Source organism: Piliocolobus tephrosceles, chromosome 21 (genome assembly GCF_002776525.5).
Source record: "Piliocolobus tephrosceles isolate RC106 chromosome 21, ASM277652v3, whole genome shotgun sequence".
Taxonomy (NCBI): Eukaryota; Metazoa; Chordata; class Mammalia; order Primates; family Cercopithecidae; genus Piliocolobus; species Piliocolobus tephrosceles.
Genome location: NC_045454.1, coordinates 10427699 through 10496283, shown reverse-complemented (window position 1 = coordinate 10496283; position 68585 = coordinate 10427699). Strand labels below are relative to the sequence as shown.

At 49.4% G+C, this 68585-nt stretch overlaps 2 protein-coding genes across 3 annotated transcripts in view; both read right to left on the bottom strand.

Annotated features, from left to right (window-relative positions):
• NAPA (NSF attachment protein alpha) overlaps positions 1-12767 on the bottom strand; it is a 27168-nt gene extending 14401 nt beyond the window's left edge. Inside the window, exons 1-2 of one of the 2 annotated variants that reach the window (XM_023182230.2) lie at positions 12353-12767; positions 1169-1248 (exon numbers count right to left, since the gene is read on the bottom strand). In XM_023182230.2, the coding sequence (XP_023037998.1) occupies positions 1169-1248; positions 12353-12450 (178 nt within the window). In that variant the 5' untranslated portion in view covers positions 12451-12767. The remainder of the gene's footprint in view (positions 1-1168; positions 1249-12352) is intronic. The other variant, XM_023182232.2, reaches the window with a different exon arrangement.
• Positions 12768-18194: 5427 nt separating this feature from the next.
• On the bottom strand, positions 18195-52855 carry ZNF541 (zinc finger protein 541). Its single transcript, XM_023182631.2, has 15 exons — positions 52549-52855; positions 46744-46984; positions 41322-43170; positions 37784-37842; positions 37058-37217; positions 36588-36761; positions 34996-35320; positions 30033-30096; positions 29310-29452; positions 28822-28925; positions 26784-26859; positions 26157-26245; positions 19366-19506; positions 18985-19166; positions 18195-18882 (listed from the first exon to the last, which is right to left on the bottom strand). The coding sequence occupies exons 1-15, from the start codon at positions 52853-52855 to the stop codon at positions 18729-18731; spliced, it is 4068 nt and encodes a 1355-aa protein (XP_023038399.1). The 3' UTR covers positions 18195-18728.
• Positions 52856-68585: the final 15730 nt, after the last annotated feature.

Below are 68585 nucleotides of genomic sequence, written 5' to 3'. Positions count from 1 at the left end.
CAAGAAAAGGGGATAACACCAGGGGGAAAATGGCCTAGGGCTTTTCTTTGAAGAGTTGGGGGGGCAGAGGTAACAAATTTTAGGGGAAAAGCAACACCTATGTAATTAAAAAAATAAGCTTTCTTTCTCTAGAGGAATTTTCTTAGTTTGGGAGCATAAAAATATACAGAACATTTGGCTTTATTCACAAGGTATTTTATGAAAACTCAGGAATAACTTTGAATTTTTGGGAAACCAACAACATTCTCAAAATGTTGATAATCAATTTTATTGTGCACTTCTGCGCCCTGCCTCCATGGTCCCACCACTAGGTCCCCTCTCCTCCACAGTCACGATGTTCCTCCCTGCGTTCAAACACTGGTCTCTTGCTGTATTTCCTTAATTTGATCTTGGTGACATGAAAGATGTATTATGAAATGAGCTTCAAAAGGGCTCAGTGCACTGGCTTGTTGGATTTCTTGGGCCTGCAGGGAGCTCGAAACAGATTTTCAGCCTTCCTGAGCCCAAGGGGCTCCTCCCCACCCCTCTCCTCCGTGAAGCTCTCCTGCCTCACTGGGGCAGGTTACACACTCAGGCTCTGCAGTCACAGCCTTGGTTTCTGAATCTTGGTTCTGTCATTTACTAGTTCTGGCACTCTGGGCAAGAGACTAAGCCAAGCCTCAGTTTCCAAATCTGTAAAATAGGGATATTTACAGACTGACCCTTAGGGCTGCTGTGCTAACGCAATTGAATGATGAGCACTTAGTACTCAACAAACAGTAGCCATGATTCATGCTGTTATTGGAATCATCTGAACATTCCCCACCTCCCCCACCACACCAGCCTAGAATTCAGACACTGATGGAAGCACTAAGGAAGTTACCAGGAAACCCGAAGTTCTGAATTTAAGGAGGACTCTAAGAGCTCATCAATCCACACGGGTTTATCCAGGTCTAATAATCTATTTATTCCCATCCTCTCTGTCCTTTCTCCAAGGCCCCATGACCCAGAGTATAAAGTAACCCAGCAGGCACAAAACAATTAGAGAGCGGGCCAGTGGCTTTCCGATGCCGGAGATGGCATAAAAAGAGAAGGGGCCCTCAAGGCCAACCTCTCGGGCAGGCCTGTGTGAGTGGAAGCTGAAGGAGGAGGAGAGCACCTTGGAGGAGCTCTAGCGGAGATGACATACCACTCCAGTTTTTGGCCATTTTGAACATGTTTGCTGCTCTGGCGTAGATTTCGCATGCTTCCTCTATTTTGGATGAGCCTCTGGGGAAAAAGGAAAGAAAAAAAGGAGACAATCTAGTCTGCTATCCAGGAGAAAGCAAGCATTCTGCTCCAGTGCCGGTATAGACATGCCCCTACCCCTCACCCTTCACCTGTGAAGCCAGCTTCCCGCAGGCCTCCTGAGTCTGTGGCTCCCACCCCTGCATACAATGGCACACTCAATTCGGGCAGACCGGCTCCCTCTGCGAGGACTGGGGTAGATACTGGGTGCTCGCTGGGGTTGTGGGGCGAAGAGTTCCTGACCCCACCACAACCCCAGGGTCTGACAGCCTCTTCTACTTCCTGCCTGGGATACTGGGGGCCCACTGGGTCCCAGGCACACTACAAATCCCCTTTCCCCGGGAGACTGCAAAGCATTCTGGGGGATTAGCCCAGTTTAAGACATCGTGTTGCTTTCGCAGAGGGAGCCTTAATTCTGTGCCTTGCAACCCTGGAGTGTGTCATTACCAGTTCAGGACTGGGCATACGTATCACACAGCCATACAAAGAGACGGAAAGCACTATTTTAAACTGTAGATATAAAATGTTCCCGTTTGTGTTTTAAAAAAAGAGGGTGGGCTGAGTGCGGTGGCTCATGGCTCCTGTAATCCCAACACTTTGGGAGGCCAAGGTGGGCGGACTGCTTGAGCTCACGAGTTCGAGACCAGCCTGGGCAACACGGCAAAACCCCACCTCTACAAAAAATACAAAAATTAGGAGGGTGTGATGGCGCACGCCTGTTAGTCCCAGCTACTAGAAAGGCTGATGTGGGAGGACTGCTTGAGCCCGGGAGGCGGAGGTTGCAGTGAGCCAAGATCAAGATCACACCACTGCACTCCAGCCTGGACAACGACAGAGCCAGACCTTATCTTAAAAAAAAAAAAAAAAGAGTGAGAAGAATAGAAACATACATGTTTATATAAACATAGGCTATTTCTGGACAAATACACAAAAACCTAGTAACAGCATTTTTCTCTAAGGTAGAGCCTGGAGAAGGAGGGCCAGGTGTGGGAGGCCAACTTATTCACTAGGCATCCCGCGTTTGTACTATCTGAATTTTTTTTTTAATTGTTTGCACATCTTTTCAAGAAAATATATATATACACACACACATAAACACACACACATATACACACACGCGTGTATATATGTGTGTGTATATGTATGTATGTGTATATATCTATACATAGATATATACACACACATATTTTTAAGTATTAGGATTTATATTCGGCCCTGTGGTCCAGAAATGAATTATATTTCCAGCAATTTATCCTAAAAAAACTAATAAGTTACAGGGATGTTCAGCAGATCATTATTTAAAACAGCAAAACCCCCCAAAAACTTAATGTCCAACAGTAGGAATACACTGGGAGATAGACAGAAATTTAAAAACATAAAGGGCACCCTGTTTGGGCAGCTTCACTCTGGCTTCTCGACCTCCACATGTACAAAATGAGCCTCCTCCTGACATGGGGGACCTCATTAGTACCTCAAACCTGTAAGTCCCACTGAATCCTTCTGCCGTTAATAATACAACCAAGCTGAGCCCGCGAGGTCTGTAGTCTCTGTAACTGCTCAAACTCCCATCATCCACATAATCAGTAGAATAAAATCCACACACTCAGGAGTCCCACCAAATGGATTTCAGGGTCTCTCTTCACTGACAGAACTAGTGTTGAGTCTATTTTTAAGGAAGAGAAAAGGGAGGGGTGGGTATTCTCCCATTCAAATCGTCCTCACCATCTCATCCCACACCCTGCGTCAACTGGCCCAATGCTGTACCTGGAAACTTGTCCATACCAACCCCAGCTGTGGAGGGGCTCAAAGGTAATTCTGGGAGCTGGGATGTGAGCATTCCTTCCCTCTGCACTGTGGATTCAGTGTGTCCAACCTGCCCATCCCTTTGAACCACATGAAGTGCTCATTTTATCAAATCAGAGTCCCACAGCCACACTCTCTGGGATTCACTCAGCAGGTCTGGATGGGGCCTGCAATTGAGATTTTTAACCACTGGGGTTTGGGGGGCCCAGGTAATTCAGCTGATCATGTGAGTTTGAGAAGGAAAAACTGACTGAGACTGACTATCTGGAAAGCAGCCACCAGCAATCAGGGGCCAGGCCTGGCAATGTCAGCAGGCAAATAAATGCCCCCAGGGCGGGTGGGCTGGTTGGGCCAGGGATCCTGGTCTCCTGAACCCACATCACACCAGGTAAATAATCCTCTGTCATCTTGTCAGATGAAAGCCTACTTCCTGTCTTCTGGGGCTGTGCTGATGCTATCCCCCACCCTCTGCTGTCCCCGGGAAGTGGCCTTGAGCAATGTGTTCTTCCCACACTTGCCCTGCTGCACCCCATCTTCCCTCACCCACGTCACCTCAGCCGGCCCAACACACCTTGGGCCTTGTTTGGAGTGACTTCTTTTTTCTTTTTCTTTTGGAGACAGAGTTTCGCTCTTGCCGCCCAGGCTGGAGTGCAGTGGCACGATCTCAGCTCACTGCAATCTCCGCCTCCCGGTTTCACGCCATTCTCCTGCCTCAGCCTCCCGAGTAGCTGGGACTACAGGTGCCCGCCACCTCGCCCGGCTAGTTTTTTGTATTTTTAGTAGAGATGGGGTTACACCGTGTTAGCCAGGATGGTCTCGATCTCCTGACCTTGTGATCCACCCGTCTCAGCCTCCCAAAGTGCTGGGATTACAGGCTTGAGCCACCGCGCCCGGCCGGAATGTTCTCTTAAAGGGACATTTTCACAGACCTTAATCACAGGTCTGCCCACCCCACAGATTCCCCAGCTCAGCCTTCCCTTCTTTTTGAGTGTGACTAAGTCCTATCCAGCTCCATGCACTCTCTGAAAAAGCTCAGTCCCCGGATGAGCAGAAATGACCCACGTCACTGAGTGGCCCACAGCAGGCAATCAACAACGAGCGGAGTCAGCCCCAGCCGGGTTTAGGTTTATTTCAGCTCAGCAGGACAGAGCAGACACAGGACAGACACAAAGTCTACCAGCTGCCAGGGGTGAAACTCTATGATCCCAGGCTAAGCACAGCCAACTCTGCATGGGGTCAATGATTCTAACCATGGGGTGGAAAGGCCAGAGGGATTAACACCTGCTCAGGCCCCAGGCCTGCCTCCTTCTTTCCCTGCACCCCATGGTTTTGCCCATTACCATGGCCAGGGGATGACAGGAGATCTCTGGAGTCCCATCCTATTCTTTTAGAAATGGGAGTGAAGTCCCCAAAGGGGGAAAGTGACGTGCCTAGGTTCCAGTGGAAGATCCTGAAGAAGCCATTCACATACTCATTTATTCACCTGGGGAACAGGTATCCCAGCATTTATTATGTGCCAGGAGATAACAACAGTACATGAAAGGAAAAGTTAGCTGGGCCTCCTCTCCTGAGGGCCTGGGTGGCAGTGCATGTGACAGCTGACTGTCCCTCCCCCACTGACCTCCCCCAAGCTGCCTCTGCTTCACTCCTCCCATCCCACGGCTCTGAGCCGCTCTGGGAATAGAGGGAACTGGTTTGGGCTGCCTGATGCAGGGCTGTCTATAATTACCCGCTCAGCTTTGCTCTCTCCCCCTCCAAGGCGGAGGAAGGAGTCTCAGGTCTCCCAAACACAGCCACCAACCTCAGCGACTGCCATATGGAAGGCTAGGCGCTGCCAGGAATGCACAGACACCCGGTGGGACCTGGGCCAGGGGGTACTGCAGGGCAGAGTCTCAGCCCCCTCCTTCCTTCCTCCATCCACCAGGCACTTCCTGGCTGCCAGAAATACACCATGCCCTGACCCACCACCTGCAGCTCCCGAAGGACCTCACGAGGTAGGGTGGACAAAGTCAGGCCCCCATTTTGGGTCCTGGACTCACTCTATTTCTCTTGCCTCTCTGGAAGCCACAGGCACAGGCCTATGGCTTCCTCCTCAGACTTAAGGCCCACTGCACCAAGTCTCCAGTCAGCACCCTCAGTGGGGAAGGTGCCCTAGGGCCTGTCACATGCCTGTGAGCCCACCTCCTGCATGGCTCTCAAGACCACGCGCCTTAATCACAGCTGGCGCATGGCGCTCCCTGCCTCCCGGGCACTCCCCCGAAAGGAGCCCATAGCTCTTCACAAGAGCCCTTTGGGTGCTGCCCTTGCTTTAAAGGGGAGGAAGCTGGGGCTCAGAGAGGGTGGAGGGCTTGCCCAAGCTTACCCTGCCAGCAAGCAACAGGGCTGGGAAAGAGGACTGGGGCCCTGGGGATCCACTGCTGCCCTTGCCTCTCACTCAGTGATCAGGAAGGCTTCTCTCCCCATGCCCAAGAGTTCTCGGAAAAATGAGGAGGGAGGACAAGGTCCCTGCCTGCCCCCCGCCGCTCCTCTAGATTAAACAAGCCAAGGAACCTGTACCGCCGAGGCTTCCCTCATCTCACAAGCAGAGGCTGCTCTCTGCTGGAGCTGCGTGGAGCATCCTCTAGGCAAAAGAGGATGAATTAAGTCAGCCCCCTACTGAGCCTGCCAGTAACAAGACAGCAGGCAGAAGGAACGTCAGAAAAAGTTAAGGCTGCCTGTGGTGCAGGGTCCACCCTGGCACAGGGAGCCGGGGGCCACCAGCCCTGCTAGTCCATTGACTGCACTGGAGCTGGGCGCTGCTAGAGGCTCAGCATCCTGAAGGCACCACCACCAGTATCACCTGGAAGTGCGAAACCACCAGCTGCCTCCCGCCACTCTGCAGTGGGCCCTGCCTGACCAAGCAGGGTATGAGTTCCTGCGGGGCAGGGCCTGGGCCCAGCTTCGCTTTCCCATCTCTCCACAGTGCTGGCACAGGCCCCGGTTAACAACGGTGAAAGGATAAAGTGTCACAGGCTAACTGCCCGGCTCTGAAATCACCACAGGACCCTCTTGTGACATGACTGACTGGGCGAGGACAAGGGGTAGAAAGAGAATGACTTTGGGGTGGCGAGACCTGGGCTGAAGTTCATTTCAGGTACTTTGCTAAGGGTCCAACCAGGGGCTAGTTATCCCTAAGGCTTTTTTTTTTTTTTTTAAATAAGAGATGGGGTCTCCCTGTGTTGCCCAGGCTGGTCTCGAACCCGTGGGCTCAAGCAATCCTCCTGCCTCTGCTTCCCAAAGTGCTGAGATTCCATTCTTTATCTATAAAATGGCAGTGTGGCTGGCCACAGTGGCTCACACCTATAATCCCAGAGTTTTGGGAGGCCGAAGGAGGAGGGTTGCTTGATCTCAAGAGTGTGACACCAGCCTGGGCAACACAGTGAGACCCCAACTCTACTAAAAATTAGCCAGGCATGGTGGCATATGCCTACAGTCCCAGCTACTTGGGAGGCTGAGGTGAGAGGATCACTTGAGCCCAGGAGTTGAGCCCAGGAGATGGAGACTGCAATGAGCTACAATCATGCCACTGCCCTCCAGCCTGGGCGACAGACAGAGACCCTGTCTCTCAAAAATGAAAAATGAAATAAAATGGAGACAATGAATCTGGCCTGGGAGGAGTCTTTGTGAGGATTAGATATGACACACATTCAATACTTGGCACAGAGAGCAGAATGGAAGAGGTGCTCAAATGGTTGCCACTATACAAAGGAAGAGAAATACGCTCAAAGGGGTGCCTGCCACCCGGCAATAGGAATTCTAGAGAGTTGCTTGTGGTGGTAAAAATAAAATAAAATAAATGCTGACAGTAGTCAGACAGGCCTGGCCTCAGTGCCAGATCATCGCGTGCCAGCCTGCATTTCCTCATGTGTAACTAGGGATAAGACTCCACACCTTGCAGTGCTGCTGAAGCATGAGCAATCTTGCAGGCAGCACCCCACGGCGTGCCCAGCAGAGAGCTGGTCACACCACAAGCACTCAGTAAACAAGAGCATCCCTCTCATCAGGCCTCGCTGAGGACCGATTCCAGGCACACTTCCCTACTTCAGAATCGCAGCATGGGCTTCATCTCCACCCCAGATTTGCTAAGTGCTGCTTCTCCTTTGGTTTCCAGAGTCCTGGCCTCCCACCACCCTCCCCCTTACTGCACAATGCTCAAAATACATACAGGCCCACGGCCCTTCAAGATGATAAGCTCAGAGCCAGGACCTCACCTGCCACACGGCACACAGCCTGGCATGTGCTCTGTCTCTTATTTTCTTATACGGATGCCCCCCTGCACCCCACTGGGATTACATTTCACCACAGACCAAGGGCGAATGTGCTTCCTTTTCCTTAAAAGGTGTTCTCAAAGACCCTTGTCTTTCAGGAGCCCCATCCCAAAAAGGAGACAGAAATGTTTGTACAGCCAGGCAGCAAAGTTCCACCCATCAGGAAAGCCAGGAATTCTCAGATTCCCCAGAAACCTTGTGTGCTCTCAGGAAAGACTCCACTCTGAGACTGGACAAGAGATGCCAAGTTTTCAGTTGTGGATCCTGGCAGCTGGCAGGGCACTGTGATTCACCAGGGTGCCCACTGGAAATGGTGCCGGGGTCTCTGCACACTTTGCAGAGAAAGGTGGTCTCGAGGGAAATCTGGAAGCTCATGCCCACACCAGTCTCAGCCAAGATCCCATGCAGGCCCTATACAGACAAGCTGGCCCTCCCATGGTCCCGCAGTTACTGCCTACAGGTAGTTCAAACAGGAACTGATTTGTCAAGATCTGATCTTAGGAATGCACTGTTTGTATACAGAACACCCTGCCACCTATTTCTCCAGCACTTCTAGCTCAACTTCCAATGACAATACCTACTAATAAAGATGACAGTGAGCCCTTAATAAACATTACCAGAGCCAGGCACCGTGCTCCCACCACCTCCCACGCATCGTCTCATTTATCTTTAGAACCACCCGAGGAAACAGTTGACTAGGATTTTCATTTCACAGATGAAGAAACTCCCTCTACACGTTTTTATCCAAGAGGAAGGAAGTTTTTATTTTGACTGTTTTGGCGGCAGGGGAGGTGGCCAGGAGACATCAGGGATGAGGAAAAGCCCCAGGGAACAGAGCTGCCATTCGATCCCCAGAAGCCACACGATCCCCAAAGGGCACAGCAGGCACTCTGGATTTACCAGGAGACATGCAGCAGGGAGGAGGAACTAGTACGCCTGGACTCAGCCATCCCCTTCTGCTGCTTGCTCACTGTGCTGTAGTTAGGAAGTCTCCGTCTTTTTGCTTCCAGAGCAGAAGTTTGAGCTGCACCCCCATCACCAAGGGGAGGAACAGGGATGGCTTTGAGCTTCTCCTAACTGGCTGGTGCTGTCGCCCTCAGTGGCTGCTGGTACATCAAAGCCCCCTAGCGTCTGGCAGCCCAGAAATAATGAAGAGCAAGGGCGGCGTCTAAGCACCGAAGCGGGGGACAGCCTTGCGTCCCAGGTGAAGGCTGACTTGCCCTTTGACAGGAGCAGAGGACCCTCAATGTGGGACGCTATCATTGCTGGGATTCCCAAAGGGGAAGGGAGAGGCACCAAGGACAAGCTGAGGCCCAACACTCCCTTCTCCAGTCCCAGCAGCTACCAAGGACCTGAATAAAGGTGGGTTATGAAATGCTGAACTCAAGCAAACCCAGATCAGAGAGGAGGAGGTGCCTGAGTGATTCCCACCCGTCAAACAGGTCCTCCCAAGCTGGCCTCTGACTGTGCTCCCAGCTCCCAGGCACGCAAGCTCCAGTCAGGCCAGCCTCCCATCCTCCCCGCCCTCTGCCCTCACCTCACTCACACCCCCACAGCACCAGGTCAGCTCCTCTGGGAGCTGGAAGGAACTGAGATGAACACACCGGCTCTTTTTTTCAAATACTTGGAGAAAACGGCCATGGGACGACAGTTAAGAGGGTAGCGGCTTTCCAACACACCTAGTTTGCCAACATCCTTCCTAAATGTAGTGCCCAGAGATGGTCATGAACCTTGAGGAGAAACTACCGAGGTAGCACAGCAAAGGGGCTAAGTGAGAAGGCTCTGGATCACACAGAACCGTGTTTGAATGCCACCTCTCCCACTTACCATGTGGCTGGGCAAGTAAGTCAACTTCTCTAAGCCCCCAAGTTTCTCTACCTCCACGTGGATTTTGTGAGGACTAAATCCATACCATCCATCAGCAGGTTGAGCCTGGCCCAGGCCTGGGTCCGAGTCAGAGCGAGCACTTAATAACCTGCATCTGCTAGTATTACCGGCACTGCAACAGCCTCCTGCTGTCACTCTCCCCCACACCAGCTGCTGCAGTCCTTTCTAGAAGGCAAACAGGAGCTCTCCAGGATGGGCCTCCCTTAGCCTCCTCGGAGCTCTCCAGTGCCTCCTCCAGGCCCAGCTCTTGCTCACCAGGCCTTCCTTGTCTGGCCTCATCTGCCGCTTCCACCTTTATGGTCTAACGTGGAACTCCCTGTGTTTCATCTTCCTAAGGCATACTCCCTCTTAATCCCTGCCTGGAGTGCTGCTCCCTGCCAGAGGGCACCCAGAACTCCTGTTCATGCCCCCGGGGTTGGGGCCTCTTCCCCAGGAAGCCATTTCTGATCCATCAGGATCTCAGTTCCCTGTCTTTCCAGGCAGAACCTCCCCTCACGCTAGATCTCTGTTGCACCATCCCTGCTGCCTAGAGCACCCTCCCCGGCCCCACTCCCCAGCAAGTCCTTGGGGTCCTTGGGGCCTAGCTCACTCCTCACCATGAGCCTCCCCCTGGTTCACGCTGCTTCCTCTGAGCTCAGACAGTCACAGGAATGACATAATCGAGCCCTTCCTTACAGTAGGTAATTCCGCTTTACTAGTGTTTGCTGTGCATGCTGCCTTCCCAACCAGGTAGCAAGTGCCTTGGGGCTGACTTAGCTGCTCCCTCCAAGCACACAGTCCAACAGCCCACTAATCCCAGGGCCAAAGGGACCAGACACCCAGAGCCACCCAGGAAAACTATCACCAAAAATCCAGCTCGTGGCCCCACCCCCAAACACAGCATTTGAACTTCTCCCCTTGTGAAGAAAAAGAAAACACACACACACCCTCTGTCTCCTCGCAGCCTCTAAAATAAAACATTTTTTCACCTAATCAATACAGTCCATCAGCCCCAGATGTTTCTCCACACCAGGCAATTCACCATCATGTTCTTCAAGTTCTTTTGCTAAACATTATCCAACCTCAAACAAGGGGTGTGGCCCAGAGCCCTTTTCCTGTTCCTTCCTCTCTTGGAAAGATCCCTCCCCTTTGTGTCTTACCAGCCTCTGCCAGGCTCCTACCCCAGTCTCTTCCCATCCCCAGGCCCTCCTCCCAAACCCCCTTCTCCAGCCTTCTGCAGACACTCCCAGTCCCACCAACTTCCCCAGGCTCTGCTTCTGAGGGGCCACCACAGACCGTTCTCTCTACAAGTCCACTAGTCCTTTCCCAGTCCTCCCCTCAGTTTCCACAGCCTCCCCTTGACCCTTTCGGGTCCCCTCATCAGCACAGATCCCACCCCCCCACACACCACCACCACCTGCCAAACTCCCTTTACTTCCTCTGCCCAGAGCCTCATGCTCCTCTCAACCCTACTAAGTCTTCGTGGATCCCTTTACTGTTCTCTTTCAGCTCCTCTTAGCACACTCATGTTTCTGTCTCTCCCTCTCCTGACCCCTCCCAGACCTCTCCTCTCGGGCGCCCACCTTGAACCCCATCAGCTCTCTGCACACTCCAAACCTGTTTCCTTCTGGGAAGTCACATTAACAACAGCTAACACTCTCAGAGATGTAACTCCACGCCAGGCTCAATTCTAACACTCACAGCAAATGGGAGGCAGGTTAGATTTGTGATCTCCTTTAACAGGGAGACTAAACCATTTACCCAAAGTCATGAAGTAAGTGGCAGAGCCACATTTCAAACTTGGGCTCTTAACACTTCTAAGCCACTAAAAGTATCACAGGATGGTGGTGTCAGCTTTTAGGAGCTACCGTGAGTTTTATGCCATGTCATATGCATTAGTTCTGTCTCCCAAGCCTTTTCCCATCCCTCTTCTCAGCATGTTCCTGTCATCCCCATTACTTGAGGATCACACATCAGGAATTTGATCCCCAGTTTTGATTCTCTCAGTCCCCGTCTCTCCCTGTCATCCCTCCATCTCCTTGGCCAAGCCACCACCACGCGTTCCCCCACCCAGGAGTCTCCAGCCTCAACCCAGGCCTCCTCAGGTTTTTTTCTTTCCTTTTTTTTTTTTTTTGAAACGGAGTCCCACTCACTTGCCAGGCTGTAGTGCAGTGCAGAGGTGCGATCTCGGCTCACTGCAACCTCCGCCTCCTGGGTTCAAGTGATTCTCCCGCCCCAGCCTCCCGAGTAGCTGGGATTACAGGCACCCGCCACCAGGCCCAGCTAATTTTTGTATCTTTAGTAGAGACCGGGTTTCACCATGTTGGTCAGGCTGGTCTCGAACTCCTGGCCTCAGATGATCTGCTCACCTCGGCCTCCCAAAGTGCTGAGACCGCCACAGTCTTGACTCCATCATCCCGGTTCCTCCGCTCAGCTGTCCTTAAACTAGTCACTGCTAACCAGGGTCGTACTGACCCCAGGCACCCCCGACACTTCAGACGCGGCTCACCGCTCCTAGGATTATCTAAGCCCTGAGCCCCTCCGCCTGGTGTCAGCCCCCTTCAGCCTTCACCCTCACTGCCCAGGGCCCACGCAAATCCACTGCCCCGGGGGATGAAAAGGTCAGTCCCTCGGGTAGGCGTCCTCAGCCCCAGGCCCCATCACTGCCGCCTGAGAGCCTTCACATTCCCCTAGAGCTCTGAAAAGCCTCGGGACCTGGCTTATCTCCCGGACTCCCTCCCTCCCCCCAAGCCGGTCCCCTCCAAAGCTTCAGGACGTATTCCCTCAGTTCACGTTCTCCCCCTCCCGCTAGCCTGTCTTCGGCCTGGGTCCCCTTCCTCGCCTCAAGATAGTGTCGCCTCTGTCCGTGTGTCCTCAGCCCAAATCCCTTCCGCCATGTCAGACCGTCTCTCCTCAAACCGTGTTGCCCCGGCCCAGGCTCTTGGCCCTCAGCCTGTGTCGCCTCTGCCGCCTCAGGCCATGTCACCTCAATCCAGGTTCCTCTCCGTCCCCTCGGCCCGAGCTCTGCGTGCCCTAACCCGCCACCTCCGACCGTGACTCCTTCGTCCTCTCAGCCTAGGTCCCGGCCGACCCCTCAGCCCAGTTCTCACCCAAAGAGGCCAGAGAAGAAGGACTGCGAGTTCTTCACTTTGCGCTCCGCCTCGGCCAACAGCGCCATCGCCTCCGCTTCTTTCCCGGAATTGTCCATGGCGGCCACAAAAGGACTCAGCAAAGCGCCCGACACTAGCCCTGGAAAGACTCAGCCGCGGCCGGGCCGCGGAACACAGATCGGGAGAAGTCGCCCGGCTGCGTTGACGTCGCACCGGCGCGCGGCGCCTGCGGCCCGGAATCACGTGACTCGCGCTGGCCAACCAGAGGCCTCGTAGCGCGGCGCCCTCTCCGCCGGCCACGCCCCCACTAGCCGCCGCACGCAGCGCGTGACTCGGGACCCCCAATCGGCGTCCCAAGACCTCAACGCATGCGCACACACAGGACAACGGCGCCCCACTTTCTCCCCAGCGCTCTGTACCTCACCTCCCACGTGACCCTGCGGAAGGCAATGGCAGTACTCACCGCCGAGGCCCCGCCCCACGGTGTTGCCGCTGGATCCTCCTCCACCAATCAGCAGCAGCCCTCGGCTCGCGTTGTTGGGGGGCCACCCCTCGCCCTCCCTGAGGTACTCCGGCACAGTCAGCTGACCGTGGACACTCACGTGACAACTCGGGGCCGAAGCCCGGGTTTGACAGTTCTGCGCAGAGCTTAGTCCCGCCCCACGGCTGGTCTCGCCCATTTCTTCACTTGGAAAGGCGTTTGTGGGAAAAGGAAACCGTTCTGCTTTTTTTTTTGCTCCCTCTACCGGCCAGTACTGGAACTGCTTTGGGGAGACCGGTGAAGCAGTTGAGAGACTGGAAACAAAAATTTAAGAGGTTCTCTAACTCTGGTTTCATAAAAAATAGATGAAGAGGGCCGGGCGCGGTGGCTCACGCCTGTCATCCCAGCACTTTGGGAGGCCGAGGCGGGCGGATCACCTGAGGTCATGAGTTTGAGACCAGCCCGGCCAACATGGCGAAACCCCGCTCTACTAAAATACAAATATTAGTCGGGTGTGGTGGCTCACGCCCGTAATCCCAGCTACTCGGGAGTCTGAGGGAGGAGAATCGCTTGAACCGGGGAGGTGGAGGTTGCAGTGGGCCGAGATCGTGCCACTGCACTTCAGCCTGGGCGACAGAGTGAGACTTAGTCTCAGAAAAAAAAAAAAAAAAGCTGAAGACAGCGTGTTAAAAAATTCAGATTCGAAGCTGGGCGCGGTGTCTCGTGCCTGTAATCCCAGCTACTCGGGAGGCGTAGGCGGGAGGATCACTTGGGCCCAGGAGTTGGAGTCCGGTTCGAGTCCCTCCTTGGGCATAGCAAGACTCTGTCTCTAAAAAAAAAAGTTCAGATTCAAACACACCTCCTACTGCCCCAGAAAATTGAGTTGTTGGTTTTTGAGACAGGTCTCACTCTTTGGGTTGTTGGTTTTGGAGACAGGGTCTCGCTCTGTCGCCCAGGCTGGAGTGCGGCAGCACAATCATAGCTCACCGCAGTATCACTTTGTAGTGCCAGAGAGGAAGTATTCCACACGTGTGCATACTCACAAAATTAGGGGGTATGCCAGGGTGCCAACTGAAAGAGCTCCCAATGGCCAAAGCTGGAACAATTTGAGCAGCAAAATATAGTAGTATTGCATTATAATCCCAAAAATAAAGTATCCATGAGCCTGTGGTCATATAGATGAATAGAGAACAAATAAATAAAGGGGGGAGAATAGACAAATAGTTTGTGCAGAAGAATTCCAAATAATCTGTGTAGATACTCTGCTCTCAAGAAGGTGAAGGATACCTCCCCATTCTGTAAGTATGGACTGTGCATAGTGACTTCCTTTCAAAGAAGAGGATGCAGGAAAGGGGAGAAAAAGACTAAATTTACCTTTAGTCTTAGTCAAAGTGGAGAACCCGGACTTTGACATCCAGGTGGTTGAGGTTAACCTCAATATTGATAAGTCATGTGATTAAAATGGCTCTTTACTTCTGGGATCTTTCAATCTAATCATGAAAAAAACACTAGACAAATTCCCATTGAGCCACATCCTCCAAAACACTTGCCTAGTACTCCTCAAAACTGTTGGTGGGCACAGTGTGTCACCTGTAGTCCCAGTACTTTGGGAGGCCAAGGCTGGAGGACCACTTGAGGCCAGGAGTTCGAGACCAGCCTGTCCAACATGGCAAAGCCCTGTCTCTACTGAAAATACAAAAAACTTAGCTGGGTGTGGTGGTGCATGCCTGTAATCACAGCTCCTTGGGAGGCTGAGGCACGAGGATCACTTGTACCCGGGAGGTGGAGGTTGCAGTGAGCTGAGATCACCTCACTGCACTCCAGCCTGGGCAACAAGAGGGAGATTCCGTCTCAAACAAGTAACACTGTCAAGTCGTCAAAACAAGGAAAGTCTGAGAAACCGTCACAGCCAAGGATACATGGCTGCTAAACGTAATGTCTTACCTTGGGTGGGATCCTGGGACAGAAGGGCATTAGGTTAAAAAAACCAAGGAAATCAGCCGGGCGCAGTGGCTCACTCCTGTAATCCCACTTTGAGAGGCTGAGGCTGGTGGATCACCTGAGGTCAGGAGTTCGTGAGCCGCCTGGCTTTTGAGAGCAGCCTGGCTAACATGGCAAAACCCCATCTCTACTAAAAATACAAACATTAGCCGGGCATGGTGTTGGGCGCCTATAATCCCAGCTGCTTGGGAGGCTGAAGCAGAAGAATTGCTTGAACCCGGGAGGCGGAGGTTGTGGTGAGCCAAGATTGTGCCACTATGCTACAGCCTGGGCGATAGAGTGAGACTCCATCTCAAAACAAAAAACACTAAGGAAAGCTAGATAAACTATTAAGTTTAGTTAATAATATTGTGCCATATTAGTTCATTCATGGTAATAAATGTACCATTCTAATATAAGATGTTAATCATAGGGGAAACGGGTATGTGGGATTTTTTTTGCTGTCATTGCAATTTTTCTACAAATCTAAAACTATCCTAAAAATCTTCTTTAAATAAAACAGGTTTGAAGGCCGTACCCACAATGGTTCCAATTCTGAGTCTGTGGTGGGTCAGAGGAATCTGCATTTTTAAAAAACAGAACCCCATATAATTAGGATGCAGCCAGACCCGGTGGCTCATGCCTGTAATCCCAACACTCTGGGAGACCGAGGTGGGAGGACTGCTTGAGCCTAGGAGTTAAGGACCAACCTAGGCAACAAAGCAAGACCCTATCTCTACAAAATTAAAAAAATTTTAAATTACTCCTTGGGAGGCTGAGGTGGGAGTATTGTTTAACCCCAGGAGTTTGAGGCTGCAGTGGGCTATGATGGTGCCACTGCACTCCATCCTGGGCGACAGAGTGAGACCTTGTCTCCTCTCAAAAAAAAAAAGTAAAATTAGGATGCAGATAGTCCAGGGACCACAGTTTGAGAAACCGCTATTATCTAGGGGGTTGGCTGAGTGGAACAAGGCGTAAGAAGTCTTCCTCCAACTCTCTTCATACTTGAATAGACTTGCCTGGACCACCCACTTGTGGTTGCCACTGTGTCCTGACCACAGAGCAGGTGGGGGTGAGCCTGGATTACCACAAGCAGTTTTGGTTCCATGTCTGTCAAAGCAGCAGCACTATGTAAAAGCTTCTGTTTAAGCTGTTCCCTTTCAGGGTAATTTGTCATGCAGCAACAGATAATATACCCCTCAGCCTTTTCAACCGGGGAGTATTTTTCCATTTCCAGAGTTCACTGGATTTATTTAGGATGGGATCCAAACAATATTAGCAATCACATGAGAGCTTGTTACCTAGTAGCCGTTCAGTTCTTATGGTGCACCCTTCCAGATGCTTAATTTACATTTTATTTTTATTTATTTATTTTGACATGGAGTCTCGCTCTGTTGCCCAGGCTGGAGTGCAGTGGCACGATCTCTGCTCACTGCAACCTCCATCTCTGGATTCAAGCAATTCTTGTGCCTTAGCCACCCAAGTAGCTGGGATTACAGGCATGCACCACCATGCCTGGCTAATTTTCATATTTTATATTTTTAGTAGAGATGGGGTTTCACCATGTTGCCCATGCTGGTCTCAAGCTCCTGACCTCAAGTGATCCGCCCACCTCGGACTTCCAAAGTGTGGAATTACAGGCATGAGCCACCACACCTGGCCATAATTTACATTTTATTTAACTGATAGGTTGCAGAGGTTGAGGAGGGGCAATTTTCATCCCATTTTACAGATTGAGAAAACTGAGGCTCCCATGGGGAAAGTGATTCGCCGTAGTTTACAAGGAGGTAAGAGGAGCCAGGATGGATGAGGTTCATCTGACGTCTGAACCCCTTCCCTTAACTGCAGTGTTCCAACTGCTTCAAACTCAGCGACCACCTCTGCTCCCCCTCCCTCCCAATCTTTAAGCCTTAGCTGATAGGTGGGCCCTCCGTGAAACCTCCTGACACTGCCGTCTACTTTCCCAGCCCCTCAGAACACAGCACACCCTACCATAGACACGATCACACCCCCGATGCAATCAATCCTCTGCAGTCAATTCCCCATCTGAGCTAATGGCATCGACTACAGTTGCTCAGGCTCAAACCTGCCCTGCCAACTCGATCTGTCCTTTCCTTGACCACCTCCCACTGACGTGTGAGCCACTGACAACTCTGTTGCCCAGGCTGGAGTGCAGTGATGCAATCTTGGCCCACTGCAACCTCCACCCCCCAAGTTCTCCTGCCTCAGCCTCCTGAGTAACTGGGACTACAGGTGTCCAACATCATGCCTGGCTAATTTTTTTGTATTTTTAGTAGAGATGGAGTTTCATCATGTTGGCCAGGCTGGTCTCAAACTCCTGACTTCAAGTGATCCACCTACCTTGGCCTCCCAAAGTGCTGGAATTACAGGTGTGAGCCACTGTGGAGTCTACCTTTCTTTTCTGTCTTTCTGACGGAGTCTTGCTCTACCAGACTGAAATGCAGTGACATAATCTCAGTTCACTGCAACCTCTGTCTCCTGGGTTCAAGCCATTTTCCTACCTCAGCCTCCCAAGTCGCTGGGATTACAGTCACGTGGCACCACACCCAGATAATTTTTGTATTTTTAGGAGAGACGGGGTTTCACCATGTTGGCTACTATGGTCTTGATCTCTTGACCTCATGATCCGCCTGCCTTGGCCTCCCAAAGTGCTGGGATTACTAGCAAGAGCCACTGTACCTGGTCATGGAGCTACATCTTGAGTGGTCTAGGCTAACTGTGGTCATTTCCCTTCTCACTAACAGGGATCAGTTTAGAAGCGAACACAGGCTCAATGAGACATACGGCATCTGCTGGGAGCTGGTAAAGTTTTCCTCACTCTTAAAAAGGGAGGCAGGGAGGGGGGTTGTTTTCTCCCTGACTCCCCTGCCCCCTGCAGGTCTGGATTTTGGTTCAAGGTTATTCTCGCCTCTGCTGGAGCCCTGGTTCTGCCTCTGCCCCTGCCAGGGGTCCCTGATTCCAAGGCTGAGCCCCCACGGGGACAACCAAACTCCATGATTGTTTAAATCAACACCAACTCTTCTGTTACAGCCAAAAGCATTTCCAGTATCAAGACCCAAAATCACCTTGTTTGCTTATTATTACTGCTGCCTTCCTGCTCCTACAAGGGAAGGTCCGTGAGGAAAGGGGCCTGTCTTGCTTCACTATCCCTGTTGCACTGATTGGCAACGTCCAGTGCATTCTACAGCAGATGCTTCGCAGATGTTTGCTGAATGAATGTCCAAATCAACATGCCTGTCTTCTCCCCAAGGCCCCCAGCCCCCAGGGCAGGCCACAGCTGACTCACCTCCCGGCCTTAGCACGTGGTGGGGTTCCTAAGCCTTTATTGGATCAATAGGCAGGGAAGTCAAAGACAGTGGCTCAAGAACCCAATTTAATCAGATTTACGAGTTGACACGTACAAAAAACACGGAACAATGCAGAATTCATCGCAAGACTAGGGACTGAATCTGGAAGGCAGAGTCCCCGCCCTGGGGAGGGGCCCAGTGTGTTGGAGATCTCAAGGTTTTTTCCCACTGATTCTCTACGTCTTGGCCTTATCTAACACATGAAACCAAACCCCACAACGGAGGCTAAGATTTAAGAGCTACCCAGAGCTAACTTTTCCCCTCCCCAAGCCTTCCTGCTATAGAAGTGGAAGGGAAAGAAGGGGAGAGACTATGAACCTAAGGAGAGTAGAGCCTCCAGCGCCACTGGACAGGGACTGCATAGCTGTCCAACAACTGAGCTCCTCCTGCCTATCTGTGGCCAAATGCCCACCACGTTTGCAGGCCGGTTGGCCAACGGGGGATGGGGAGGGTGGGGGGAAGCAGAGGGGTACCCCAAACACCCTGGAGAGGCCGAAGGGAGGAGGGGCAGCACCGGAGGCCCCATTTGGACTTCCTGCCACGGGAATCACCACTGCAGGGGGCCGATGTCAGCTCCCAGCTCCTCTTCCTTCAGCTGGAAGGGCTTCACTGGCCACTTCACCCTGACGATGGGCTCCACGTGGTCCTGAAGGCGGTGCCGCTTCATGTGGGCATTTCGACTCTTGATCTTGTCAAACACCCTGAGGAGTTGCCAGAGGACATGGGGTCAGAGCAGGGAGGAAGGGATCATGGGGGGCTGAGGCTGGGAGTCCTGGGGGCGTCTCCAGGAGAAAGCTGAGTACCTTTCACACTCTCTGCATGGAAAAATGCCCTGGCTTTCCACGCTTCCCGACGGCTCGGGGGTCCGCTTGGGGCCTGCATTTGGGCTGGAGCTGAGGATGGACTCCCTCCTATAACTCTTGGTTTTTATCTTTAACTCAGGAATTGGATGGTGGCTGGGTCTCTCCCGAGGGCTGCATGGGACCTGCAGAGGGAGCAGAAGTGACATAAGGGTGCTGACCTGTCCTGCTGTAAGAGAGGCACAGAGCTGAGGGCACACATGTCTCCTGCAGGGAAACCCTTCCGTCAGGAGCATCCCTGCCCTCTGACCCCACCCTCCAACTCCACAGGCAGCAGGCACTGGGAGGAGAGACGAGCTCCCGACACCGCCCCGGTTCCTCTACCTTTTCCTCTGTCCTTTCCACCTCCTCCGGCTCTCTCTTGACCCTCTTTTCTAGCCCTGGGGTTCGGCCACAGTCAAACTTGATCATTTTTTTCCAGATGTAATAATACTCAACGCACTGAGCTACCGTCTTTGTCTGGATCTAGTGAAAGAAAACAAGCAGGCTGTGGCCGTGCCACGCGGGCCCCGGGAGTGTGACCTTGCCACTGGGCCGGCCGCCTCCTTTGGAAAGCCCTTCGGAAGGATCTCTTCCTTTGGCTTGGCGTCACCACTCACCACAAAGGCACAGGACCACAAAATCCTTCCTGGGGATGAGGGCGTTCAAAGTGGAGCCACACAGTAGCCACTAGTACTTAAGCCTGCACATTCTGAGCAGTCATTCCAGCCCAGGAATTCTTTCCTAAGGAAGATGCGCACAAAGGTCCCTCCAGGGATGCTAACTGCGACATCATGCTGATAAATCGGAATGCCCTCTATAGGCAGAATACCACACAGACATTACAACAGCTAGGCAGAGCCTCTCAAGTCTTGGCAGGAAGTGGCCCACTCTAGAAGGGGAGGTTTTGAGTGCACAGCATGAACCTACGGGATCATTTTCCTGTTCCTCCACTAAGAAAGGATCCCACTAAAAATAACTTCTGTTAAAAACAAAAGGGAAGCTGGGCTTGGTGGCTCACGCCTGTAATCCCAGCACTTTGAGAGGCTGAGGCATGTGGACTACTTGAGGTCAGGAGTTCGAGACCAGCCTGGGCAACACAGCAAGACCCTATCTCTACAAAATTTTTAAAAAATTAGCCAGTCATGGTGGTGCATGCCTGTGGTCCCAGCTACTTAAGACACTGAGGTGAGATGACTGATTGAGCCCAGGAGTTCAAGGTTAGAGTGAGCTTTTTTTTTTTTTTTTTTTTGGAGACAGAATCTCACCCTGTCGCCCAGGCTGGAGTACAATGGCATGATCTTGGCTCACTGCAACCTCCACCTCCCAGGTCCAAGTGATTCTCCCACCTTAGCCTCCTGAGTAGCTGGGATTACAGGTACCTGCCATCATGCCCAGCTAATTTTTGTATTTTTGTAGAGACGGGGTTTCACCATGTTGGCCAGGATGGTCTTGAACTCCTGATCTCAGGTGATCTGCCTGCCTCAACCTCCCAAAGTGCCGGGATTACAGGCCTGAGCCACTGCGCCCAGCCAGCAGTGAGCTATGATGTGTCATGGCACTCCAGAGCGAGTATCTCTTTTTTTGAGACGAAGTCTCACTCTGTTGCTCAGGCTAGAGTGCAGTAGCACGGTCTCGGCTCACTACAATCTCCACCTCCTGGGTTCAAGCGATTCTTCTGCCTCAGCCCCCCAAGTAGCTGGGACTACAGGTGCGCACCACCACACCCAGCTATTTTTTGTGTTTTTAGTAGAAACAGGGTTTCACTTTATTGGCCAGGCTGGTCTCGAACTCCTGACCTCGTGATCTGCCTGCGTCAGCCTCCCAAAGTGCTGGGATTACAGGCGTGAGCCACCGCGCCCGGCAAGCGTCTCTTTTGAAAAAAAAAAAAAAAAGGGAAAAGTTTATTGCTCTAGGAAGAAAATTTCTCAGGAAATAAAATTGGCTATTGAGCTCACTCCAGAAAAGACATTCTCCACCCAAATGTTTTTCAGCTTTTTAAGTATTCACAAACGAGGAGTCAAAACAGCACAAACTCTGCCTAAGAAACATCACTAAGTTTAAGAAAAAGTTGGACTTCTGCTTCTGAACAAGATAGAGCAACAGAACCAGATTTACCCTCTCATCCCAAACAATGAAAACAGAGTCAAAATATAAACAATGTTTGGCAAGACACCAAGCATCATTCAGCAAAGGCCAGTGAACCCTGACAGGAAGCAAGCTGCCACTGCTCTGGCTTATCACCTTGTGTTTCCAGGCCACCACCCAGGCAGGGGCAATTTAGACAGAACCCAGCAGGACTTAGGGAGCTGAGGTGGAGCACGGTGCCCCCGGAGACCACGGCGGTAGAGCCCACAGGACAGAGGATGGGACAGGAAAGAGCTGCACACAGAACACTCCAGTGATGGGGAGCAAATTTCCCCCAAGGACTCAGCCAAAGACTGCCCAGCACATGCATGGGAACAGACCAGCCAAAGCTGGGTAAAGAGCCATCCAAAACAATGAGAGGGAAAAGTGCCTGCTGCTCCTACAGGGCCAGGAAGAGTGCCCGTTCCCACAGCCAGAGTGGGAAACTTCGTGATTCAGGGGGCACTGGGTAGGGCAGTGACACAGTCTTGCCTCAGTAAGGAGAAATAATCAGCCTTAGAGAAGAGCTATGCTGGTCCCATCTAAAAAATCTAAAACTGAATCTAAAAGTAGCTGTGTCCCAGAACAAAACTCTATAATATTTATAAGGCTGCAAAAATATCCAGCATCCAACAGCTAACATTCACAATGCCTGTGATCTGGTGAAAATCACCATGCATGCTAAGAAGCAGGATAACATGGCACATCAGGAGGAGAAAACCCAATCTGTCAAAGTCAACCCACCACAGACACAGATGTTAGAATGAGCAGGGAAGGACGTGAAAGGTTACCATAACTGTTTAATATATGTTCAAAGAGTTATGCCAGAGGCCAGGCATGGTGGCTCACACTTGTAATCCCAGCACTTTGGGAGGGCGAGGCAGGAGGATCACCAGAGGTCAGGAGTTTGAGACCACCCTGACCAACATGGGGAAACCCCATCTCTACTAAAAATACAAGAAATTTAGCCGGGCACGGTGGTGCGCACCTGTAATCCCAGCTACTCAGGAGGCTGAGGCAGAAGAATCGCTTGAACCCAGGAGGTGGAGGTTGCAGTGGGCCGAGATCATACCACTGCACTCCAGACGGGTGACAGAGTGAGACTCTGTCGCAAAAAAAAAAAGTTATACCAGAGCTAGGTGTGATGACACGCACCTGTAGTCCCACCTACTCAAAGCTGGAGGATCACTTGAGCCCAGGAGGTCAAAGGGTACAGTGAACTATGATCACACCCCTGTACTCCAGCTTGGGTGACAGAGTGAGATCCTAGATCTTAAAAGAAATAAGAACAAATAAAAACTTGAAAACACTGCTAAGAGAAATTAAAGATGATGCATAGAGACACAGCCCCTGTTCATGGGTCGGAAACTGAGTGTTATTAAAATGTCAACTCTCCTTGGCCAGGTGCGGTGGCTCATGCTTGTAATCCTAGCACTTTGGGAGGCTGAGGCAGGTGGATCACCTGATGTCAGGAGTTCAAAAGATTAGCCTGGCCAACATGGTAAAACCTGTCTCTACTAAAAATTAAAAAATTAGCTAGGCATGGTGGTGGGTGCCTGTAATCCCAGCTACTTGGGAGGCTGAGGTACGAGAATCGCTTGAACCTGGGAGGCGGAGGTTGCAGTGAGTGAAGATCGTGCCACTGCACTCCAGCCTGGGCAACAAGAGTGAAACTCTATCTCCAAAAAAAAAGTCAGCTCTCCTCAATTGGCCTATAGAGTCAATAGAGTCAATGCAGTACCAATCAAAATCATAGCAGGTTTTTTTTGTTTGTTTTTTGTTTTTTTGGTAAAAATGGATAAGCTACTTAGAACGTTCATATGGTAATACATGATTTCAAGACTTATAAAGCTACAGTAGTAAAAACAGTATGGTACTACTTTTTGTCTTTTCAACAAAAGGTACAAAAGAATATCCACATGCAAAAAATGAACTTTAACTCATATTTTACACCATATACAAAAATTAACACGAAATGAATTGTAAACCTAAATGTAAAACCTAAAACTATAAAACTTCTAGAGAAGGCCGGGCGCGGTGGCTCACACCTGTAATCCCAGCACTTTGGGAAGCCAAGGTGGGCAGATCATGAGGTGAGGAGATCAAGACCATCCTGGCTAACATGGTGAAACCCCGTCTCTACTAAAAATACAAAAAATTAGCCGGGCATGGTGGTGGCAGGCACCTGTAGTCCCAGCTAGTTGGGAGGCTGAGGCAGGAGAATGGCGTGAACCCGGAAGGCAGAGCTTGCAGTGAGCCGAGATCTCGCCACTGCACTCTAGCCTGGGCGACAGAGCGAGACTCCGTCTCTCACACACACACAAAAAACTTCTAGAGAAAACAAGGGGAAAATCTTTGTGGTTGGGTTAGGCAAATAATTCTTAGATACAACACCAAAAGCACAGTCCATAAAAGAAAAACTAATTAACAACTTCATGAAAATGACAAAATTTTTCTTTAAAAGACATTGTTAAAGAGATTAAAAAGCTACAGATTGGGAGAAAACATTCCCAAAGCATGGATCTGGATAAATGACATGTATCCCGAACCAATAAAGAACTGCTACAACTTAATAATAAAAACACAGATGGCTGGGTGCGGTGGCTCACGCCTGTAATCCCAGCACTTTGGGAGGCTGATGTGGGCAGATCACCTGAGGTCAGGAGTTCAAGACCAGCCTGGCCAACACAGCAAAACCCCGTCCCTACTAAAAATACAAAAATTAGCCAGGCGTGGTAGTGGGCACCTGTGATCCCAGCTACTCAGGAGGCTGAGGCAGGAGCATCGCTTGAACCTGGTTCAAGCGATGGCAGAGGTTGCAGTGAGCATGGATTGTGCCACTGCACTCCAGCCTGGGCGACAGAGTGAGTACTCCATCTCAAAAACAAAAACAAAAACAAAACAAAACACAGACATCCCAATAAAAACATAGGCAAGAGATATGAACAGACACCTCACCAAAGAAGGCATACAGACAGTAAACAGGCCCATGAAAAGATGCTCAGCATTGTCAGTCATAAAGGAAACACCATGCGATGCCACCACACTGTCATGAGAATGGCTGGAATTAAAAGGACTGGCCCTACCCAGGGCTAGCGAGGTTGTGGAGCAACTAGACATCTCATTTCCTGCCGGTAGAAATGTGAAATGATACAACTACTTCGGAAAATTGTTTGGCGGTTTATTAAAAAGTTAAGTGTACACCTACTAAGTCATTCCATTCCTGGTATTACTCCTCTAGAAAACAAAGTACATGTCAATACCAAGATTGTACCTGAATGTTCATAACAAATTTATTTATAGTGACCCCAAACTGGAAGCCACTCAAATGTCCACCAACAGGCAAATGATTACATAAACCATGGTACGTCCATCCAGTGGAACACTATTCAGCAGTGAAAAGGGGAGATCTGTCAATACATGGAACATGGATGAACTCAAAATCATGATGCTGAGTGCGAGAAGCTGGACCAAGCAGAGTCCATACTGTGTGACGACTACATTTATAGCAAACTCTAGGAAATGAAAACGAACTTACAGTGCCCTGGCAGATCAGTGCTGACTGAGGACAGGGGGTGCAATGGGGAATGATTACTATGGGGCAGGATGAGATTCAGGGCTGAGGGACATGCTCATTATGTTGACTGTGGTGATGGTTTCCCAGGTGTAGTATCAAGATGTCAAAACTTAGCAAATCTTATTATACTTCAATTATGTGCAATTTTGTGTACATCCAAGTTTTTTTTTTTTTTGAACAGAAAATAAGCAGCAGGACATTATATGTAGTGAGATCTTATCCTTTGGGTTTTTTTTGGGGGACAGTCTCATTTTGTCACCCAGGCTGGAGTGCAGTGGCGCAATCTTGCCTCATTGCAGCCTTCACCTCCCAGGCTCAAGCAATCTTCCCACCTCAGCCTCCCGAGTAGCTGGGACTACAGGCATGCGGTACCAAGCTAGGCTAGTATTTAACTTTTTTGTAGAGACAAGGTCTCACTATATTGCCCAGGCTGGTCTTGAACTCCTAGGCTCAAGCAATCCTCCCACCTTGACCTCCCAAAGTGCTAAGTGGCATGAGCCACTGTGCCTGACCTCATCCTTTTTTTCTTTTTTTGAGATGGAGTTTCACTCTTGTTGTCCAGGCTGGAGTGCAATAGTGGGATCTTGGCTCACCGCAACCTCCACCTCCCAGGTTCAAGCAGTCCTCCTGCTTCAGCCTCCCAAGTAGCTGGGATTACAGGCATGTACCACCACGCCCAGCTAATTTTGTATTTTTAGTAGAGACGGGGTTTCTCCATGTTGGTCAGGCTGGTCTTGAACTCCCAACCTCAGGTGATCCACCTACCTCGACCTCCCAAAGTGCTGGAATTACAAGTGTAAACCACCACACCTGGACTTTTTTTTTTTTTGAGGCAGTCTTACTCTGTCACCCAGGCTGGAGTGCAGTGGCACAATCCCCACTCACTGCAACCTCTGCCTCCCAGGTTCAAATGATTCTCATGCCTCAGCCTGCCATCTAGTTGGGATTACTCACCACCATGCCCGGCTAATTTTTGTATTTTGAATAGACGGGGTTTCACCATGTTGGCCAGGTTGGTCTGGAACTCCTGACCTCAAGTGATTCTCCCGCCTTGGCCTCCCAAAGTGCTGGGATTACAGGCATAAGCCACCATGGATGGCCCTTATCTTTTTAAAAGTATATGCATACCTGTATATATAAAATTTGTACAGACAGAAACGCCTGTTGCTTGGTGGAATACATAACAGAGGTCACCAATCAGAAGCAGGACTGCGAGGAGGGACATGGAAGACTATTCTGTGCAGGTGATGCAGGTCTCTACCATTTGGAGCTGTTCACGAGGATGGCTTTTTGACACTGTAAACTGTCTAAACTAAGAGCGCTGCCACAGGCAGGTGAGGGTGGGGCCCTCCGACCCAGACCAGCCCTGCAGCTCGAGCTTGTCTCAGCTGTGTGAGGCGGGGCCTTGGACACCAGCCCACATTCACTTTACCGTCTTGTGTATCAAGTAGAAGTCCTTCTTGTGGGCATAGAACGCCTTCTTAAAAAGCCTCTTCTCTATAGGAGTCCAGACGTCTGAACCTATCAAAGAACATAGCCGACAGGGGGAAGGCCATTTGTCCTGGGACCACAGCCACGGCTGAAATGTAGACCACCTTCCCTTTTATAGCTGCCATTACTGAGCACCAATTATGTGCCAAACTCATAAAAAAACTCAAAGAGTCTCCAGAAGGGAGGGACCACTACTAGCCCCACTTAACAGATGTGGCAACGAGGCTTCAGTCGCTTCCTAAGGGCAGGTGGGGGCCCTGGCAGCCTGTCTCCAGAGCTGATGGATTCAACCACTGAACCTAAGCCCATCTCCCCTCCCCCTGGCCAGGATCATTCCCTTTGTGGCTGGGCAGAGTCTGTAAGGAAACCACTGGGAAAGGGTGAAGCAGGATCCCACTAGCAGAATGTGGCGCCCACTGAGTCATCCTGACAAGGACAGGCCCTCCTGAAAGGCAGGCAAAGGCCCCGAAGAGAACTCCAGGAGGCAGAGGCAGAGCTTGCAACAGAACTGGCCGATTCATAGGGGTCTCAGCTGGGCCAAACCAGCCTGGCAGCCTTTCCCCATCACCTGTGTAGCGATAGTCAGCGAGCAGGTGTGTCGGTGGCTTGTGGGGCCCTCGGAGCAGGAGAGTCTCCAGGGCGACCTGGAACAAGAGGAACGGCAGGCTGCCCAGGACCAGGTGGGGGAAGAGGACCACCAGCATCCTCCCATTCATCTGAAAAATACTTGTGGCTGTCCCTAAAGTCACTGCCTGTCCCAGGGTTATTCAAAGTAGCCCTGGATGGGCCACCAGACTGTAACTGTGGGCACATCAACTATGATACCAGGCATACCACCGAATGCAGCTGAAGTTATTTTTTCACAGCAAGCCTATCTTGATGAAGGAGACTGTGTGCAGATTTATTCTGGCACAAGCTCCTTAGGGAATGGCATTTTGAGGAGTATGACCCTTGTCTAGGGCCCCATTTTTATTTTCTTCATAGCTCTAGTCAATAGCTAACAATTAAAAACATTTTATTTTTAAAGATGAGGTCTCACTATGTTGTCCAGGCTGAGCTCCAATTCCTGGGTTCCTTCAGTCTCTGCCTCCCAAGTAGCCAGGAATACAGGTGGGTACCACTGTACCCAGCTAGCTAACAATTTTCCTTTTTTGGGGACAGAGTCTTGCTCTGTCACCCAGGCTGGAGTGCAGTGGCATGATCTTGGCTCACTGTAGCCTCCACCTCCCAGTTCAAGCGATTCTCCTGCCTCAGCCTCCCAAGTAGCTGGGACTACAGCCATCTGCCATCACTCCCTGCTAATTTTTTTTTTTTTTCTGTATTTTTAGTAGGGACGGGATTTTACCATGTTAGCCAGGCTGGTCTCGAACTCATGACCTCAAGTGATCCGCCTGCCTTGGCCTCCCAAAGTGCTGGGATTACAGGTGTGAGCCACGTGCCCAGCCTAGCTAACAATTTTTAAAACTAAATTTCCTTTTGACTTTCCTAAAATGTAAGCCCCCTGAGGGCAGGGATTTTATGTCGATCACTAGTGTAAGCCATCATTGCAGGGTCTGCATAATTTGTAAGGCCTGTTGCAAAATGAAGATGCAGGGATCCTTGTTTAAAAAGCATTAAGAATTTCTGGGTTTTTTTTTTTTTCTTTTTTGAGACGGAGTCTCACTCTGTTGCCCAGGCTGGAGTGCAGTGGTGCAATCTTAGCTCACTGCAACCTCCACCTCCCAGGTTCAAGCAATTCTTCTGCCTCAGCTTCCCAAGTAGCTGGGATTACAGGCGCCCACCACCGTGCCTGGCTAATTTTTGTATTTTTAGTAGAGATGGGGTTTTACCATGTTATCCAGGCTGGTCTTGAACTCCTGAGCTCAGGTGATCCACCCATCTCGGCCTCCCAAAGTGCTGGGATTACAGGCGTGAGCCACCGCGCCTGGCCAAGAATTTCAAGACAGAGACAGCAGAGCATTAAACCAAGCATGGAGTCCCTCAGCTGGCCCTGGCCCCAGTGCCTACAGTACAGGCAACCAGCAGGCACCCAATAATATGTACTGACACTCTGCTGAGGACCTGCTATATGCCAGACACTGCCTCTCAGCTTGGTGAAAAGCAAGACCATGGCATGACTCTTAGATTCCGAACACAGGCAATGTGGCTCTTCCTCTCCCGCTCCTCACAGTGAGACTTTTAATTTACTTTCTAACACCCAGAATTGTGAGGCGGGGGGTCCTTGGAGTAGGTAGAGGCATTTATGTTGCATCAGAGGTTTGTATATATGAGTGTTCAATTGAAAGCTAAAACTCAAGGAATGAAGCAGATGAATGCAGGGCCTGAGCTGGGTCTTCAGGGCTTCCTTTCTCCAGTGCCCCCTGAGATCTCAGAGGAAACACTGCACTTGGTTGTTGCCCCAGACAATTAGCTATGAATTGGGCCCATGTCTTAGCATTCCCCTACAGTCCGTGCACAAGGACCACTGCAATCTCAAAGCCGCTGTGGAGAAGGATGGACGGCCTTCCAGTTTCCATCCACTCTGAACCCCGAAGCAGACACATGTCACATGCACCTAGAACCCTGGGTCCCAGGAAAGCAGGGAGGGTCCCCTTGCTGTGCCTCACCTGAATGTTGCCCTGAGCCTCGTGCAGGCAGTGCAGAGCGAGCTCCAGGTTGGTGCCCCCTCCTGGCATCACGCTGGAGCACGCCACGTTGCAGAGCTCAGTCACTGTTTCCAAGAAGGACATGAGGAAGAGGAGGCACACAGGAATCATCAGCTGCTAGGGAGGAACCCTTCCCGAGAGACAGCAGAGAGGGGCGCCTTCCCCTTCTCTCTCCTGCATCTCAGGGAGGGACAAGGAGGAAGAGGAGAACCCTGTCCCCAGCACCCGCTCTGGATGGCCTGACCAGCCACCATATGACAAAAGAGGTAGGGGAGAGAGAATGCAGCAGGGAAGAAGCAACACTGGCCAAGGGCCAGCTCCCTCCCACGCCCAGGGCACACTGCTTCTTGGATCCAGTGGTCAGAAGTTTGAGACCCAAGAGGAAAAACACCCTGGAAATGGAGGGGAAAGAAGAGCCCTTAGGAATTTAGCCCCAAAGCCTCAGCCACCTCTATCCTGTGTCTCTGGGTTGATCATCATATCTCCCCATGGCTTCCAGACCAGAGAAGCCACATGCTCGTCAATTCCAGCCAGGGATCTCTCCTGAAGTTCTGGGATCTCTGCCTGAAACCGGCTTCCTATATTGATATGTCTGAAACGAGGCCACACACACAGATAAGGGAGATGTACAAACATGACTGAGATGGGAAGTGAAATGGAGATGCTCTGTGTGCCCTGCTCTTGGGCTACAGCCTGCTCTGTGGAAACCCTCTGCTGTCTCAGGTGCATCAGGTACATGCTGTCCCTGACAGATGCACATAGGCATTTCAGAAACTTCTGCAGGGACACTTCCTCCCTTCCTGTTTTCCTTCATTGTCACATTTCTCTCTCAGGGTCAAGGCAGTGGAGGTACAAGCTGACACCCGGCATGTGTCTACGTCCACACCACAGCCATCCAGCCACATCCCTCAAGCACGCTGGAGTCCCGCTCTGTGCCGTAACCAATTCTACCTGGAACCCCTTGGGTTATATATATATATATAAACAATTTCTAGAAGGAATAATTTTGGGGGGTCTTCCTACATATACTTGGAAAAATCAACCGCTTCACACCTAGGGAGCCTATGTGAGTAAACCTGAACCCCCCCACGGAAAGAAGGAACACTTTGGAAAAGTGACACTAGAACTCAAGGTGGGGTAAAAGCAGCTTCACTGGGAAGGACCCAACTTACGGCTCAATGCTGATCTTGGTGTCATCCTTCACCACACAGATGCCAAAAGACCCATCCACTTGATCTAGAAAATGCAGAGTGAAAAGGTTCAAAAAGACAGACAGCAGGTAACCCACAGGGTCCTCTGCCTGCCTGTGTGGACGAAGCTGAAAGCAGGCTCTTGAAGATCTCGTGGGTTGGCTGGGCGCGGTGGCTCATGCCCGTAATCCCAGCACTTTGGGAGGCTGAGGTGGGTGGATCACGAGGTCAGGAGATTGAGACCATCCTGGCTAACAAACAGTGAAACCCCGTCTCTACTAAAAACACAAAAAAATTAGCCGGGCGTGGTGGTGGGTGCCTGTAGTCCCAGCAACTCGGGAGGCTGAGACAGGAGAATGGTGTGAACCCAGGAGGCGGAGCTTGTGGTGAGCCAAGATGGCACCACTGCACTCTAGCCTGGGCAACAGAGCGAGACTCCATCTCAAAAAAAAAAAAAAAAAAAAAATCCCATGGGAGAGGGCAGCACTTCAGAAAAGGTAGAGGAAGGAACTCAGCAAACAAATTAACTCATGACAATTATACGTATATATAAAAACAGCAGACTAAAGTCTCTGGAAATTGTCCTAAGGTCATTCAGCACTTGGAGAAATATTATTTAAAAAAATCAACTAGGCCGGGTGTGGTGGTTCATGCCTGTAATCCCAGCACTTTGGGACACTGAGGTGGGCAGATCACTTGAGGTCAGGAGTTCAAGACTAGCCTAGCCAACATGGCAAACCCCATCTCTACTAAGAACACAAAAACTGGCTGGGCGTGGTAGCAGGTGCCTGTAATCCCAGCTACTTGGGAGGCCGAGGCAGGAGAATCACTTGAAGCTGGGAGGCGGAGATTGCAGTGAGCCAAGATTGTACCACTGTGCTACAGTCTGGGTAACAGAGTGAGATTCCATCTCAAAAAAATAAAAAATAATCAACTGAATATTGCTAAGAACAAGAGGCTGTTGCATCTGAGCTGTGACCTGCTCCCTTACCCAGCCAGCTCCCAGCTCCAAGGGTTCTACTCCAGGTAGGTGCAGCCCAGACAGGGGCTGCCTCTCCTGTCGGATCCCATGCTTAAAGAATTAAAGGAAGGTATAATGACAATTTTTCATCATAGACGGAATATCATTAAGAGATAGAAATTATTAAAAAGAGAGAACTAAATTGGAATTCTGGGGTTAGAAAGTAAAATATTGGCAAGTGAAGCTGTTGAGGAAAAAAAATAACCAAAATGAGGCTCAATGGGTTTGAGTCGACAGGAAGAAAATAATCTGAAAACTTGAAGACAGATCAAGAGAGACTGTGGAATCTGAAGAACAAAGAGAAAAAGAATAAAGAGAAATAGAGCCTCAGAGAAATGTAGGATACCATTAAGTACAGCAACTACATGTAACAAGAGTACCAGATGGAAAGGAGAAAGAGACAGAAAGAAATATCTAAAGAAACAGGCCTGGCGCGGTGGCTCACACCTGTAATCCCAGCACTTTGGGAGGCTGAGGCGGGTGGATCACCTGATGTCAGGAGTTCAAGACCAGCCTGGCCAACATAAGAAAACCCCGTCTCTACTAAAAATACAAAAATTAGCCTGGCATGGTGGTGCACCCCTGTAATCCCAGCTACTCAGGAGGCTGAAGTGGGAGGCTAACTTGGGAGTTAGAGGCTGCAGTGAGCCGAGATCAGGCCACTGCACTCCAGCCTGGGCAGCAGAGCACGACTCTGTCTCAAAAAAACCCCTCCAAACCACCCCCCAAAAACAAAAAAACAAAACTTAAAAGCTACAGTAATCAAAAGTCGAGAGCTACAGTAATCAAGACAGTGTGACACTGGCATAAGGATAAGTATACAGATTAATACAATAGAATTGAACACTCAGAAATAAACCCACATGTTTATGGTCAATTGATTTCTAACATTGAATTGTGCTAAGTCAATTCAATGGGAAGTCTTCAAAAAATGCTGCTGGAAGAACTGGATATACACATGCAAAAAAATGAATTTGGACCTTTACTTCATGTAATATATATATATAAAAGTTATCTTAAAATTGATTACAGACCTAAACCTAAGAGTCAAAATTACAAAACTCTTTTTTTGTTTTTCCTGTTGCCCAGGCTGGAGTGCAGTGGTGCCATCTTTGCTCACTGAATAACATAAATCCACACAAAAACCTGTACATAGAGCTGGGTGTCGTGACTCAGGCCTATAATCCCAGCAGTTTGGAAAGCTAATGCAGGAGGCAGGAGGACTGTTTCACCCCAGAGGTTTTTTTTTTTTTTTTTTTTTTTTTTTTTTTTAACGGAGTCTCGTTCTGTCACCCAGGCTAGAGTGCAGTGGCTGGATCTTGGCTCAGTGCAAGCTCTGCCTCCTGGGTTTAAGCCATTCTCCTGCCTCAGCCTCCCAAGTAGCTGGGACTACAGGGGCCCGCCACCTCGCACGGCTAGTTTTTTTGTATTTTTTAGTAGAGACGGGGTTTCACCGTGTTAGCCAGGATAGTCTCAGCCTCCCAAAGTGCTGGGATTACAGGCTTGAGCCACCATGCCCAGCCTTTTTTTTTTTTTTTTTTTTGAGACCAAGTTTTGCTCTTTTCCCCAGGCTGAAGTGAAATGGCACGGTCTCGGCTCACTGCATCCTCCGATGCCGAGACCAGCTCGGTCCGGGAGACCCTAACCCAGTGGCGCTAGAGGAATTAAAGACACACACAGAAATATAGAGGTGTGGAGTGGGAAATCAGGGGTCTCACAGCCTTCAGAGCTAAGAGCCCTGAACAGAGATTTACCCGTATATTTATTGACAGCAAGCCAGTGATAAGCATTGTTTCTATAGATTATAGATTAACTAAAAGTATTCCTTACTGGAAACAAAGGGATGGGCTGAAATAAGGGGATGGGGCTGGCTAGTTATCTGCTGCAGGTGCATGTCCTTAAGGCACAGCTCACTCATGCTATTGTTTGTGGTTTAAGAATGACTTTAAGCGGTTTTCCGCCAGGTGTTCCTTGCCCTCATTCCGGTAAACCCACAACCTTCCAGCGTGGGCGTCATGGCCATCATGAACATGTCACAGTGTGGCAGATATTTTGTTTATAGCCAGTTTTGGGGTCAGTTTATGGCCAGATTTTTGGGGGCCTGTTCCCAACATTCTGCCCTGAGTTCAAGTGATTCTCCTGCCTCCTGAGTAGCCAGGATTATAGGCATCCGCCACCATGCTCCGCTAATTTTTATATTTTCAGTAGAGACGAGGTTTCACCATGTTGGCCAGCCTGGTCTCAAACTCCTGATCTTAGGTGATCCACCCGCCCCAGCCTCCCGAAGTGCTAGGATTAAAGGCATGAGCCACCGCGCCTGGCCCACCCCAGAGTCTGAGACCAGTCTGGGCAACATGGCAAGATCCCCCTCCCTACATAAAAACAATTACAAAAATTAGCCGGGCATGGGGGCGCATGCCTGTAGGCCCAGCTACTCTGGAGGCCAAAGCAGAAGGATCAGTTGAGCCCAGGAGGTCGAAGCTGCAGTGAGCTGTGATCACACCACTGTACTCCTGCCTCAGTGACAGAGTGAGGCCCTGTCTCCCAAAAAAACCCAAAAAATTTCTACACGAATGTTTATGGCAGCATTATTCATAATAGCCCAAAGTGGAAACAACCCAAATGTCCATCAACTGATGAATAAATAAAATGGGGCCCATCTGTACAAGGGAAAAATGTTCAGCCATAAAAAGGAATTGAGCACTGATATGCACTACAATACGAAGGGACTCTGAAAACACGCCAAGTGAAATAAACTAGACACAAAAGGCTGCATATTGTAGGATTCTACTTACATGAAATGTCCCAAATAGGCAAATCCAAAGAGAGAAGGCAGATGACTGGGTGCCCAGGCTGGGGAAGAAGGGACTGTGGGGATATGGGCGGAGTCACTGGTAATGAGTTCCGGCTTCTTCGAGGATGCTAAGCGTGCTCTAAAATGAGACTGTGTGATGGGTGCGCGGTCTTGTGAATATCCTAAAAACCACTGCATACTCTAAATGGATGATTTGCAAGGCATGTGTAGTACAGCCCAATAAAGCTGTTAGGAAAATTACATAGGCCAGGCCAGGCGCAGTGGCTCACGCCTGTAATCCCAGCACTTTGGGAGGCTGAGGAGCGTGGATTACTGGAGGTCAGGAGTTCAAGACCAGCCTGGTCAACATAGTGAAACTCCATCTCTACTAAAAATACAAAAATTACCCAGGCATGATGGCACATGTCTGTAGTCCCAGCTACTTGGGAGGCTGAGGCAGGAATCGCTTGAACCTGGGAGTTGGAGATTGCAGTGAGCCAAGATCGCGCCACTGCACTCCAGCCTGGGTGACGGAGTGATACTCTGTCTCAAAAACAAAAAAAAAAAAAAAGGAAATGACACAGGCTAGACAGGGTGGCTCACACATTTAATGCCAGTACTTTGGGAGGTCAAGGCAACAAAATCACATGAGTCCGGGAACTCGAGACCAGCCTGGACAGCACAGCAAGACCCCATCTCTACGAAAGATAAAACATTAGCCAGGTGTGGTGACGCGCATCTGTAGTCCCAACTATTTGGGAGTCTGAGGCTGGAGGCTTGCTTGAGACCAGAATGTCGAGGCTGCAGTGAGCTGTGATCGAGCCACTGTACTCCAGCCTGGGTGACAGAGCAAGACTCTGCCTCAATAAAGAAAATGATAATAACACAGAAGGGCAGGCAGAAGCACGGTAAGATAAACGGCCTCTATGTTTTCTTTCGGTCTGTAAAATTCTATGCGCTAGAAGGCACTTAGCTCAGTTCTAGGGCACATCTGAATAGCAAAGGAACCCTGAGACTAGGTACACCCAGGCAGGAGACAATCACTGGACCCAATGCTACAAGGGAGAGTGGCCGTGGTCCGCAGGCGATCCACCCTGGGATCACAGAGTGAGTGCCCCAGCCTCACTCACCGAGCATGGAGCTGATGAGCTGGTCAGGGCTGGCCTGAGTGGACGTGGAACAGAGGGTGTTGAAGTACACTCCAGAGCCCTCCCGGATGGGACTGAGCATTGGGGGCGGTGTGTAGGGGGAGCACTGGAATAAGCCCTTCAGGAGGCGGTCCACCAGGAACATGGGCGACCGCAGGCGACTCTGGTGGCATCCTGCAGGGCTGGGCTCCCCAGCCGTGGAGGGTGGAGGAGGGATGAACAGCCCCTTGGGTGGGGGCCGCTTCTTCCGCTTTCTCTGCTGGCTGCTCTCCTTGCTGTCTCGCTCCTCCCCGTCTTTCTCTTGTTCCTGAAGAAGAAGTTTAGAACCACAGATGGTCGCCTGAAGCCGCCTACTGCACCCCTCCATCTCCAGGATGGAAAGAGAGCAGGAAAAGGAGACTGGCCACAGACAGGAAACTTGGACATGCACGCCCAGCGAAGGAGTCTGGCCACACCTGGGCCACACCTGAGGTACAGAGCCTGGTGATGATACGGCTGCAGCCTTCTCCTGCACCCACTGCCCCAGGAGAGCCCCTGACTCTGTGTGAGAATGGCCTCAATCGTTAAGATGACTGGCCCTTAAAAAGAGAGAGATCCCCAGAGATACAGTGTGACAGTAACAAGAAAGAAATGCAGCTCCACCCAAATGACAAGCACCCAAAAGACCCAGCCACTGACTCAGGGGACCTTCAGGTCCATGGACCCTGTCCTGGAGTCCAGCAGAAGTTTCTCCAGTAGGGGGTCCTGCAGTACAGGCTGCAGAGACAAGCTCTACGAGACTGATCACTAGTAACTCACCACGCTCTCTCTCGCCTCCACAAAATCTCCTCTCCGCTCTGCCAGCCCTGCTCCTCCTCATCCTCCAGGTCTCAGCTCCCGTACCTCCTCCAGGAAGCCCTCCCTTACCTCCTCAGGCTGGGTAGGAGCCCCCCTGGGAACTCCCTGGGCTCCCTCTGCTCCCAGCTCTGCCCACTCTGGGTTGTCACTGTCTGGGGACAGGCCTCTCTCCTCCACTGGACTGGGAGCCCTGGGAGGCAGGGCCCAGGCTACTGTGGTCACCTCTGTGTCCCCAGCACCACCCAGCACAGGGTCCGGCACAGATGGGCCCAGTGAATGCTGAATGACTGAATTAACATGCAAACCAGTTTCTTCTGGATCAAGTTTTTTTGTTTGTTTGTTTGTTTTTTGAGATAGAGTCTCACTCTGTTACCCAGGTTAGAGTGCAGTGGTGCGATCTCAGCTCACTGCAACCTCTGCTTCCCAGGTTCAAGTGATTCTCAGGCCTCAGCCTCCCGAGTAGCTGGGTTTACAGGTGCCTGCCACCATGCCCAGCTATTTTTTTTGTATTTTTAGTAGAGACGGGGTTTCACCATGTTGCCCAGGCTGGTCTCGAATTCCTGAGCTCAGGCAATCCACCTGCCTCAGCCTCCCAAAGTGCTGGGATTACAGGCATGAGCCACCACGCCCAGCCTGGAGTCAAAGATTTTCTGTGGTATCTGGTTTGGGTTTTTCCTACAGCTTCCCCTAGCAGCTGGGGGCAGTGGCAGGAAGGAGGCAGACCGACAAGCACCCACCATGGCCATGCTCCCTACGTGTCGGGTCACTGGAACCACGGGGATCGAATGGGGGACCACCAAAGGGGCTGCAGCTGTGGAGTCCAAGGGCTTCTTAGCTCCTGGGGGACTATGCCTGTCCCCTTCTGGCCTCAGCACCTGTCTTAGCGGCTTGCAAAACTCTGTGCCAAACACCTAAACACAGAAGAGAAGAGATGGCTCTTTAAGAGAGTAGGTAGGTGGGGAAAGAAAGAGCTGCTTCAGCAAAAAAAGCCGTCATAGAAAACAGCAGTGAGTCTGTGGCACGGACTGAGCTGCAGAGCTGCTGCAGCCCATAGTGATGGCCTGCCCCTGGAGAGCCACACAGCCCAACTCCAGCCCCAACCCAGAATGACGTCCCCATCCTGAGATAAGTGACACCAGTCTCGTTTACTTCCCACAGGCCTGCCAGAAACCCAGTAACCACAAAGCCACTGGTCGTCCCCCTTCACCTGCAGTTCCTGCTTCCCTCGAGGTGACGGCCACTGGTCGCTGTGAAAACACATGTGGCTGCTCAGCCCTTTCTCCGTATAAAACATCTGACTGCAGTTCTTGCAGATGAAAGTGCTCCTGGGCTCCATCCAGTCTGTGGGACCGCCATTTTGCTGGTTACTGTAGGTAGACATGGCAGGAAAGAAGGGTGGGAGATTGGGACTCCATCCTTGATCACTGATTTTTTGAGTTTTTTTTTATCTTTTTTGTCTACAACTCCAATCCACTGACTATTCTTTTTTTTTTTTTGGAGATGGAGTCTCACTCTGTTGCCCAGGCTGGAGTGCAGTGGCGCTATCTCGGCTCACTGTAATCTCTGCTTCTTGGGTTCAAGTGATTTTTGTGCCTCAGCCTCCCAAGTAGCTAAGATTACAGGTGTGTGCCACTATACGTGGCTAATTTTTGTATTTCTAGTAGAGACAGAGTTTCACCATGTTAGCCAGGCTGGTCTCAAATTACTGACCTCAAATGATCCCCCTTCCTTGGCCTCCTGAAGTGCTGGGATTATAGGTGTGAGCCACCGTGCCCAGCCTGACTACTCTTGATAAACCCTAAAAAATGGAGGCTGTACCCTAATCCCATTAGGACTGAAAGCATCCTCCCCACTCATTTGTCCAGGGCCAGCACAGGAAGGCCAGAGGACTCCTGTCGGGGTGCATGCAGGATCGGGGGGCTTCTTAACTTACCCTCCGCCTGCCACGTTCTCTTCCTTCACTGGATGAGGGAGCCTGTAGATGTTTCCACCCTGAAGATGAAAATGCATCTGAACCAACACATCCAAAATGAAGAGTCAAGAAGAGCTCAAATTACAGACTTTCAGAAGAAAACATCGGAGTAAATCTTCATGACCTTGGATTAGACAGTGGTTTCTTAGATAAGACACCAAAGCAAAACAGACAAATTAGACTTCATCAAAATGTAAAACTTTTAGCCAGGCATGGTGGCTCACGCCTGTGATCCCAGGACTTTGGGAGGCCGAGGTGGGAGGATTGCTTCAGCCCGGGAGTTTGGGACTAGCCTGGGCAACATGGTGAAACCCCATCTTTACCAAAAATACAGATTGGCCTGGCATACTGGCGTGGGCCTGAGGTCCCAGCAACTCAGGAGGCTGAGGTGGGAAAATCAATTGAGCCCAGGAGTTCAAGGTTGCAGTGAGCCATGATCACACAACTTCACTCCAGCCTGAGTGACAGAGTGAGACCCTATCTCAAAAAAAAATAAAAATAAAAATAAAAAATTTTGTCCTGCCGGGTGCGGTGGCTCACGCCTGTAATCCCAGCACTTTGGGAGGCTGAGACAGGCAGATCACGAGGTCAGGAGATCGAGACCATCCTAGCTAACACAGTGAAACCCCATCTCTACTAAAAATACAAAAATTAGCCGGGCGTGATGGCGGGCGCCTGTAGTCCCAGCTACTCAGGAGGCTGAGGCAGGAGAATGGCGTGAACCCGGGAGGCGGAGCTTGCAGTGAGTGGAGATTGCGCCACTGCACTCCAGCCTGGGCGACAGAGCGAGACTCCATCTCAAAAAAAAAAAAACACCTTTGTCCTGCAAATGGTATCATAAATAAGGCGAAAAGACACACCACAAAATGAGAGAATATTTGCAAGTCATGTGTCAGATAAGGGTCTTGCATACAGAATATATAGAGAACTCAAAAAATAGTAATTTGATTTTAAAAAATAAGCGAAGGACCTAAACAGACATTTCTTCTAGAAAGATACACAGATGGCCAATAAGCACACAGAAAGGAGTGCAACATCAGCAGTCACGGGGAAATACAAATCAAAACTACAATGAGATAATGCTTCACACCCACTAGGGTAGTTATAATTTGAACAAACCACAGACAATAACAAGTGTTGGTGAGGATGTGGAGAATGTGGAGCCCTCATACACTGTGGGTGGGAAGAGGAAACAAGCAAAACAGCCTAGTAGTTCCTCAGACCTGAAACAGGGAGCTGCTGTACCACCTGGCAATTCTACTCCTAGAACATAAATCCCCATAAAAATTTGTACATGGATGAATATTCACAGCAGCACTATATTCAAAATAGCCAAAAAGTGGAAACAACCCAAATGTCCATCCACTGATGAACAGACAAATGAAATGTGGCCTTATCCATCCAACAGAGGATCACTCAGTCATGGAAAGGAATGCAGCTCTGCCATTTGCCACCCCACAGATGAGCCTGGAAAAAGTCACACTGAGTGAAGGAAGCCAGACACGAAAGCCACAGAGTGCATGATTCCACTCACATGCAATGTCCAGAACAGACACATCCACAGAGACAGAAAGGAGACTCGTGGTTGCCAGGTGCTGGGGGGAGTGTGAGACTGTGGGTGACAACTAAGAAATGTGGGGTTCCTTTTGGGGAGATGAAACTGTTCTGGCAGAGTGGAGATGGTTGCACAATCTTGTGAATATACTACAAATTACCCAATGCTACGCTTTAAAATGGTGTATTCAGGCCAGGCACTGTGACTCAAGCCTGTAATCCCAGCACTTTCGGAGGCCGAGGCAAGCAGATCACCTGAGGTCAGGAGTTCAAGACCAGCCTAGCCAACATAGTGACACCCCAGCTCTACTAAAAATACAAAAATTAGCTGGGCATGGTGGTATGTGCCTGTAATCCTAGCTACTTGGAAGGCCCAGGCAGGAGAATTGCTTGAACTTGGGAGGTAGAGGTTGCAGTGAGCCAAGACTGTACCACTATACTCCAGCCTGGGCAACAGAGTGAGACTCTGTCTCAAAAATAAATTTGGCTGGGCACAGTGGCTCACGCCTGTAATCTCAGCACTTTGGGAGGCGGAGGTGGGTGGATCATGAGGTCAGGAGTTCAAGACCAGACTGGCCAAATGGTGAAACCTCATCTCTACTAAAAATAAAAAATTAGCCAGGCGTGGTGGCACATGCCTGTAATCCCAGCTACTCGGAGGCTGAGGCAGATAATTGCTTGAACCCAGGAGGCAGAGGTTGCGGTGAGCCAAGATAGCACCACTGCATTCCAGCCTGGGCGACAGAGTGAGACTCCATCATAAATAAATAAATAAAATAAATTTAAAAAGTGAAGTGGCGGATTCGGCTGGGCATGGTGGTTCATGCCTGTAATCCCAACACTTTAGGAGGCTGAGACTATCGCTTGAGCCCAGGGGTTCAAGACCAGGCTGGGCAACATAGCGAGACCCCACCATTTCTAAAAAATATATAAAAAATAAAATGGTGCATTACATGGCACCTGAATAATAACGCTGTTAATAAAACAAAAATGAAGTAGTTGTGGTATGATGGGAAGCTACTCATCCTCCTGAGTAGCTGGGACCACAGGTGTGCACCAGCACACCCAGCTAATTTTTTAAAATTTTGGTAGAGACGGGGTTTTGCCATGTTGCCCAGGTTGGACCTGGAGTCTGGAGACCTGGATGAGCTCTCGGGACCAGGCCCTCCAAGCACAATGTCTGGAGGAACCAGTGAATAATCGTCAATGTGCTAAAGTGTGGGGCATGATGCAGGTGCCCACTTGTGCTCGTGGAAACCATGAGTCACAATCAGAAAACACAAGGCCATTTCAAGCAGGAATCTTTAAAGGAAAGAGGGCATCTACCTTCATATCCTCTGACAATTCTAAAAAGGTAAATCCAAAGGGAAACAAAATAAAAAAAAAAAAAAAAAAGCAAAAAAGGCTTTGTGAGGTAAGTGTTTTGAATAACTCTGGAATATCCTCATGTTGATCTTTTTTGTTTGTTTTTGAGACACGGCCTCGCTCTGTCACCCAGGCTAGAGTGCAGTGGCACAATCTTAGCTCATTGAAACCTCCACCTCCCAGGTTCAAGCGATTCTCCCACCTCAGCCTCCTGAGTAGCTGGGACCACAGGTGTGCGCCACCACGCCCAGCTAAGTTTTTTAAAATTTTGGTAAGACAAGGTTTCGCCATGTTGCCTAGGCTGATCTCGAATTCCTGAGCTCAAGCAGTTTCCCCACTTCGGCCTCCCATCCCAAAGGGCTGGGATTACAGGCCTAAGCCACCTCACCTGGCCTCATTTTGGTCTTTTTTTTTTTTTTTTTTTTAGTGGGGAAAACCACAAACTTTCGGAACCTGAATTCCTTCCTTTGTAAGACTGCATCTAGGGACTCCCTGAGATGAAATAAAATGCCTGGACAACTAACAAATGCAAAGGAAACTCACTCCACTCTGGTCAGGCCACGTGAGAGAGAGCTGGTACCTGGATTCTGCTGAATATTGTCAGCTTGGACTTGGAGGGATCTGCCGGGGGCCCGGCCGAGGAGAAGGAGGCCATGGCTACCTGGCTCGGAGAAGCCGCACAGCACATATCCATCTTCGCCTTTTCTTTCCGGAAGCCGGAGAATCGCGGGGCCCTGGGGTTGCCCAAGAGCCGGTAGCCTCCACCCCGGGAGCAGGGTGGGCCCCTTTCACCTTTCGTGGTCCCTGAAGCCCTGCCATTCTCAGCTGGGGCCTGCTTCCCGGGCAGCGAGGCTCCCGGCGGCTCCTCCCCACCTAACTGGGTCTGCCGTTGGCCTGTGGAGGGGAAGATGTCCCCCAGGTCCAAGGTCCCTTTAGAGGATCGCAACTGCTTGGCCAGAGAAGAGATGTCTGGATTCCTGGAAGGGTCCAGAGACAGCGCTGCAAGGGGCGTTGGAACCGCGGCCACTTTCAGTCCCCCCTTTGCGTCTCCTCTCGTGCTGCCGGGGGAGGCCTCTCTGGAAACCCCGGGGATGGTTTTTCTCCTGCGGGCTGGGGAGCCGTCTGCCTCGGGGTTTCCAGGGCTAGCATTGAGAGAGTCCACAGCAGGAGCCAGTGGGGGAAGCTGCTGCGGCCATGGCCCTTGCAGCGGCCTCAGGGCGGCTGGCTTGCCTTCAGGTGCCGGGAGCTGGGAGGAGGCTGCGGACACCTGGGCGTGGGAGAAGATCCGCTGGGACTTGGTGATCATCTGGAACACCTGCATCTGTTCGTGGCTCACAAGAGGCTCCTGCGACTTGAGGAAGAGCTGGCGGAAGAGTGGCGAGGCATCCGCAGGGAGCCCCCCAGACTTCTGGGCCTCCTGGAGGCCGGGCTCCCTGGGGTTCTGGCACAGGAAGGAGTCGCAGTCGAGCTTGCCCTTCCTGGGGGCGCAGGGGTCATCTTCTCCGCTGGCCGACCTGGGGTCGCTCACGGCCTCCCCGAGGAGCGCGGGAGGGAAGGGCAGCGCGTCCTCCAGGCCGCCCCCGGGGCCGGGCGGGGACTCCTCCAAGGGGGCAGCGCTGCTGGGTCCTGGGCCAGACTCGGAGCCCTCCCGCGACGGCATGGCCGGGGGCTTGTGGACAACAAACACGTTCTTTCCTTTGCTTTTGGGGCAGCCCGGCAGGTTCCGGAGCCACTGGAAGCTGTGGCTTGATGGCTGGGAACTGGCAGGGACCGTCTGGCCTCGGAAGAGAGGCAGGCAGGCGGGCACGGAGCCGCCCTCGGGCCAGCCCTCCGCGGTGGACCGGGCCTGGAGCAGCGCGGGATCTGGCTCAGGCTCTGGCGGGTCGGAGGCGCCATTCTCGGCGGCCCTGGAATTAGGGGCTGTGAACACGTCAGTGGCCGACTCTTTCTGTGAGAGACGAGGCTCCTCGGGAAGCTTGGTGTCACACAGCGCTGTTGGGGCCGCGGGGGGACCGGCTGGGGTGCAGGAGGAGGACCCCGATGACGCGGGGCAGGGACAGGCCGTGTTCCTCCCTTCGCTGTCTGAAGCCCCCGCTGGGGCCGGGCCAGGAGAAGGGGTCTTCTGGTGGACGATGCTGCTCACGATGCGGCGCAGGAGGTCCCGGTGGGGCAGGAGGGAGCCGGGGGACCTGGCCTCCGGGGGCACCAGAGACCGCAGGCTGCTAGAGGGAGGCTGGCCGGCCGACTCGTGGGCGTGGGGGGAGTCCCCGCAGGCCTCTTCCTCCGGGGGCGCTTCCTTCAGGATGCACAGGCCGTGCTGGACTTCGTAGTGGCGGCGCAGAGATCGGTAGTCGCAGTAGCTCTTGCTGCAGCCCTGCTCCATGCACACGAACGGCTTTGTCTTCTGGTGGGTGAGCATGTGCCCGGTCCTGGAGCCACAGACACAAGCAAGGGCGTCACCGGGGCACCTGGGACCGGGCTTTCTGCTGTAGGACCCTGGAGGCCCCAAAGAGTCTGTGGTAAGGTTGCACCACAATTCAGAAATTGTACTTAGCCCCCACGAGGAAAGACGACCCAGCAAACCCTGCTTTGGTCAAAGCCATCTGGCAGGGGCGTTCCTCTCCCTCACCTTTAAGCAAACCCCTTACAAAAAAGTAAAAAAAATCCAGCGGGGCACAGTGGCTCATGCCTATAATTCCAGCACTTTGGGAGGCCGAGGTGGGTGGATCACTACTTGAGGTCAGGAGTTTGAGACCAGCCTGGCCAACACGGTAAAACCCGTCTCTACTAAAAATACAAAAAATTAGCTGGGTGTGGTGGCACATGCCTGTAATCCCAGCTACTGGGGAGGCTGAAGCAAGAGAATCACTTGTACTCAGGAGGTGAAGGTTGCAGTGAGCCCAGATCGCACCACTTGCACTCCAGCCTGGGTGGCAGAGTAAGATTCTATCTCAATAAATAAATAAATAACATTTTTAAAAAGAAAAATAAATCCACTGAGGCCAGATCAGACTTCTCCAGAGTGGGTTCCCAAGGAACACACAGATCTCCAGAGTTGCTCCTCAAGGACTTTGGCACAGCTGATAAATAAGTTTTGAAAAAACACCATTCACTCCTTGGAGGTTCACAATGCACAGTAGCAAATTTAATCAATTTTTTGTTTTTGAGGCAGAGTCTTGCTCTGTCACCCAGGCTGGAGTGCAATGGCACAATCTCGGTTCACTGCAACTCTGTCCCCCAGGTTCCAGCAATTCTTGTGCCTCAGGCTCCAAGTAGCTGGGACTACAGGTGCGTGCCACCACACCCAGCTAATTTTTGTATTTTTAGTAGAGATGGGGTTTTGCCTTGTTGGCCAAGCTGGTGTTGAACTCCTGACCTCAAGTGATCTGCCCACCTCGGCCTCCCAAAGTGCTGGGATTACAGGCGTGAGCCACTGCGCCCGGCGCACAGTAGCAAATTTAAAAGCCACACAGAGAGAGACCTGTTTAACTTTCAGTGTCTCTCAAACTTATTTGCCCAGAGTACTGTTTTTGGTTTTGTTTTCAAAAAGCCCCTATTAGCATTCCTGAGAACCAGAATTCTGCAGAATAGATTGGAGGAGATGCTAACTTGGGTATGATCCTTCCTTTAACAAAGGAATCTGTGCCTTACCATAGGAGACCCCTAAGAAGATGCTACCTGGAACCCCGCACAGCAAAGAAACCAATTTACAGAGGCCCAATCCATAGAAACATTATAGAGCCAACCAACCAAATGTGCCTATAGTTTCTGCAAACAGAAATGTATGTAAAATATGTATTGCATCACACCTACCTCTGCATTAACACATTATAAATATAAGCAGAGGAGTACATCATCCTCTGGGCCCCCAACAGCCCTGCTCTGGACAGTCCTAGTCGATGTGGACTAAATCATAAAGTCTTTCCCCAAAGGCTCACCCTCGGCCTCTGTCTGAGGGAAGCAACAGAGAGGGAATCAGGAGACTGATTCTACCCCCAGCTGTTACCAACTTGTGACATGAGCAAATCGGCTCCTTTTCCTGGGGTAGGTGTGGGTGAGAGGATAAGATGAAAGATGGATTAGTCAAAGCCCCTTGTGAAAGGGAGGAACATGGTAAGAATGCAAGGTACTTTCATCTCCCACTTGCAGGTCTCCTGGTTTGAAAACGTCTTTCCTTCCCCCACAGGCAAGACAAGCTTATCATTTCCAAGACATTAAGCGGTGGCTCACACCTGTAATCCCAGCACTTTGGGGAAGCTGAGTCACACAGATCACTTGAGGTCAGGAGTTCTAGACTCCTGGCCAATATGGAGAAACCCTGTCTCTACTAAAAATACAAAAATTAGCCAGGCATGGTAGTGCATGCCTGTAGTCCCAGCTACTCAAGAGGATGAGGCAGGAAAATCGCTTGAACCCAGGAGGCAGAGGCTGCAGTGAGCTGAGATCACACCACACCACTGCACTCCAGCCTGAGTGACAGAACAAGACTGTCTTAAAAAAAAAAAAAAACGGAAATTTGCTCCTCACGCTTTTTAAGTTAAAAGGAACAGAATGAGTTTTTTTAAAAAGAAACAAACAAAAACAACAACAACAAAAAAAAAAAAACAAGGCTAGGGCCAGGCGCAGTGGCTCATGCTTGTAAACCCAGCATTTTGGGAGGCTGAGGCGGGTGGATCACGAGGTCAGGAGTTTCAGACCAGCCTGGCTAATATGGTGAAACCCCATCTCTACTAAAAATATAAAAATTAGCTGGGCAGGGTGGCGAGCGCCTGTAGTCCCAGCTGCTCGGGAGGCTGAGGCAGGAGAATCGCTTGAACCCAGGAGGTAAAGGTTTTAGTGAGCCGAGATGAAGCCACTGCACTCCAGCCTGGGTGACAGAGTAAGACTCCGTCTCAAAAAAAAAGGAAAAAAGAAAAGAAAAACAAGGGTTAATGCTCCACTGCCATGTTCTAGAAGCAGGTGTCTCATCTTTCATGTCCTGTGCTATCCCAACACACAGACAACGCTGATGCCCTTTCCTCAGACACCTACCAGACAGTAAGGACATAGCTCTATAAAGTTAGCCCAACTCCTCCCATAACACAATTGACTCAGGAGCCACCTGTTAGGTGTTTTTTTTTTTTTTTTTTTTTTTTTGGTGATGGAGTCTCGGTCTGTCGCCCAGGCTGGAGTGCAGTGGCTGGATCTTGGCTCACTACAAGCTCCGCCTCCCGGGTTCACGCCATTCTCCTGCCTCAGCCTCCTGAGTAGCTGGGACTACAGGCGTCCGCCACCTCGCCCGGCTAGTTTTTTGTATTTTTAGTAGAGACGGGGTTTCACCGTGTTAGCCAGGATGGTCTCGATCTCCTGACCTCATGATCCGCCCGTCTCGGCCTCCCAAAGTGCTGGGATTACAGGTTTGAGCCACCGCGTCCGGCCTGCTGTTAGGTGTTTTTAACCCACAAGGGGCCCATCTGCAAACAGAAGCAGTGGCTTCCCCACAGGTATGAATTTAGGGACTGGAACAGCACCCACTCTCTTCCCCGCGCTCAGATAGTATGAGAAGAACAGAGTGGGTGGGGTGTGGTGGCTCACACCTGTAATCCCAGCACTTGGGAGGCTGAGGCAGGAGGATCACTTGAGGTCAGGAGTTCAAGACCAGCCTGGCCAACATGACGAAACCCTGTCTCTACTAAAAATAATACAAAAATTAGCCGGGCATGGTGGCAGGAGCCTGTAATCCCAACTACTCAGGAGGCTGAGGCAGAAGAATCACTTGAAACCAGGAGGCAGAGGTTGCACTGAGCTGAGATCATGCCACTACACTCCAGCCTGGATGACAGACAAAAAAAAAAAAGAGAGAATGGAGTGGCTGTGGCTGCAGCTGAGCAGAGGTTATACACATCTGGAAAACCCAACAGAGGATGAGACAGGTTACTCTGGGAGGACAAGAAGAAGACCCAGGAACACATCCCCACCCCCAGCCCCTGAACAGACGTTTTTCTGACCAGACTCCTACATACAGGTGGTCCTGGCGCTTAAAGGCCTTGCTGCAGATTTTGCAGACGTGCTTCCTTTCCTGGCTGTGCGTCAGGTAGTGCTTGCTGAGAGAACTGGCGCTGCTGAAAACCTTCCCGCACAGGCTGCAGTCCAGAAGTGGGTTTTGAGGGGAACTGTGCTGCCGCTTTCCTTTCCTGGCACTCCCCGAGGTGGCCCTTCCTCCTTCGTCAGCCTCTTTAGCCTTAAGCACACCTAGCCCCAGGTCTAAACAGAGGGAGAAAGCACAGGTTATACACAGCCAAGGAAACCAAGCGAAAAGCGCGGCTAAGGCACTCCACACCTCTTAGAGCCATGGTGGCCTTGTAAGTGTCGCACAGGAACTGTGGCTCCACACAAAGTAAACAAGGTTCAGAAGCAGGTGAGGGGAACAGAAGCCCTGCAGGACAGCACCCGGACCTGGTGCTATGCGTGGAGGGACGACTGCAGGCTGGAGCCCTTCCAGAGCAGTGTGACCGCAGTGGGCTGGGCTTTACGACCACACCATCACCTGGTACTTTTGGAAGGGCAATTAGAAATACATTATCCAAAACCTTGGAAAAGTGGAAATCCTTGCACACACCCAATTCTGTTTTTGGGGTTTTCACATAAGGAAATAAATGTAGCTTTGTACAAAGATCTAGCTGCAAGGGAGTACACTGTCATATTGCTTTTCCTGGTGAAATTTTATAAACAACCTAATATCTGGGTTGGGCACAGTAGCTCACACCTGTAATCCCAGCACTTTGGGAGGCCGAGGCAGGTGGATCATTTGAGGTCAGGAGTTCAGGACGAGCCTGGCGAACAAGGTGAAACCCTGTCTCTACCAAAAATACAAAAATTAGCTGGGCATGGTGGTGTGTGCCTATAATCCTAGCTATCTGGGAGGCTGAGGCACGAGAACTGCTTGAACCCAGGAGGCAGAAGCTGCAGTAAGCTGAGATCGCAGCACTGCATTCCAGCCTGGGCAACACAGCGGGCCTCTAAGAGAAAGAAAGAAAGAAAGAAAGAGAGAAAGAGAGAGAGAGAGAGAGAGAGAGAGAGAGAGAGAGAATCAGATGGACTAGCAGGATTATGAGCTGGTTTCATTTTCCTCTTTTTGAATAGGTAAATTGTTTACATTTTATGTATCCCTTGGATAAAATGATAAAATATATAGTTATGAATCACATAGCCCAAGGAATAGCTAAAGGAACTGGGAATATTCAGTTTGGAGAGGGCAGATGTCCTCAAATATCTGAAGGGCCAGTGTACACAGGAGACGGCAGATTGCTTCTATCTTGCTCCAAGGGACAGAGCTAGGCTTGGTGAATGAAAATTAAAGGGAAGCTGACCTCACACCACTGGAAACATACGGCCATGGATGCAAGGACTTAGCCTCGCTCATGGCTGTGTTCTCAAGTGCTAGAGTTCCCATTTTGGCACCCATAGGCACTCAATAACTACGTTAGATGAAGGAAAAATAAAAGATTTTTCTACTTTTTAGATTGTTCTGAAAGGTGCATTAGACTGCCCTTTTTTTTTTTTTTGAGACTGAGTCTTACTCTGTTGCCCAGGCTGAAGTGCAGTGGCGCAATCTCGGCTCACTGCAACCTCTGCCTCCCAGGTTCAAGCCTCAGCCTCCTCAGTAGCTGGGACTACAGGTACCCACCACCATGCCCAACTAACTTTTCTATTTTCAGTAGAGATGGGGTTTTACCATGTTGGCCAGGCTGGTCACGAACTTCTGGCCTCAGGTGATCCACCCACCTCGGCCTCCCAAAGTGCTGGGATTACAGGTGTGAGCCACCGTGCCCGGCCTGCCTTTTTAATTTCTTATTTCTTATTATTTTCTTAATAGAGATGGGGGTCTCAATATGTTGTCCAGGCTAGAGTGCAGGGGTTATTCACAGACGAAATCACAGCTCACTGCAGCCTTGAACTCCTGGGCATGAGCAGTCCTTCTGACTCAGCCTCCCAAGCAGGTGAGACTACAGGTGCACACCACCATGCCCAGCTAATTTTTAATTTTATTTCTTGAGACAGGGTTTTATTCTGTCACTCAGGCTGGAGTACAATGGTGCAATCACAGCTTATTGCAGTCTCTTAAGTCCTGGGCTCACGTGATCCTCCCACCTCAGCCTCCTGAGCAGCTGGGACTACACGGGCCACCACCACTGCCAGCTGATTTTTAAATTGTTATTTGTTGTAGAGACAGGGTCTCACTATGTTGCCCAGGTTGGTCTCAATCTCCTGGACTCAAGCAATCCTCCTGACTTGCCTCCCAAAGTGCTGGGATTATGGGCGTGAACCATACATAACACACACCTGGCTTAAACTGCCTTATGAGATGGCAAGTTTGTTTGTTTGTTTGTTTGTTTATTGAGACGGAGTCTCATTCTGTTGCCCAGGCTGGAGTGCAATGGTGCCATCTTGGCTCACTGCAACCTCTGCCTCCCAGGTTCAAGTGATTCTCCTGCCTCAGCCTCCTGAGTAGCTGGGATTATAGATGCCTGCCACCATGCCAGGCTAATCCTTGTATTTTTAGTGGAGACGGGGTTTCGCCATGTTGGCCAGGCTGGTCTGAAACTTCTGGCCTCAAGCAATCATCCCACCTCAGCCTCCCAAAGTTCTGGGATTACAAAGTATGTGAGCTACTGCACTCAGCCAAGGCGGCAAGTTTAGAAATAATCGTTTATCAGGGATGCTATGGAGATGGGACCCAAGAATTCAATGGGCCAGGGCTTGGGAAAAGCAGGAGGCTGCTCTAAAGGATCCAAATGTGCAAATTCTCTGTGGCTCATGAGATGCAGTGTGACAGACACAGCAGAAGGGAAACTGGGCTGGAAGTCTTGAGGCCTAGACTCTCCTCCGAATCCTGCCTATGGCCATTTGTCATGGAACTTGCTTGGCCTTCATCTTTGTCCTCTGAGCAATTACTATAATGAGTAGTCAAATAACTCCAACAGTTCAAACAAGGAAAAACCGGGCTCCCTCAGGCGAAAGTCCTTAGCCCTATTCAGTCACTTTAAAATGCCTATTAAAGCAACTATTAAACTAGAAAACAAAACGTTTCTAAAAATTGGCAAGGAGGCTGGGCATGGTGGCTTATGCCTGTAATCTCAGCACTTTGGGAGGCCGAGGAGTGTGGATCATGAGGTCAGGAGTTTGAGACCAGTCTGGCCAAGATGGTGAAACCCCATGTCTACTAAAAATACAAAAATTAGCCAGGCACGGTGGCGGGCGCCTGTAATCTCGGCTACTCTGGAGGCTGAGGCAGGAGAATTGCTTGAACCCGGGAGGCAGAGGTTCAGTGAGCCAAGATTGCACCACTGCACTCTAACCTGGTGACAGAGCAAGACTCTGTCTCAAAAAGTTAATTAATTAGTTAATTAATTAATTAAATTTTTAAAAAATTGGCTAGGACACTGAAAAACAGGCAAACAGAGGCATTAGCCTGGGAAGTCACTTCATCTTCTTAGAAAACAGTGTTATAAGGGCTCTACAGTTTTTTAACATTTATTGATTTGTTGAGACAGAGTCTCACTCTGTTGCCCAGCCCGGAGTACAGTGGCTCAGCTCACTGTAACCTCCACCTCCCAGATTCAAGCAATTCTCCTGCCTCAGCCTCCCGAGTAGCTGGGATTACAGGCGCCCACCACCATGCCAGGTTAATTCTTTTTTTTTTTTTTGAGACGGAGTCTTACTCTGTTGCCCAGGCTGGAGTGCAGTGGCACAATCTCCGCTCACTGCAAGCTCCGCCTCCTGGGTTCACGCCATTCTCCTGCCTCAGCCTCCCGAACAGCTGGGACTACAGGCGCCCGCCGCCACGCCCGGCTAATTTTTTGTATTTTTAGTAGAGATGGGGTTTCACTGTATTAGCCAGGATGGTCTCGATCTCCTGACCTCCTGATCCGCCTGCCTCGGCCTCCCAAAGTGCTGGGATTACAGACATGAGCCACCGCGCCTGGCTTTTTTTTTTTTTGAGACAGAGTCTTGCTCTTTCGCCACGCTGGAGTGCAGTGGTGCGATCTGCCCGCCTCAGCCTCCCAAAGTGCTAGGATTATAGGTATGAGCCACCATGTCTGGCCAGAGCTATAAAATTATTTAATGCGGCCGGGCGCGGTGGCTCAAGCCTGTAATCACAGCACTTTGGGAGGTCTAGACGGGCAGATCACGAGGTCAGGAGATCGAGACCATCCTGGCTAACATGGTGAAACCCCGTCTCTACTAAAAAAAAAATACAAAAAACTAGCCGGGCGAGGTGGCGGGCATCTGTGGTCCCAGCTACTCAGGAGGCTGAGGCAGAATGGCGTAAACCCAGGAGGCGTAGCTTGCAGTGAGCTGAGATCCGGCCACTGCACTCCAGCCTGGGCGACAGAGCGACACTCCGTCTCAAAAAAAAAAAAAAAAAAAATTATTTAATGCTCCGTCTGGGTAAACTGACTTTGAGGAAAATATTCAAAGAACCAATCCAAAAGAAAACTCAACATGTACAAAGTTGTTCACAGAAACACTTTAACAGTCCAAACAGCAAGAATATGGTCTAACAGTCCAATGGAATAGCTATTTCAGTGACCCTCAGTATGAAGGTCTGCCTTCAGTATGAAAGCAAATACACCAACTCTTACAACTTAAATGAAATTACATACTTAATATTATCTCTGTAAGACTATGTATGTCTGACTTCACCTATGCGTTTAAAAATTTATAAGTGAGGTCAGGCATGGTGGCTCACACCTGTAGTCCCAAGCACTTTGGGAGGCCAAGGTGGGCAGATTGCTTGAGCTCAGGAGTTCGAGACCAGACTGGGAAACACAGTAAAACCCCTTCTCTACTAAAAATACAAAAGTTAGCTGGGCATGGTGGCACACACTTGTAATCCCAGCTACTCAGGAGGCTGAGGCAGGAGAATCACTTGAACCTAGGAGGCAGGAGTTGCAGTGAGCCGAGATTGTGCCACTGCACTCCAGTCTGGGTGAGAGAGACTCCGTCTCAAAAAAAAAAAAACAAAACAAAAAACCAACAATGAATATCTCTCCAGTGCTTTAAGGTCTATGAAGTGTGTTTACAATAGTTCCTTCTTTCATTTCACTCTGGGGGGAGGCAGAGAGGATGTTATGGTCCATCTGCTTTATGGATAAAGACACTGGGGTCTAAGAAGGTCTGACAACTAAAGATCAGAAGGGACAGGACCCCAGTTCATTCTGGAAATGTGAAATCAGCCTCTAGGGTGTGGTAATGGGAAGGAAAGTCTTTAGTAAATGCTAACATCTGCCCACACACTACGCAAAAGATAAGGATATCCCCAAACACCTAAGTTTCTGAACATTATTCCCTAGAATGAGTGTTCTGTTTCCTTTACTAAGAATTGGGGGCCAAGAGTGGTGGCTCATGCCTGTAATCACACCACTTTGGGAGGCCGAGGTGGGAGGATCAGTTGAGGTCAGGAGTTCACGACCAGCCTGGCCAATATGATGAAACCCCATCTCTACTAAAAATATAAAAATTAGCCGGGCATGGTGGTGGGCGCCTGTAATCCTAGCTACTTGGGAGGCTGAGGCAGGAGAATCACTTGAACCCGGAAGCCAGAAGTTGCAGTCAGCCGAGATTATACCACTATACTCTGCCTAAAACAAACAAAAAAAAAGAATTGGGGAACAATTCCCAAGTAGGAAAAAAGGTGACTGTTCTCTAAGTCACCTGTAGGAGGGAAAAATTTTCTTAACCAATCCATGCAGAATCAGTCCCTAGCTGGCCACAGAAACTGTCGAACATCCTGCAGGGCCTTTCTACCCAGGTGACAGCCTCACCTTGTAAGGATGCCTGAGACTCCGAATCTGCATACTCCTCCAGCAGCTTCACAGAATCACTGTCCTTTCCTGAGTACAGGGATAGGGTGTCTAAGTTGTCCTCCAGCACCTCGCTGGACATGTCAGGCGTTGGGAGGTTGGGGTCCGGGTCCAAACCACTCAGGCCAGCATAGAGCAGGTCTCGCGTGTTGGGACCCAGATCCCGGTTGAGGGTGTCACTGCAGTTGAGCCCTTGGCTCTCTGAAAATGAAGGGAGGTGCATTTCTGACGGGAGGGCACCCTCGTCTCCAAGGCTGTACTGGTCCATGGCTCTTCACTGCCAGGTCCTGGCCAAGAGCTACTCTCCGGATAAGCATAACCATGTAAGGAGACAGGGAGGAGAGAGCCCTTGATGGCAACTAATTCCTGAAAATGAAGCAGGAAGAATGAAGGTTATTAGGTGGCAAAACAGCATTATGGGCAGAGCACAGACTTGCAATTCAAGCAGACCTTGATCTGGGTCTGTTCTCTGCCCCATAACAGTCATGTGGCTTTGGGCAAGTCACTTAAGCTCCACGAGCCCCAGGTGTCTCATCTGTAAACTGGGTGTAAGAGTACCTCCTTCATAAGGTTGTTGTGAGGAATAAGTAAAAGTACTTCCAGCAACATGGTGGACTGAACTGACCTCTTCCTCCAGCTATAAACATTTACATGTGTAACAAAAGATAATTTTTTAACACATAGCCTCGGTCAAAAGACAGGAAAAATCCCAAGTGCCAGCAGCAACAAGAAAACTCAATGCTGGAAGTGTAAGCTCACGTAGGCCCCAGGGGAAAATCAGAATCAGATACAGGGCCTAGAGCCATTTGTCTAATATGGTGGCCACTAGCTCCATGTGGCTCTGAGGTACTTGATTTTTCTTTTCATTTTTTACTGATATCAAATTAAAAATGGATATTTTTTTAAGATATGGGGTCTCACTATGGTGCCCAGGCTGGTCTTGAACTCCTGGGCTCATGCGATCCTCCCACCTTGGCTTCCCAAAGTGCTGGGATTACAGGCATGAACCAACACACATGGCCCTGCGAAGCACTTGAAATGTGATTGGCCCGAATTGAGACAGGCTGTGAGTGTAAAATATAACCTGGATTTGGAAAACTTAGTACCAAAAAAATGTCAATTTAATAAGTTTCTATATAGATTAAATGTGAAATGATAATATTTTTTCTTCTTTTTTTTGAGATGGAGTCTCATTCTGTCGCCCAGGCTGGAGTGCAGCAGCGGGATCTCGGCTCATTGCAACCTCCGCCTCCCAGGTTCAAGTGATTCTTCTGCCTTAGCATCCTGAGTAGCTGGGACTACAGGCACACGTCACCACACCCAGATAATTTTTGTATTTTTAGTAGAGACGGGGGTTTCACCGTGTTTCCCAGGCTGGTCTCAAACTCCTGACCTCAGGTGATCCACGTGCCTCGGCCTCCCAAAGTGGTGGGATTACAGGTGTGAGCCACTGCGCCCAGCCTGCAATGATAATATTTCCTATATAATGGGCTAAATGCAACATGTTATTAAAGTTAACTTCATCTGCTTATCTTTTTAATGTGGCTTCTAGGAAATTTAGATTATACATGGCTCATATTCTGTATTATTGAATGCTGCCCTGGAGGCTGGGACCTGGGATGATAACAGACATGTGGGAGAAGGAAACAGGGCCTTGAGTTCCCAGGAAACGGAGGCCTGGCGCCCTGGAAGAGCTAAACCATCCACAGGAAAACTAAATAAATGAAAAGAAAAGCTTCACGCAAGCCTAGAAAAGCACCCCCAATAACTAGAAAAAAATAGCACAGTGAGAGATGACAAAGCCGAGCATTCTATGAGTCTACAAAAGAATGATAATTACCCTGATGGCAAACTTCTCAACAGAAACAAGCCTCGAAGATAAGAATAAGAATATCATCAATGGGCCGGGCGCAGTGGCTCAAGCCTGTAATCCCAGCACTTTGGGAGGCCGAGACGGGCGGATCACGAGGTCAGGAGATCGAGACCATCCTGGCTAACATGGTGAAACCCCGTCTCTACTAAAAATACAAAAAATTAGCCGGGTGAGGTGGCGGGCGCCTGTAGTCCCAGCTACTCGGGAGGCTGAGGCAGGAGAATGGCGGGAACCCAGGAGGCAGAGCTTGTAGTGAGCCGGGATCGCACCACTGAACTCCAGCCTGGGCGACAGAGCAAGACTCCGTCTCAAAAAAAAAAGAATATCATCAATGGACTAAGGACAAGTCAGCCAGCACTGAGCTCAACATACAGGCATGAGAGAGGGAGGCAGGAGGCGGGGTGCCAGGGTTCACACCTGTAACCCCAACACTTTGGGAGGCAGAGGAGGGATGATTGCTTGAGGCCAAGAGTTTGAGAGCATCCTGGGCAACACAGCAAGACTGGCTTCTATAAAAAACTAAAATAATAGCCAGGCGTGGGGGCGTCTATCTGTAGTCCCAGCTATTCGGAAGGCTGAGGCAGGACCATCACTTCAGCCTGGGAGCTTTTAGACTTTTACACACAAGGCCTAAGAATCTACCTTATAGACGCTGGTCCAAAAAATGACTAAAAGTTTTGAGTCATTTGGGGAAAAAAAAAAAGAGAGATGATGATAACTTCATACTTTTAAGTTTGCACACTAAAAGAATCTAAGTATAACCACCAAGAGAAGAAAAATAAACCACGTGAACATCTAAACTAGTAGAATTTATTCCCCCCCAAAATGGGTGGCGGGGGTTGGGGGAGCAGAATTTACTTTAAAATACTGCAGGGAAAAGAGAGAAAAGACTCATAGTACTGTAATTGGGAATTAAAGCGGAAACACATCACTAATCACCTTAGCAAAAATAAAAAGGATTATAAAAGAATACTATAAACAACTGTATCAGATAATTAAAAAATTAGATAACTTAGATACATTAACTTAGTTATTTAAATTAGATACAACAAATTAGATAACAGATTAAAATGGGCAAATTGCTAGAAATATACAAATTACCAAAACTGACTCAAGAAGAAACAGAATTTCTTTCTTTTTTTTTGAGATGGAGTTTCGCTCTGTTGCCCAGGCTGGAGTGCAGTGGCACAATCTCGGCTTGCTGCATCCTCCGCCTCCTGGGTTTAAGCAATTCTCTGCCTCAGCCTCCCGAGTAGCTGGGATTACAGGCACCCACCACCACAACCAGCTAATTCTATTTTGTATTTTTAGTAGAGACAGGTTTCACCATCTTGGCCAGGCTGATCATGAACTCCTGACACTGTGATCCACCTGCCTCAGCCTCCCAAAGTGCTGGGATTATAGGCGTGAGCCATCGCGCCCGGCCAAGAAACAGAATTTCTGAATAGACCTGTGAGAAATAAAAGACTGGGTCAGGCACAGTGGCTCATGCCTGTAATCCCAGCACTTTGGGAGGCCGAGGTGGGCAGATCACCAGAGGTCAGGAAGTTGAGGCACAGGAATCACTTGAACAGTGGTTGTCTGTCTGTCTGACCTGTCAGTGGCTCCCTGAAAGCCTAATGCAAAGATCTTGCCTTTTTTGTGCCTAACTTGGAACTCTCTGGGGTGCAGTGTGGCTACGTGTAGGGCGTTTGTTACAAACATTAAAGTCAAATGAATTAGAAGCTGCAGCCTGGCACAAAAGATATTGACTGGGGCAAACAACTGACATGCTAAAAGCCAGGGAGGAAAAGCTGGGAAGTTAGAAATAAAGGCTTTGAAAAGTAAACCAGGTGCAGTGGTTCATGCCTGTTTTCCCAGCATTTTGGGAGGCCGAGGCAGGTGAATCACCTGACATCAGGAGTTTGAGACCAGCATGGCCAACATGGCAAAACCCCATCTCTACTAAAAACTCAAAAATTAGCTGGGCATGGTGTCAGGTGCCTGTAATCCCAGCTACTTGGGAGGCTGAGGCAGGAGAATCACTTGAACCTGGGTGGCGGAGGTTACAATGAGCCAAGATTGTGCCACTGCACTCCAGCCTAGGAGACAAGGGCAAAATTCTGTCTCTCAAAAAAAAAAAAAAAAAAAAAAAAATCCACATTGGCAGTTTCTTATAAAGCTAAATATAGTATTTTTTTCTGCATCTATTTGATGATTGTAATATATATATGTATAAAATCTTATCATGCAATCCAGCAACTATACTCCTAGGCATCCAACCAACTGAGCTGAAAACTTCAGTCCACACAAAAACCTGCACACACATGTTTATAGCAGCTTCGTTCATAACTGCCCTAAACTGGAAGCAATGAAGACATCCCTCAATAGGTGAATGGATCAACAAACTGTGGAACATCCAGACAATGGAATGTTCTTCAGCAATAGAAAGCAATAAGCTATCAAGCCACAAAATGACATGGAGGAACCTTAAATGCACATTGCTAAGTGAAGGAAGCCAGTATGAAAACATGACATACTGAAAAAAAAGACAAGACTACATACTGTGAGACTCCAACTATACCACATTCTGGAAAAAGGAAAACTATAGAGACAATAAAAAGATCGGCAGTTGTGTGGTTTGGCGGGTGAGGAGTGAAACTATTTTTGCATGATAATCTAATGGCGCATATCTGACATTATACCATAGTCAAAACCCACAAAACTATACCACACAGAGGCTGAGCTCTGGCTGGGTGTGGTGGCTTACACCTGTAATCCCAGCACTTTGGCCCAGGAGTTGACACCAACCTGGATAACAAAGTCAGACCCTGTCTCTACGAAAAAAATAAAATTTTCATTAGCCAGGAATGGTGGCACATGATTGTGGTTTCAGTTACTTGGGAGGCTGAGGAGGGTGAATCGCTTGAGCCTGAGAGTTGGAGGCTGCAATGAGCTATGATTGCACCACTGCACTCAAGTCTGGGCAACACAGCGAGACCCTGTCTCAAAATAATTAATTAATTAAAAAAAAAATTTAAAAACCCAAACGAATAAAAAAAGAGCTTCCACATATTCCTGGGAATTTAGAAGGCGTCATCTCAGGGTGGGCACATGTTTGGAAAGGACCAGAGAAGGCTTCCAAACTCTCACCTCTCGCTGACCTTCGCTCTGTGCAGGCAGAGTGAAGGCGAAGGTAGGGTTGTTAACCGCCTGCCTGAGTGTGGAAGGAGTGCTGCGCTGCAAGTACTGGAAGCTTTTTGGTTTTGTTTTCTGTTTTGTTTTTTTTTTTTTTTGCTCCAGGAGTTTAAGGCGATCTCTGCTAAGTCACTAGCTGACCACTAAACTAACAGAACAGTCTACTGACCACATCCCACAAAGAACACAGTCTTTACAAAAATAGCTTAGAAAAGCCACTAAACAAACAGTTACAACCCACAATAAGCAGCAACAACCAAGCGTGAGGACAGGGAAGAAAGGAAAGATCCCATTCCCAGAGTGACCAGATTGCAATATGCAATACTGCATAAAACGCTGGGCGCGGTGGCTCATGCCTGTAATCCCAGCACTTTGGGAGGCCGAGGCGGGTGGATCACCTGAGGTCAGGAGTTCAAGACTGGCCTGGCCAACAAGGCGAACCCCCGTCCCTACTAAAAATGTAAAAATTAGCGGCCGGGCGCGGTGGCTCAAGCTTGTAATCCCAGCACTTTGGGAGGCCGAGATGGGCGGATCACGAGGTCAGGAGATCGAGACTATCCTGGCTAACACAGTGAAACCCCGTCTCTACTAAAAAATACAAAAAACTAGACGGGCGAGGTGGCGGGCACCTGTAGTCCCAGCTACTTGGGAGGCTGAGGCAGGAGAATGGTGTAAACCCGGAAGGCGGAGCTTGCAGTGAGCTGAGATCCAGCCACTGCACTCCAGCCTGGGAGACAGAGCGAGACTCCGTCTCAAAAAATAAATAAATAAATAAAAATTAGCTGGCTGTGGTGGCAGGCACCTGCAATCTCAGCTACATGGGAGGCTGAGGCAGGAGAATCGCTTGAACTCGGGAGGTGGAGGCTGCAGTGAGCCAAGATCATGCCACTGCACTCCAGCCTGGGCAACAGAGTAAGACTGTGTCTCCAAAAAAAAACAAAAACAGGCCGGGCGCAGTGGCTCAAGCCTGTAACCCCTCCACTTTGAGAGGTCCGGGAGGGTGGATAACTTGAGGTCAGTTGCTCAAGACCAAAGTGCTGGGATTACAGGCCATGAACCACCGCGCCTGGCCTAAAAATCGTTATTTATTAAGCACTTTCTCCACGTTGGGTATCATACCAAGTGCTTTATGTGCATTAACTTTACTTCTCACAAAAACCTAGGTTGTAGTGTTACTTCCCTTTTACAAATAAGGAAAGAGAGATTAATTTGTCCAAAGTCAAAACCTAACAGCCAGATCTTAAACCCAGATATTTTGACATTAGCATTAATGGTCTTGCCCATTACACAGTACTGATTCCCTATAAACTAAACTGTATACTGCACTGCTCCTATTAAACTACAAAACACATAAGGTGCTGGGTCAGGGGAAGAATGTCTCTGGACTCCCCAAGGCTGTATCACCTGCTTTCCAATATACTCCCATAGTCCATAGAACAAATTGGTCGGGTTACTACCTCAGACAGACAAGCCAAAAATCCAAAAGCCATGCTTTGATATTTATATCCTTCTCCAGACAGTAAAGCAAAATCCCCTCTGCCGATACTGAGCTTCCTTTTATTCCGTCAACAAATCAATTCAACAAGAGTTTTAGCACCTTCTAGGTACAAAACTCCCTGCTAGTCCTTGCGAGGCAGAGTTTACGGTCTCCTGCAACCCGGCAGACATTCCCAAGGACTCAAATACTCTTTCCAAGAATTTTATCACTTTGTGTTTTCATTTAAATGCTCAACATCTGTAACGATCAGGGAAATGCAAATCAAAACCACAGCGGCATGATACCACCTTACCCCTGCAAGAATGGCCATAATCAAAAAATCAAAAAATAACAGATGTTGGCATGGATGTGGTGAACAGGAAACCTTTCTACACTGCTGGTGGGAATGTAAACTAGTACAGCCACTATGGAAAACAGTGTGGAGACTCCTTCAAGAACTAAAAGTGGGGCCGGGCTCGGTGGCTCAAGCCTGTAATCCCAGCACTTTGGGAGGCCGAGACGGGCGGACCACGAGGTCAGGAGATCGAGACCATCCTGGCTAACACGGTGAAACCCCGTCTCTACTAAAAAATACAAAAAACTAGCCGGGCGAGGTGGCGGGCGCCTGTAGTCCCAGCTACTCGGGAGGCTGAGGCAGGAGAGAATGGCGTGAACCTGGGAGGCGGAGCTTGCAGTGAGCTGAGATCCGGCCACTGCACTCCAGCCCGGGCGACAGAGCAAGACTCCGTCTCAAAAAAAAAAAAAAAAAAAGAACTAAAAGTGGAACTACCATTTGATCTAGCAATCCCACTCCTGAGTCCTGAGTATCTACCCAGAGAAAAAGAAGTCATTATACGAAAAAGATACTTGCACACACATTTAGAGCAGCACAATTTGCAATTGCAAAAATATGGAACCAGCCCAAATGCCCACCATCAATCAAGGAGTGGATAAAGAAATATATATATATGACGCAATACTACTCAGCCATAAAAAGGAACGAAATAATGGCATTCGCAACCTGGATTGAACTGGAGACTATTATTCTTCTAACTGAAGGAACTCAGGAATGGAAAATCAAACATCGTATGTTCTCACTTTATAAATGAGAGCTAAGCTGTGAGGATTAATGGCATAAAAATGATACAATGGACTTTAGGGACTCGGGGGGAAAGGGTGGGAGGGGGTGAGGGATAAAAGACTATAAATTGGGTTAAGTGTATACTGCTTGGGTGATGGGTGCACCAAAATCTTACAAATCATGACTAAAGAACTTACTCATATAACTGAATACCACCTATTCTCCCAAAATCTATGGAAATAAAAAATTAAAAAAAGAAAAACCCAGTACATCTGGATCATTAGAGGACTCCCTTGTAACTGAGTACTACCATGTGGTTTCAACGCCTGAGTGTGTTTATGATTGTACTCATGCCAAAAAGGACTACTTTAATTGCTTCAGGCTAACAAGAAGAGGATGGAGGGGGATTTAGCTCATAATAAGGCCTTTGGGCTCTACTAGAGGCCAGCTGGCATCACAGTACAAACGAAGGTTTTGCTGCAGTTCAAATTGAGACAAGGGATGGGAGAATTGAGGCCTCATAGGGCCTGCTAAACCCAAAAGGGCCCAGGGTGGCAGTCAGCAAAGTAATTGTTTCAAGGGGCAGTTAAGTTTCAGGAAATGGTATCCCGCTCATTAAATTAATGTTTGTAATTCAAATTACATCGGTTTGGTAGATTTGTTTGTATTTAATTTATAAAATGATTTTGGCTTTATAGCTGCACAGGAGATGTACGCTTTAGGAACTTATGCCTTGTTCTATCATCATTGATGCCTTAATAGTTTTAAAACAATTTAAGTCAACATTGGGGATCCGAAGTAATTTTTAATTTTTTTTCTTTTAAAGAAATGCTATCAGCCCGGCGCAGTGGCTCACATCTGTGATCCCAGCACTTTGGGAAGCTGAGGTGGGCGGATCACTTGAGGTCAGGAGTTCGAGACCAGACTGGCCAACATGGTGAAACCCCGTCTCGACTAAAAATAACAAAAATTAGCCGGGCATGGTGGCGAGTGTCTGTAACCCCAGCTACTCAGGAGGCTGAGGCCCAAGAATCTCTTGGACCTGGGAGCCAAGACTATGCCACTGCACTCCAGCCTGGGTGACAAAGTGAGACTTCATCTCAAAAAAAAGGCCATCATTCCATGACTGGTGGGGGTGGGGGGAATCAAAGGATTCTCCTATGAAATGCTACGACCCTTTGGGAAAGTAACCTACCATAAGATTCTAGACTGTAGAAGTAAATCCACAATAGGTAAATAATATTTACTGTGGTGTTGTTTGGAGGGGAGGGATCAATCTGAATGCCCATCTGATTTACAAATATATTTCATTTAGTCTGCAATATATTTAAATATGTTTCAATTAGTTATTCAGTTAAAAAATAGATGGGGCCAGGTACGGTGGCTCACACCTGTAATCCCACCAGTTTGGGAGGCCAAGGCGGGCAGATTACCCGAGGTCAGGAGTTCAAGACCAGCCTGACCAATATAATGAAACCCCGTCTCTATCAAAACTACAAAAATTTGATGGCCGTGGTAGCGCTTGCCTGTAGTCCCAGCTACTCAGGAGGCTGAGGCAGGAGAATTGCTTGAACCCGGGAGGCGGAGGTTGCAGTGAGTCGAGATCATGCCACTGCACTCCAGCCTGGTGACAAAGCCAGACTCCATCTCAAAAATAAATAAGTAGGCCGGGCGTGGTGGCTCAAGCCTGTAATCACAGCACTTTGGGAGGCCGAGATGGGCGGATCACGAGGTCAGGAGATGGAGACCATCCTGGCTAACACGGTGAAACCCCATCTCTACTAAAAAAAAAATACAAAAAACTAGCCAGGCGAGGTGTTGGGCGTCTGTAGTCCCAGCTACTCGGGAGGCTGAGGCAGGAGAATGGCGTGAACCCAGGAGGCGGAGCTTGCAGCGAGCCGAGATAGCACCACTGCACTCCAGCCTGGGCGACAGAGCAAGACTCCGTCTCAAAAAATAAAATAAAATAAAATAAATAAATAAGTAAATAAAATAAAACAAAAAACAGAAAAATAGATGAAGAGAGCACTAGAGCACCACTATCCAAAAGCACTTCCTGTGTTACTCAGCCTGCACTGCCCAATACTGCAGTCTCTAGCCACGTGCAGCAGGTGAGCACAGAAATGCAGTGTTACTCAGCCTGCACTGCCCAATACCGCAGTCTCTAGCTTATGTGCTCAGCAGGTGAGCACAGAAATGCAGCTAACACCCCGAGGAACTAAACTCTTTATTTTACTTTAGTTAAATTTATTTATTTATTTAGAGACGAAGTCTCACTCTGTCACCCAGGCTGGAGTGTAGTGGTGCAATCTCAGCTCACTGCAAACTCCACCTCCCGGGCTCAAGTGATTCTCCTGCCTCAGCCTCCCAAGTAGCTGGGGATTATAGGCGCCCGCCACCATGCCCAGCTAACTTTTGTATTTTTAGTAGAGATGGGGTTTCACCATGTTGGCCAAGCTGGTCTCGAACTCCTTACCTCAAATGATCAGCCCTCCTCGGCTTCCCAAAGTGCTGGGATTACAGGTGTGAGCCACCGCGCCCAGCCAGTTAAATTTAAACAGGTACAAGCGGCTAATGGCTACCACATCAGACGCTGCAAATCTAGAGATTTCTCATTCAAGTTAGGCTTTCTAACTTCTACTTTAAAATCTGAAAGAAAAAATCAGAAGATCTGTCAATGCTGAGTCCACATTCCTGCAAGGCAACAATTGGTTGAGCTGAGAAGCTGCAGCCACCTTTAGACAGGGCATGCAATGCTCCACTTTGCCACAGCCCCCACCACTCCCTGTTCTCCCACAGTCTCTCAGCTCACTGATTTCTGTGCCATGCCAGGCCTCTGGAGGCATCTGAGCTTATGACCCTCCAAATGAAACCCTCCAAACTCAGGCTTACATGTCACCTCCACTATAGAGAACACTCCCAACATAACAAAGTCTGAGATTAATTTCTCCCTCCTCTAAACCCTGACAAGCACTTGTGTAACAATCCACTTAACATTTATTCTAAATTATCTAAGAAGTTAATCATCTTTAAAGTTCTATTTTTCCCAGACTCTGAGCTCTAGGATGGCTGGGACTCGGCATTAGGTGTCTAAACTTCTCACAGTATCTTGCCTAGCACAGAACTTTGATCACAGAAGGCTCTCAGCATCCTTTGCATTCATGAGTGACAGAATACCATTGTGCCACCTCTTTTCCTCTTTGAAAAGCTCCAACCACTGTTCTGCCACCATTTCCCCCACCTCCCAAGCACCACCTTCTACCTTCTCTCTCTGCATCCATGTTACCAAGGAGAGGGTCATCAAGTCTGAGTAACAGCAGGTGCTTGGGAGTTGAGACGACAGACTTGCAGCTTTCACCCTAGCTATGCAATTTCCTTTATTTTATCTTATGCGTTCTTATCTTATTTTATTTTATTTTATTTTTTGAGACAGGGTCTCACTCTGTCATCCAGGCTGGAGTACAGTGGCACGATCTTGGCTCACTGAACCTCCACCTTCTAGATTCAAGCGATTCTCCCATCTCAGCCACCTGAGTAGCTGGGCTTACAGGCATGCACCACCACACCTGGCTAATTTTTGTATTTTTAATAGAGACAGGGTCTCGTCATGTTGGCCAGGCTGGCCTCGAACTCCTGCCTTCAAGCAATCCACCCTCCTTGGCCTCCCAAAGTGCTGGTATTACAGGCTGGAGCCACTGCACCCGGCCTGCAATTTCCTTCCTTATTTTCCCACCCCATTTTTTTTTTTTTCTCTGAGTCGGAGTCTGTTTCTGTCACTCAGGCTGGAGCGCAGTGGCATGGCCTTGACTCACTGCAACCTCCGCCTCCCGGGTTAACGTGATTCTTCTGCCTCAGCCTTCCGAATAGCTGAGACTACAGGCGCACGCCACCACACTCAGCCAATTTTTGTATTTTTAGTAGAGACAGGGTTGCACTATGTTGGCCAGGCTGGTCTCAAATTCCTGACCTCATGATCCACCCACCTCAGCCTCCCAAAGTGCTGGGATTACAGGCGTGAGCCACTGCGCCCGGCCTCCACTCCAAATATTATTGTAAACTACAGATCCATTTTGTTTGGCCTACACAGTGTTTCCACAGATTGGAGTAGTCACCATTTTTTTTTAAATGGGGAGATTTCACCCTCCTATATGGACTTCTCGTTTCTCTTGAAAACGGTTAGATTTGACATTCCTTCACAGTTAACAACAAGGTTAACGAGGGACGAATGGCATCTCTAGAAAGGGCTTACAGTCTCCAGTTTTCCCAGCCCTCACTTATCTTCCTGCCTGGCCCTTATAATATTCATCATTGAATAATAACAGTGAACATTTATTGAGGCTTTATGACATGCCAGGTATTCCTGTAATCACTTATATATCATATTTAATTCCCATAATACTTCTTTGAGGCTTATACTGTATCATTAACCCTATTTCACCAATGAGGTAAATAGTCCAGAGAAGTTGAGTAACTTGCCCAAAACCAGAATTAGGATTCAACCCTGGGTAGTCTAATTTTGAAACCCTTACCCTTGGCTACTCCACTATGCTATTATTACACACTTGAGACTGGGACTCCTGCTTCACACTCCGTGCCTACATTCTTAAGTAGAACAATCAATAAAGACTTTCAGCTGGACAAGACAGTTCTCAGCTGTGATCCCAGCACTTTCTGAGGCCTAGGTAGGAGGATTGCTTGAGTCCAGAAGTTCAAGACCAGCCCAGGCAACAAAGTGAGACTCCCCCACCATCACTACAAAAAAATTAAAAACTAGCCAGGTGTGGTGGTGCACACCTGTGGTCCCAGCTACTCGGGAGGCTGAAGCAGAAGGATTGCTTGATGTTGGGAGGTCGAGGCTCCAGTGAGCCATGATCACATCACAGCACTCCAGCCTGGGCAAAGAGCAAAATCCTGTCTCAAGAAAAGAAAGGAGAAAAGAAAAGAGCAAAGCAAAGCACAAAGACTCCCTCCTACAGTCATGTAACCAATATCTAATCTTAACCAGAAGGTAAAGTGGTTTTCTCTGGCCGGGCACGGTGGCTCATGCCTCTAATCCCAGCACTTTCAGAGGCCAAGGCAGGCAATTCAGTTCAAGACTAGCCTGGTCAACATGGTGAAACCCCGTCTCTATTAAAAATACAAAAAATAGCTGGGCGTGGTGGTGCGCCTGTAGTCCCAGTTACTTGGGAGGCTGAGGCAGGAGAATTCCTTAAATCCAGGAGGAGGAGGTTGCAGTGAGCTGAGATCATGCCACTGCACTCCAGTCTGGGTGACATAGTGAGACTCCATCTCAAAAAAAAAAAAAAAAAAAAGAAGGAAAAATCAGAAGGATACTTTCAAAGGAAAATCCATACACAGTTAACTGAAGTAGGAAAAGACACATCAAAGTTTCTCCCCAAAAGTTGATCCTAGCAGAATATGGAAACAAACCCTAAAACCTAGAAGAGCAATTTTCATGGTTAGGTGAATGGGGGGACCCTTTGGGGTCCTCAAGAATCTTTTGGGGAGTCTGCCATATCAAAACTATTTTCATAATTACATTCAGACATTATCTGCCTTTTTCACTCTCAGTGAAGCTTTCCAGAGGCTACAAGACATGTGGTATCTCAAGAGACTGAATGAAGAGGTAGGGAGGAGAATCCAGATGACTATGAAAATATAAATCAATACCACTCGTCTAAATTTTTCTGAAACAGTTTTTTAATTTAAAAACTCCATTTTGGGCCGGGCGCGGTGGCTCAAGCCTGTAATCCCAGCACTTTGGGAGGCCAAGACGGGCGGATCACGAGGTCAGGAGATCGAGACCATCCTGGCGAACACGGTGAAACCCCGTCTCTACTAAAAAAATACAAAAAACTAGCCGGGCGAGGTGGCGGGCGCCTGTAGTCCCAGCTACTCGGGAGGCTGAGGCAGGAGAATGGCGTAAACCTGGGAGGCGGAGCTTGCAGTGAGCTGAGATCCAGCCACTACACTCCAGCCCGGGCGACAGAGCAAGACTCCGTCTCCAAAAATAAAAATAAAAATAAATAAAAATAAAAAGTCCATTTTGGGCGAGGCGCAGTGGCTCACACCTGTAATCCCAGCACTTTGGGAGGCCAAGGCAGGTGGATCATGAGGTCAGGAGATTGAGACCATCCTGGCTAACAATGTGAAATCCTGCCTCTACTAAAAATACAAAAAATTAGCCAGTCATGGAGTCAGGCACCTGTAGTCCCAGCTACTTGGGAGGTTGAGGCAGGAGAATGGCATGAACCTGGGAGGCGGAGCTTGCAGCAAGCCGAGATCATGCACTGCACTCCAGCCTGGGTGACGGAAGTCCATTTTGGCTGGGAGTGGTGGTTCATGCCTGTAATCCCAGCACTTTGGGAGGCCAAGGCAGGCAGATCACTGGAGGCCAGGAGTTTGAGACCAGTCTTGCCAACATGGTGAAACCCCATCTCTACTAAAAATACAAAAATTAGCCGGGATGGTGGTAGCCACCTGTAATCCCAGGTACTCAGGAGGCTGAGGCATGAGAATCGCTTGAACTTGGGAGGTAGAGTTTGCAGTGAGCTGAGATAATGCCACTGCACTCCAGCTTGCGCGATAGAGCAAGACTCTGTCTTTAAAAAAAAAAAAAAAAGCTCATTTTGTTATTTTGTTTATATATAATGGGTTTATTATTGCCCTTCTAAAATCAATTAAATATTTTGAAAGTTTATTAGTTTAAACTTCTAACACAGCAAATACAAGTAGATAAAGTTTACATAAACAAAAATTCTCTACAGCCTTCAATAATTTTTAAGTGCAAAGGAGTCTTAAGAGCAAAAGTTTTAAATTAGCCAGGCGTGGTAGCACGTGTCTGTAGTCCCAGCTACTTGGGAGGCTAAGACAGGAGAACTGCTTGAACCCGAAAGGCAGAGGTTGTGGTGAGCCGAGATTGCACCACTGCACTCCAGCCTGGGAGACAGAGCGAGACTCCATCTCAAAAAAAAAAAAAGCAAAAGTTTGAGAACTGCTGTTCCAATAAGTAAAAGTCCTGCATGTACACATATGCCCAAGCAGACGTGCATCTAAGAGAAAGTAAACCAAAACTGAAAATTCCAAAGTGGTGGCCGGCAGGCATATGTTGTAAGTTCCCTATGCTGCCTTTTTTTTTTTTTTTTTGAGATGGAGTCTCACTCTGTCACCCAGGTTGGAGTGCAGTGGCACGATCTCTGCTTGTTGCAAGCTCCGTCTCCCAGGTTCAAGCAATTCTCATGCTTCAGCCTTCCCAGTAGCTGGGAGGGACTACAGGCACCTGCCACCACGCCCAACTAATATTTTGTATTTTTAGTAGAGACAGGGTTTAACCATGTTGGCCAGGCTGCTTTCAAACTCCTGACCTCAGGTGATCTGCCCGCTTCCACCTCCCAAAGTGCTGGGATTATAGGCATGAGCCACTGTGCCCCGCCTACACTGTCTTATTTGATTCTTAAATTACCAAATGTGTGACTAGTATTTAAAAATCAGAAGGTTTCAGCTGGGCGCGGTGGCTCATGTCTGTAATCTCAGCACTTTGGGAGGCCGAGGTGGGTGGATCACAAGGTCGGGAATTCAAGACCAGCCTGGCCAACATGGTGAAACCCTGTCTCTACTAAAAATATTTAAAAAATTAGCTGGGCCTGGTGGCGGGTGCCTGTAATCCCAGCTACTAGGGAGGCTGAGGCAGAGAATTGCTTGAATCCAGGAGGTGGAGATTGCAGTGAGCTGAGATCAACCACTGCAATCCAGCCTGGGTAACAGAGGAAGACTCCGTCTCAAAAAAAACAAACAAAAATCAGAACGTTTCATCTAAGGATAGTTTTCTGGCCTTTTCTCAAAGAAATCGAAAGTTCTGGCAACACTGGCCTGGCATTTCCACTGGCTGGCATCACTTGGATGGGACATACAATCTTTGGTTCACAGCAATCCTTACTTCTTCCCTTTACCTGTGCCTTACCTGTAAGTATCGGAGTTGCTACCCTGAGCTAGGGAAGGAAAAAACGTTTTTTGCAATAAATGTCAATAAAGAAACACACATCAATCTGTCTGCACTCCTCCTAACTGGTCAACATGCACAACAAACAGCCCTTTTCCCTATTTGACTTCTCCAAAGCAGTAACTTCTATGATCTCACCATTAGTACAGACTTTGGGATTGCTTAGAAACCCTCTTGAAGGCCGGGCGCGGTGGCTCAAGCCTGTAATCCCAGCACTTTGGGAGGCCGAGACGGGCGGATCACGAGGTCAGGAGATCGAGACCATCCTGGCTAACACGGTGAAACCCCATCTCTACTAAAAATACAAAAAAAAACTAGCCGGGCGAGGTGGCGGGCGCCTGTAGTCCCAGCTACACCGGAGGCTGAGGCAGGAGAATGGCGTGGACCCGGG

Coding starts and splice junctions, on each gene's coding strand:
- ZNF541 (XM_023182631.2), bottom strand. CDS start 52,855: ATGGACCAGTACAGCCTTGGAGACGAGGGTGCCCTCCCGTCAGAAATG. Junction 28,926..29,309: donor CCCAGAGACACAGGATAGAG/GTGGCTGAGGCT, acceptor TCTTGGAAACAG/TGACTGAGCTCTGCAACGTG. Junction 18,883..18,984: donor CCATGCAGAGAGTGTGAAAG/GTACTCAGCTTT, acceptor GCAACTCCTCAG/GGTGTTTGACAAGATCAAGA.